This window comes from Nicotiana sylvestris, chromosome 3 (genome assembly GCF_000393655.2).
Source record: "Nicotiana sylvestris chromosome 3, ASM39365v2, whole genome shotgun sequence".
NCBI classification, from domain to species: domain Eukaryota; kingdom Viridiplantae; phylum Streptophyta; class Magnoliopsida; order Solanales; family Solanaceae; genus Nicotiana; species Nicotiana sylvestris.
Genome location: NC_091059.1, coordinates 221,502,983 through 221,575,071, shown reverse-complemented (window position 1 = coordinate 221,575,071; position 72,089 = coordinate 221,502,983). Strand labels below are relative to the sequence as shown.

General features: G+C 37.9%; 3 protein-coding genes across 7 annotated transcripts; 2 read left to right on the top strand and 1 right to left on the bottom strand.

Annotated features, from left to right (window-relative positions):
- Positions 1-16,505: 16,505 nt before the first annotated feature.
- On the top strand, positions 16,506-19,918 carry LOC104242106 (protein KINESIN LIGHT CHAIN-RELATED 3). The gene is made up of 3 exons (XM_009797106.2): positions 16,506-16,636; positions 16,983-19,037; positions 19,429-19,918. The coding sequence occupies exons 2-3, from the start codon at positions 17,038-17,040 to the stop codon at positions 19,643-19,645; spliced, it is 2,217 nt and encodes a 738-aa protein (XP_009795408.1). The 5' UTR covers positions 16,506-16,636; positions 16,983-17,037; the 3' UTR covers positions 19,646-19,918.
- A 1,754-nt stretch (positions 19,919-21,672) lies between these two features.
- Positions 21,673-35,721, bottom strand: LOC104242107 (DUF724 domain-containing protein 7-like). 5 transcript variants are annotated; one of them, XM_070171522.1, is made up of 5 exons: positions 35,626-35,718; positions 26,796-27,074; positions 26,414-26,614; positions 22,259-22,511; positions 21,673-22,167 (listed from the first exon to the last, which is right to left on the bottom strand). In XM_070171522.1, exons 2-5 carry the CDS (start codon positions 27,070-27,072, stop codon positions 22,140-22,142), a joined length of 759 nt encoding a protein of 252 aa, XP_070027623.1. In that variant the 5' UTR covers positions 27,073-27,074; positions 35,626-35,718; the 3' UTR covers positions 21,673-22,139. The 5 variants fall into 5 exon arrangements, with proteins under 5 accessions (XP_070027623.1, XP_070027620.1, XP_070027621.1 ...); XM_070171519.1 differs by having other exon boundaries at positions 21,673-22,511; positions 35,626-35,721; XM_070171520.1 differs by having other exon boundaries at positions 21,673-22,511; positions 26,796-27,040; positions 35,626-35,697.
- Positions 35,722-55,179: 19,458 nt separating this feature from the next.
- On the top strand, positions 55,180-62,316 carry LOC104246582 (peroxisomal membrane protein PEX14-like). Its single transcript, XM_009802396.2, has 13 exons — positions 55,180-55,292; positions 55,417-55,484; positions 57,032-57,273; positions 57,376-57,424; positions 57,554-57,720; positions 59,016-59,202; positions 59,347-59,436; positions 60,247-60,320; positions 60,415-60,457; positions 60,543-60,610; positions 61,055-61,099; positions 61,191-61,259; positions 61,730-62,316. The coding sequence occupies exons 2-13, from the start codon at positions 55,436-55,438 to the stop codon at positions 62,210-62,212; spliced, it is 1,566 nt and encodes a 521-aa protein (XP_009800698.1). The 5' UTR covers positions 55,180-55,292; positions 55,417-55,435; the 3' UTR covers positions 62,213-62,316.
- The last annotated feature ends 9,773 nt before the right edge of the window (positions 62,317-72,089 follow it).

The following is a 72,089-nucleotide window of genomic DNA, read 5'->3' as shown; positions in this document are numbered from 1 at the left end:
TAAGTTCGTTTTAGTTTCACCCATAGGAGATGCATTTCCTCCTAAGTTTGAGTTTTACCCATAGGAGATGCATTTCCTCCTAAGATTGTTTTAGTTTCACCCCATAGGAGATGCATTTCCTCCTAAGGTTGTTTTAGTTTTACCCATAGGAGACGCATTTCCTCCTCGGTTTGTTTTAGTTTCACCCATAGGAGATGCATTTCCTCCTAAGTTTAAGTTTTACCCATAGGAGACGCATTTCCTCCTAAGTTTAAGTTTTACCCCCTAGGAGACGCATTTCCTCCTAAGTTCGTTTTAGTTTCACCCGTAGGAGATGCATTTCCTCCTAATAAGATACCAAAAAGAAAAGACCTAGTCTGATGAACCTTCTCCTAGGATCAAAATCTTAGTCTGACGAATTTTTCTCCTAAGATAGAGACCTAGTCTGATGAACCTTCTCCTAGGATCAAAATCTTAGTCTGATGAATCTTTCTCCTAAGATACCAAAAAGAAAAGACCTAGTCTGATGAACCTTCTCCTAGGATCAAAATCTTAGTCTGACGAATTTTTCTCCTAAGATAGAGACCTAGTCTGATGAACCTTCTCCTAGGATCAAAATCTTAGTCTGACGAATTTTTCTCCTAAGATAGAGACCTAGTCTGACGAACCTTCTCCTAGGATCAAAATCTTAGTCCGATGAATCTTTCTCCTAAGATACCAAAAAGAAGAGACCTAGTCTGATGAACCTTCTCCTAGGATCAAAATCTTAGTCTGACGAATTTTTCTCCTAAGATAGAGACCTAGTCTGATGAACCTTCTCCTAGGATCAAAATCTTAGTCTGACGAATTTTTCTCCTAAGATAGAGACCTAGTCTGACGAACCTTCTCCTAGGATCAAAATCTTAGTCTGATGAATCTTTCTCCTAAGATACCAAAAAAACAAGACCTAGTCTGACGAACCTTCTCCTAGGATCAAAATCTTAGTCCGATGAATTTTTCTCCTAAGATAGAGACCTAGTCTGACGAACCTTCTCCTAGGATCACAATCTTAGTCTGATGAATCTTTCTCCTAAGATACCAAAAAAAAAACCTAGTCTGATGAACCTTCTCCTAGGATCAAAATCTTAGTCTGACGAATTTTTCTCCTAAGATAGAGACCTAGTCTGATGAACCTTCTCCTAGGATCAAAATCTTAGTCTGATAAACCTTTCTCCTAAGATACCAAAAAAACAAAATCTTAGTCTGATGAATTTTTCTCCTAAGATAGAGACCTAGTCTGACGAACCTTCTCCTAGGATCAAAATCTTAGTCTGATGAATTTTTCTCCTAAGATACCAAAAAAAAACAAAAAAAACAACGTCTGAATTTGAAAGAAAAAAAAAACGTTTGAAAAAAAAAAAGGAAAAAAAAGAGAGTCACTTTTAGTTGTCTTAAGATTATCAATGTTTAGTTTTCCTAAAGCCAGGCGCCCACCTGTATAACGAGAGGAATACATTTCAGTCTTTTTCATTTCAAGTGTTGAAGCCAGGCGCCCACCTGTATAACGAGAGGAATACATTTTAGTCTTTGCATTTCATGTTCCAGGCGCCCACCTGTATAACGAGAGGAATACATTTCAGTCTTTACATTTCAAGCATTGAAGTTAGGCGCCCACCTGTATAACAAGGGAATACATTTCAGGTTATATTTTATTTTAGGAGACTCACTTCCTAAATTGAGATTTTACCCGTAGGAGATACACATCCTAGTCTAGTCTTTAGTTCACTCTCAGCACTGCATCAGCAGTATCAGTGGGTTACAATTTTGCTAACGACTCACAAACCTTCCCAGTGCAAACTGGGTGAGGAAATTTCATTTGTGTTGTTTATGTTGGTTGTCAGGAGCCTGCCTGTAGAGCGGAGGTTGTTGTATGCCGAAGATTGAAGAAGTTAGGGGTCCGCCTATAGAACAGCGGAACATCGTTAAAAGTCAAGACGCAACCCATTGGAAGGCAGAAGGCTACGATAGAAGTCCCCAGAACTCAATCCAAGATAGAAGCAACAAGAAGCTCGCCCCAAGAATGCGAGTCAACAGTCTGAGAGGGTCAACATAAAGCTTGTCACAAAAACAAAAAGAAAAAAAAAAGAAGAAAAAAAAAGAAAAATGAATGAATCCGAAGCACGGAAGTGGAGAACGGATGTGATCTGCTCAAAAACTAGCGCCTACAACTAGCAAGTATCAAGGTTCAAATCCAAAGTCTGTATGAAGCACCATTCAAGACTCAAGACCAAGTTTCAGAAGACTTGAAGATAGGAATCCTTGTAACTAGTAGCTGATAGGCTTAGTTAGTCTTTTTCAGTTTTCATTTTTTGATGTAATGACAGGACCACGGACCGGAACCTCAACGGAACGGCACCTCGATCGGCTCTTCACCTCGGTACACTCCACCATCTCTCATCCCGAACTACACGTGGCCTGATTCCTGTATAACCAAGGATATGTAGGCAGCTCAGATACCAGGGCTCGGTCACATTCCCTCTCTTTCCTTATTGTAGTCCCTCCAAGTAATGGTCGGGTCAAAAACATGTCTAGTCGTTCTTTGTCGGAAAACTCTTCGTGTTTCCAGTCAAAGAGGGGCAGCTGTAGACACCGGATTTTTGACCCTCCCCGAGGATTTTCACATTTTTTAGCATAAATATGTAATTTAGGTCTAATATACCTATTTTGACTATTTTTGCTTTATTTCGTTACAAAAAGAAAAATTACAAAAATATATACATAAACTTTTAGTTTATGTATTTCTCGTAAAATTGAAAAATACAAAAAATAGTACATTATTTTGTACTTTACATAATTTCGAAAATTACCAAAAAGTAGTTCTATTAATGTTTTATAGTCATTTTAATTTTTGAAAAAATACAAAAATATTACTTTATATTTTATCTTTATATAAAAACGAAAATTACAAAAAATAGTTTATATTAATATTTGGTAGCTATTTTAAATCTTGAAAAATATTTTTTTTTAAAAAAGATATGGTTTTGTTTTAAATAATTAGGCTGATTTTAGTAGCTATTTTGCTTACATAGGATTAGTCAAGCAACGTCGTATTCATATTTCTCGGGTCCGGGCAAAAGAATAATATTCGGGTTCAAACTACCCGGTTTTAGGCCTAATTTTTGAACCTAGCCCATAATAAACCGAGTCCATGACACATGGGGAACCCCACCACGCGTGGGGGACACAAGTCTCGAACCCCACCACGCGTGGGGCTCATTTTTCTGGGCAAAACCATTACAAATGCATGGAAAAAACAATTTGGAACGGGGGGGACTTTTGAAAATTGGAAACGGACAGAAAATTTTCAAAGGGAGGGAATTTTTGTTTCCACTTTTCATCTTCTTCTTCCAAAGAAGAAGAACCGAAGAACCCTAGCAAACCTACCACCAAATGACCACTCCTTCTTCCTCCGTGAATCCGACAGCGTCGCAACCCCAGTTCCATCGCCCACCTCCATCCAGCTCCATCTGTCGACCTCGCCCAAACCACCACCAAACAGAACCCTACCCCATGAAACTACCTGCACCACGACCCCCCAACGCTTGAACCCACCAGCCTACCAGTCCAACTCAACCACCCACCATCGTCTAACAAAACCCTACTGCACAAAAACGCCATCTCCTTCCACCACCCAAACCAGTCGGAACCCTACCCAAACACCACGTCCAAACAACCAGCTCCCCGACTCCCTCGTCGTCACCATCCTTCCACCACCCGACCACCAGTCAAGCAGCAGCTACTGCTGCTGCATCGCCCAAACACCACCTTCCTCACCAGCAAAACCACCAGTTCCATTGACCACTCCCTCACGTCGGAAACCCCAGCTCTCGACCTCAACGACCATCCAAACTACCAGCCCCCCATCGACCACTGCCCAAACGACACTCCAATCTCCATAGCCTCCTCCTTTATTCACATCCAACGCCCCCTTCTGCTGCCGCTTCACGCACCAGCTGTTGCGTCCGACGACCAAACAACCCAGCTCAACGCCACCACCAAGCGCCACTTCCCAAACGACCCCTCCCTCCTTGCCACGACTGACCGAAAAAAACACACGCACACGCCAGCTGAAACTTAACCGAAAACATTCGAAAAAGTAGCCCAGAAGTTCTGTCCGGGGTGAGGTCGTTGAGGTCGTCTTTGGTTTGTCGAGGTCCGGTACGTCGAGGTTGTTGTCCGAGGTTTCGTCGCAGGTCCAACGCATCGGACGATAATATCAAGTAGGTCATCTCTGTCCGTGTCCTTCATATTTGCTGTTTAGTAATATTTACATGTGTTCGTTGAAATACAATCCTAGTTCTTGCGAATAGTATGCAAGCAAGCGAGACATATACATATGATATTTGTAAATTGCTATTTCTTGTTAATTAACTCCGTGTGGCATTGAAATTTGGCCGTGAGGTGTGACACTCGGCATATACAACACAACATTCTCAAAACCAAGTACATTATCCCAAAACCCGGAAACTCACGAAAATACAAGCCTTTGGAATATCTAACAGTCTAACTCCAGAATATCTAAGAAGAAAGAAAATATAGAAGGGCAATGCTTAACGGCTAGAATAAAAAGGGACTCCTCGATCTACGGACGCGGTAAATGTACCTCGAAGTCTCTAGAGCACTCGCCTCCCTCAAGGATGGTAAGACTGAGCAGTGGTACCTGGATTTATACATGAAAAACATGCGCAGAAAGGGGCATGAGTACACACCAGCGGTACTCAGTGAGTGCCAAGCCCAACCTCGGTTGGGTAGTGACGAGGAAGGTCAGGGCCCTACTGAGATAAAATAAAGAATATAAGACATGACAATATAAGATAAGCAGTACAGTTGAAAGCTAACAATACAAATTTAATACAGGAAAACAAGGAATTAAATGACTAAAACAGAGGCAAAACAATCACAAGGAAATAACCGGGGATCTCTCAATATCCCGAGGATCTCTTAGTACCCTCAATATATGCCAGGGATCTCTTGGTATCCCGAAGATCTCTTGGTATCCTCAATGTATGCTAGGGATCTCTTGATATCCTGAGGATCTCTCAGTATCCTCAATATGCACTAGGGATCTCTTGGTATCACGAGGATCACTTGATATCCTCAATATACGTGTTAGGGATCTCTCGGTATCCCGAGGATCTCTTGGTATCCTCAATATACGTGCCAGGGATCTCTCGGTATCCCGCACCTCATTTCAAATCATAAATACGCACAGGGGATCTCCCGGGATACCGTCCCGTAGTCCCAAAGTAAAACATACAACATCAGCACAAGAATACACAATTAAGTTCAGTTTCGTATCAAGTAAACAGGTAATTCTAATCTAATATGCTTCACATAATTCAATTAAGGTAGTTTAAGCAAATAAACAGTTAAGTCAATTAGACATGCTCTTTCTAAGCTAACAGCAGGATTAAATTGCAAGTAAAATGAAATAGGAAAAGGAACACAATTGAAATTACTTAAAGAAAACCAAATTTCAATAATTCGCTCAAGTACGCACTCGTCACCTCACGTACAAGGCATTTCAAATATCAAATATACTGAATCCTAAGGGAAAGGTCCCCCACACAAGGTTAGACAAGCCACTTACCTCAAACCGGCTCAATAATCAATTTGAAACCACGCTCTTGCCACGAGTACTCGACTCCAAATGGCCCAAATCTATTCAATTCAATTTCATAATATGAATAACACTTCAAGTAACTGATTCTACAATTAAATCCTAAGCTAATACGTGAAATTAGGTAAAATGACCAAAACGCCCATCGGGCCCACATCTCGGAATCGGGTAAAATTTATATTTTCAGAAATCTCGCACTCTCACGAGTTTAGTCATATCAAAAGTACCAAAATCGGACCTCAATTCGTCCCTCAAATCATTACTCATAGGTTTCCAATTAGACTAGCCCTAACCCCCCAATTACCACTGATTTTCCTTGATTTTTCATGCTTAAATTGATAAAAATCATTCCAATAACGAGTTTAGGGACCAAAAAACTCCTCTGAAAATCTCTCTTGAAAAGTGCTTCCCAAGCTTCTTCCCGTTTTGAAAAAGATGAAAAATGGCTAAATTTCGCGAAGGCCAAAATTTATATGTTCTGTCCAGCGATTTCCGCAGATGCGGTCTGCGGCCCTTCCACTTCTGCGGAGCCAAAGTCGCATTTGCGACTTTTCATTAAAAGGCCAGCTTCCGCATCTGCGACTCCCAATCTGCAGATGTTGTACCGCTTCTGCGGTTCCTGAAAAAATGAGCAAATTCCGCATCTGCAGCCACTGAGCCGCTTCTGCGGCGCCGCACCTGCGGAACCCAAACCGCAGGTGTGGTTATGACAGAACCAGCAGCTGAAGCTGCAACTCTAACTCCAAAATCTTTCCGTCAACCATCCGAATTCATCCCGAGGCCTCCAGGACCTCAACCAAAGGCACCAACAAGTCACAAACCACTATCTAAACTTGTACCAATCCTTAAAACACCTAAAACAACATCAAAACCTCGAATTAATCATGGATTTAAGCCTAAGAACTCCAAATTTCTCAAAATACGCTTTCGATCAAAAAGTCTATCAAACCTCGTCCGAATAACCTGAAATTTTGCACACACGTCACATCCAACACTACGGAGCTACTCCAACTTCCAGAATTCCATTCCTAACCTCGGATCAAAATCTCACTATCGGACCGGAAACTTCAAAAATTCAAATTTCGGCATTTCAAGCCTAAATTAGCTACGGACCTCCAAAACACAATTCGAACACGCCCCTAAGCCCGAAATCACCTAACAGAGCTAACGAAACCATCGGATTTCCATTCTAAGGCTGTCTTCATATTGTTCCGACTACGGTCAACTTTCCAACACTTAAGCTCTCATTTAGGGACTAAGTGTCCCAAAAATCTCTGAAACTCAAAACCAAACGTCCCGGCAAATCAAAATAGCATAAATAAACTTGGAAAAAGCATTTAACAAAGGATCAGGACGTTAATTCTTAAGATGACCGGCCGGGTCGTCACACCAATATGTGGTCTAGAAGACCTTCTAATTAAAGTATCCATCATAGGTTTAGGACTAGTTGGGGAACAACTAGGAATGTGGACTGTTGATTCAGTGAGAGTACCAATGTGAGGACTAGATGCAGAAATGGTGGGTGAAAATTAAGAATGTGGACAGTAGAATTGACAGGAGTAGCTGAAAGTTGTGAAGGTGAAGAGTGTTTTGAACTTATAGGTGAATTTGAGGAGATAGGCTCAGGAGTAGGTTCCCCATTTATAGGTAAATGAGTGTGTATTGGATCATCATCTGTTGAGTTGAAAGACTTAGAAAGATGCTCAGAAGTAAAAGGGAAGTAAGAATTTCCTGCATCCGTTGATTTTAGAGAAGCAAAAGAGAAAAAGTTTTCATGAAAAACATCCTTTGAAACAAAAGCTTTCATAGTTTTCAGATTTAACATTTTGTATCCCTTCTTTCCATGTGGATAACCTAGGAACACACATAAAACTACCCTTGGTTCAAACTTTATTCTATGACTTGATAAAGTGGAAGCAAAACATAGGCAACCCAAACACTTCGGGTTATGATAATTTGGCTTAGAATGAAAGAGCAGTTCATAGGGAGTTTTGTATTGAATAACTTTGGAGGGATATTTGTTGATCAAATAGGTTGCTGTCAATAAGCAATCTCCCTAGAAAGTAATTGGTAAATGTGACTGAAAAAACAATGCCCTAGATGTCTCTAATAAATGCTTATGTTTCCTCTCCACAACTCCATTCTGTTGTGGAGTGGCTACACAAGTTGTTTGATGAATGATTCATTGTGAGAGAAGAAATTCTGAATATGTTTTGCCACTTCCTAACTCAAACACATTATTTGATCTTATAATTTGAACCTTTGTTTGAAATTGTCTTTCTACTATTGCTAGAAAAGACTTCAAAATAGGAAAGGCATTTGACTTTGTGCTAAGTAAATAGGTCTAAGTACCCCTACTAAAATCATCCACAATAGTAAGAAAGTATCTAAAACCATCAGAAGTAGGACTCTTATATGGTCCCCAAGTATCCACATGAATTAATTCACTGATTTTGTTAAAATAGGACAAATGATTTTGTTGAAATAGAACTTGAGGGAAAAAGGAGCTTTCATTGTCTTGCCATAGGACAAATGATACAATGATCAGTAAAATTTGAACAAGAAGAAACATGAATGCTTGATATATTTCTCATACTGCTTAATGGCATATGACCTAGCCTATAGTGCCATAATTTGCCTTTTACATTGGAATTAGAAAAACTGAAACAAGAATTAAACTTAGGAACAGATACTGCCCTATTTTTGGAAACTAAATTACTATTAGACTTGAGAAAACTCTTAGAAATAGATGTTGAAACTCTTGGCTTGATGATGTAAAGGCCTCATTTCTCCTTACCAATCTCTAGAGGGCTCTTCAGTGAAGGGCCCTGCAGTAAAAAAATAAGAAGTAGGAGTGAAACGCACAAATTGCTTGAGATATTTGCACAACTTATGTACAAACATCAAATTTAATTTAAAAGAAAGAATATAGAGCACATTCTTTAATACCTATGTCAGGTAGAATAGAAATAGAACCAAAATGTGTAACTTTGACACTATGAGAATTAGGCAGAGTGACCATTACAGGTTTAGGCAAAGGTTTGAAATTAGAAAGAAACCCTTTGTTGAAAGTCATGTGTTCAGATACACCACTATCCATTATCCATGACTTTTCATCTATTTGAACAAAACAAGCAAATGGGTTAAAGAATTTAGCTATACCAGCACAATTGACATTTGCATATGCATCAGGAGTAGCAGCATTTTGTTGTCCCATGTTGACTTGTTGGAGCAGCTGCAACAGTTGAGTCACATTCTCCTTTGTAAGTGTCTGCACATCTGTAGCATTGATAGCTCCTTGCTCACTGCTTTCTCCTGAATTGAAAGCATTGTTTGCTTGTGCTGATCCCTGAAATTTCTTTTATTTTGTGAACTTAAAATCTGCAGGAAAACCATGAATCCTATAATATTTCTCAATGTTATGTCCTGGCTTTTTGTAGTAAGCATAGATAATGAAAACTTTATTTCCTTCAAAACCTCCTTTATTTCCTTTGTATTCACTGTATTTCTGACTCCTCCTAACTGATTTGCTGCAATGAAAGATGCAGCAACTCCTGGATAAACAGGTGTAGCATGGATTTCCCTCTGTTTTTCATCTTGGATAACTAAGGAATATGCTTGTCCAATTGAAGGCAGGGGAGAAGACAAAAGGATATTGGTCATGAATCCTATGAAAGTGTCATTTAGACCCACTAAGAAATGAAGCAGTCTCTCATCTTGGTGAACCTTGAAATTCTTTGCTTTAGCACCATACTCACATTCGCAAACACAAGCAGAAAAGGTTTTTAGTGCATCTAGTTCATCCCATAAGCTCTTCATTTTTGTGAAATATCCTGATACACTAGAATTACCTTGCACAACAACACTTAATTCCTTTTGTAGTTGGAACAACTTTGCACTGTTTGTCTGACCAAACCTATCTTCCAGGTCACTCCAAAGATCCTTTGTACTTTGTGAGTACAAGACACTCTCTGCTATCTCCTTGGAGAGTGAGTTGAGTAGCCATGAGAGCATTATGTCATTGCAACGAGCCCAGACCCTTTGAAGACCAGATTCAACACCAGGAACAACTAAGGATCCATCAATGAATCCTAGTTTGTTCTTGGCTGAAAGAGCTATGACAACAACTCTCCTCCAACCTCCATATCCTCTTCCATTGAAGACTGAAGAAACAAGATTTATCCCTGGATAATCTGAGGGATGAAGATAATATAGGTGACCAGAATCAACCATCCCAGTTGTAGTGGAACCAACTGCAATAGATGTAGCTGCAGTCGGAGTAACTGGGTTTACTACATTAGTGGTCTGAGCTTCAGTAGACATTGTTGTAGTAAATAGCTATATTTTGAAAATTTGACCTGTAAAAAAATGAGCTAGGAGAAGAAGAATATTAGAGCAGATCAGACCTGCTCTGATACCATGACAGAATTGAAAGAAAAACTTGTAGAAAAAGTTTTCTGTGTATATTGAATGAATGTTATCTGTACAGTGCACCTATATAAATAAGAAAGAATGGAATCTATGTATAACTAACCTATCCACCTGTCCCTATTCTATTTGCTCTCTTATAACAAACTGACAAATATGGAATCAATATTTACAGCTAATAAAAAAAATCCTACTCAATACAATTCTTCTAAACAGACCCAAAACGTGTAGAGCCCAACTAGTATATTTGAAGCTTTGATCCCAAGTAGTCAGCTGAAGTTTTAGCTCAATATTTATCTTTGATATATGTCTGATAAACACATCTGGTAATGAGACCAAACAACCACATCTGATAAACATAAGACAACTAACCACCTTGAACCACAGTAGAACTTTTGAGAGAAACACCATTAGAACCACCATCTCCAACATAACATAATTAAGTTTTCTTGTGCTGTACAAATCTACGTGAGTTTTAGCGCAAAATGATTAAGGAGATTAGATTATTTGACCATAATCACTTGTACAAAATAAAGAAGAAAAGTATAGATAAAGTTTATGGATAATTCAAATAAAATAAAACAGAGAAAGAAAAAAATTACTTAATGACCTCCCTTTCTACAATTTCTTAATCAGCAGAGAGACAATATCTTCTTCTTTGTTTTAGTTTTAACAAATAAATAAAGAGAAAAAATAAAAAAATAAAACCATACAAAAGAATATCATATTATATATTTTGAAATTTAAAAAGATAGTATTGAAAAAATCAAGAAAAGTTCACACGGACAAATTTTCACGAAAGCTTTGATCATTCTCTCCCGACAAAAATTCAATTGAGAGAATATCGTCACCTTTTTCTTAAACAAACCCAAAAAGGAAATAGAAACGTATTATCCTTTTCTTCAAAAACTTACCACCTTGCTTTTGGGAAGACTCAAACTCACAATCTTTTGGTTGAAAGTGAAGGTTGCTTACCATCAGAACAACCCCTCTTGTCTTTTATACTGCAAAAATAATATGTAAATGGGTATCACATTATATTAATTTATTACTATTTTTTTTTGCAAGAAATTGATTAGAAAAATAATAATGGTTAGACAACATGGATAAAATTATGTAGACTACCTGTATTTGTGATGAAAAGAGTTTAGCAACATAAAAATCTAATTGGAAGTTTAAATCTTTTATGTTGTTTCGTGTAAAGCGTTATGTGACTTGTGTAATATATGTTTCCTACTCAAATTCGTACTTTGTCTAACTCTAAAGTAAGTCAACTACTAAGGATATGAATTCTTTTAGAAATTAACTTGAGTTTATATTTCTAACCAAAAAAAAGTTGACTTTATATTACGAATCCTTGTTCTTTTAGAAAGTAACTATGATATTTCTTAAATTACAAAAAAAAAACAATAAAGATATGGTAAAATAAGACTAAAAGGGTATAAAAGTCGATCGATATTTTAGGAATATTTTAGTCGTTCAATATTTAACATAAAACATTCGTACTTTTATAATAAATACTAGTTTTAGAGTACGCGCATTGCGCGTGAACCTCATCTCAAAAAACAAAGTCTTTAAAAAACCTCATAAGCATTATTTTAAATTTATGTATGAATTTATATAAGTAAAAGTTAATAAGAAAATATAAAATCATGAGAATGATGATTATCAATTCTTTTTAACTACCCTAATAAAAGAAGAAGCTTGCCTTGTCGAAGTTCTCAAAATTCTAAATTTTAGTTCCGTCAAAAATTAATTATTAATTATAATTATGATTTTTTCTATCATGAATTCATTATGAATTGGTAAGTTTTATGTTGGCTGGTGACCTACCACAACCCTCTTCCTTCATGTTGGCTTGGGACTAACAATGTTAGCGAGCTAACATAGGCAAAGTTGGGATTGAGGCGTCACATTGTTGTTGTTTTTGTTGTGGTATTTGACATGAAAATTATTTTGTGAACAGTTAACAAATGAAATTTAACTCGCATTAGAATTTCGTATTTTTATAACAGTTTATATTCATTAAATCACATTCCATCAGAATTATGCGAGAATTTAGTTAGTTTAATTTAAGATCTAAATATTAGAAAAAGCTTAAATTTTAATATTAAAATTTCAACATATATTTATTTGTTGAAGGATTAATTTAATTTTTTAAATATATAAAAGTGGCTATGTCAACCAACTTCAACTCTGTGGGCACGCAAATTACTCCATAAAATTTTAGGCGGTTAGATACCTTAAATATTTTTACTTACGGAAAAGGGTTCAAAATGCCCCTAAACTATTGGAAAAGGTTTAAAAATACCCTTCATTCACCTATTGGGCTAAAACTACCCCTCCATCCATTTTTTTGGTTCACTTATGCCTTTTGACCGTTAGGTCAATGCTAAATTAAAAATAATAATTATTCTTTTTGTAAAACTTAAAAAAAATATTTTGCAAAATATTTTCGTTTTTTTAAACTAATGCACCAATAATCCACTAATTTAATAAAGTCTTCTTTTTTTTTTCCAGTTTTTTACAAAAAACAATTCAGTTATTATAAAAAAATATTTTTTTCCATTTTTTTTAAAGATTTTTTTTTGTAAAAACAGAAAAAAAAAGTTTTTTAATAAAATATTTTCGTTTTTTAAAAACTGAAAAAAATATTTTCGTTTTTGAAAAATATTTTCTTTTCATTTTTTTCCCAATTTAATTAAAGCATTACGTTTTATTTTTATTTTAAAAACTGAAAAAATGAAAAAAAAATATGTGCAGTTTTTAAAAAACGAAAATATTTTATTAGAAACATTTTTTTCTGTTTTTACAACTTTTTTTCAGTTTTTACAAAAAAATGCTTTAAAAAAACTGAAAAAAATATTTTTTTGTAAAAAACTGAATTGTTTTTTGTAAAAACTTGAAGGAAAAAAAAGAAGAAGAAGTAGACTTTACTAAATTAGTGGATTACCGGTGCATTAGTTTAAAAAACGAAAATATTTTGTAATTTTTTTTAAAGTTTTACAAAAAGAATAATAATTATTTTTAATTTTGCATTGACCTAACGGTCAAAGGGCATAAGTAAACCAAAAGGTGGATGGAAGGGTATTTTTTTTTGTTGGTCAAAATAAAAAATTTTATTCAACCAATTGTGTATATTTACAACTGCTAATCCTTTTGGACACTAGGATTAGTTCTCTACAGTCAATATCTATCCACTCAGCATCTCACCTATACATATCATCTACTAATCTGCTGAATCTATATAGGAAAATTGTTTAGACTCTCTAATAGTTTCTGCCATTTGTGATACCTCCGATCTCTGATATGTAGTTGGAGGACAATTTCTCTTATCCTGTAGTCACTTTCTTTTTTTTTCTTGCTGAAATCTTCGACTGTTCCGTTCTTGCCAAACGTGGTATACAGTAGCAGCAAACAACCATCTCACCACTTCTTGCCTCCCTCTGCCTCCCTTTGTTCCTTTAGTCACCCAGCTAAGTTCTTCATCCCATGTAGATATTTGTCTAGGTTCACCTATCCACCACAGTAGTTTAGCCCATATCTATCTTGAATAAGTGCATCCAAAGAACAAGTGTGAGAAAACTTCATCCTCTTTTGAGTTACATAAGACACATTCCTTTGGGACATGAACTCCCCATCTTTCCAGCCGATCAATGGTAGCAAGTCTTTGTCGAACTGCAAGTCATAGTATGAACTGATGTCTTGGCAGTAGTTGTGTTCCCATAGTAACATGCTCCCAAGATACCTTCTGATATTGTGGGCACAGAGATAGGTATGCCTTCTTGATGATGAAACCTCCCTGTGTAATGCATTTCTTCAGCTCCCCTGTACAGTCCTTGCTCCTATACTAGTTTCTTGCGTCAAAGATTTTCCTCATAAGCCAGCATGTTTGTTTAGGTGTTGACATATTGTTTAAGTCTCTGTTCTTTATGTAGAACCCATGAATCCACAATACCCAAAGAGTCTCCTTTTTTGTGATCACTGCCTAGAGAAGTTTACATATTGCTGTCTTGTTCCATGTGTGAAAATTGATAAGATTCAACCCTCCAGCTGACTTGGGCATACACAACTGATCTCATGACACTAATGCCTTCCTCCTCGATGCCTCACAACTTCCTGTCCAAAGAAAGGTTCTGCAAATACTTGCTATGGATGGAAGGGTATTTTAAGCCCAATAGATGGATGAAGAGTATTTTTAAATCTTTTTCAATAGTTTAGGGGCATTTTGAACCCTTTTTGTTTTACTTATATTAGATTTATCCTAGAACTTTAGTAGTTATTTTTTTACTTTCAGAACATTTATCTTGGTATTGACATATAATAAGTAACCAAATCGATAATATTCAAGAGTAATTCTATGTGTCCAAAGCCTACTAAAATCCCCATCGATTTTCAATAAATAAAATTGTCGACATTGTTTTTTCTTTCAAGTTTTTTAAATGTCTAGGTTTCTTTGTGTCTTATGGTAGAAATACAGTCGTATTTATAAAATAAATTATATGCCTACAATGTATGTGAGGGGGTTAACTTTTCTTAAGTTAAAGACCACTTTTTTTATATGGAAGAAACATACTCATAAAGGTAACGACATGCTAATAGGAGTAGTTATTTCACCTAATTAAATTCGAATAAGTAATCTATTTATATAAGTTCAATTTTTTTTTTTGACTTTAAATTCCTAAATATTAGGAGTTCTTATGTAGTCCAAATAAAGAAAGACTTAATAGTCAAAATTTTATTTAATTTCAAAGTCCTAAATATTAGGAAAATAAATAAATGACGATTTAGTCTAATGTAAAATTTATTTTTTAAGGGTAAAAAAGACAAACAATATTTCGCTAAGGCCTTCGTGCTTTTAATATAGTATATAGATAGATAGATAGATTAATATTACACCAATTAGAACGTTATGGACTTAGGAAAAGAAAAGAACATTAAGCGCAAATCTAAAACATAACTTGCTATTTTTAAAAAGGTTTAATATTTTAAAAACAAATTCAGTATATCAAATGATTAACATTTGGAATTGGAGAGAATATTAACAAAACGACAATATATCCACACACACACACAACAACAACAACAACAACAACAACAAAAAAAAAAAAAAAAAAAAAAAATCAAAGGAGAAAAAGCTGAATTGTAACCACCGAAGGTTAACGGGTTTGGAAGACAAGACGATGGGCATGCAAATGTAAGACAAACTTAGAAGGTACTTCAAACCCTAGTCTTATTTTATCATGACATGAAACATTTGAACTCACCAACCGAGGGGTTGCTCTGATGGTAAGCAATCCCCACTTCCAACCGAGAGGTTGTGAGTTCGAGTCTCTCTAAGAGCAAGGTGAGATGTTCTTGGAGGGAAGGATGTCGGGGGTCTATTTGGAAACAGTCTCTCCAGACCCCACTAAGTGAGATTATACTGGGTTGTTGTTATTGTTGTTGTATGAAACATTTGAACTCAAAAAATGCAAAAATAAAAAGAAAAGAAAAGGCAAATTGATCTTCAGCCGATAAAATTACTTGTTTACCCCTCCCACAGCCCCTTTAAAGTGTCATATAACAGGCGTATCATACATTAATTATTTTTGGACACTAGTTTCTATATATGACTAATTCCAACGCAAATCACAATGCATTAACTATCTATAAATCATTATTAAACTCTTGTCGGTCTAGGCAAGTTGATAATTCTTTATCAATTTTCAAAAGTTTTGATGCAATACTACCACCCGTTTATGTTATCAGTTTCCTTTTTTTTTGGGTGCAAATTCTATTTAATAATCATAGTCATATTTGTCTAAATTATTTTGTAGCTCTCTTGAACTTATCATTTAAATAACAAGAGCACTGGAGAAACAATTAAATTATTTTTGTGTGATCTATAAGTCATCATTTCGAGCCGTGAAATCAGTCACTAATACTTGCATCATGGTAGACGGTTTATATCACATTCTTGGAATGCGGCCCTTAAATACAGGATTCTTTGCGCATCGGAATACCCTTTATACTGATTGAAGCAATAGCAGTAAATTTAAATTTTTGATAACTTATTTTTTAAACTATTACGTACTATATATCATCAACTAAATTAATTTGTCAAAACTCAAAACGGTGATTCTGTATTTGTTATAGTTCCTGAAAAAATAAGGGGGTAAATCGGCCAATTTACTCATCGCCACGTGGCAAAGACCCAGATAGAGGTAGCCCAGTTGGAAACAGAGCGGCAGTAGCAGACCAAAGTTTGGGGAGAAGTCGCCTTCTCCTTTTCTCTGACATTCCACCTCTGCAACTTTAACCTTAAATAATTATTCACCTCCCTTCTTCCTTTTTTTTCTACTTATATTAATATTAATTCCCTTTTTTTTCCAACTTTGTCCTCACTCTTTTCTTAAATCTCCACATTCCATCTTTTTCTATCCTCTTCATCAAACACTGTGATTCCAGCCCCACCAATAGGATAGTAGAATTTTTTTTTCCTTCACACTTTGTATTTTTTTGCCTATATAACTTTCTGAGCAGCACTTCCTCTTTACTGCCCCCCTCTTATGGGTTCTTTCTAATAAGGTATGACTCTTTCTCTTATTCTCTCTGTTTTTTTTTCTGTTGGCTGTTAGTAGTCAACCTGTGTTCAATTCACTTTCTGTTCCATTTATATGTGATTACTGCCTTTGCTTTGAATTGGGTCCTTGCTTTTAGATGGATTGTTTTAGTTCATGCTTCTTTTGTCTTGATTCTTGCTGTAGCTGGCGTTTGTTAATATGGTAAGATCTGTTAAAAAGATTAAGTTTTTATCCATGTTGTCTTGTGTGTGGACAAGGTTGTAAGGTCAACTTATTGTGGCATATCATAGAACATGATGCATATGCTGGATCTGCTCAGGAATTAACCTAAAAAGAGTTTGCATTTGCAGGTAATTTATTTAATTTATAGGAGGTGCTGTGCTTGTTTATTTTGTGGTCTTGAAGATGCCCGGGGTTGTTATGGATGAAATTCATGAAGAAGTTGAGGTTAAAGAATTGAAGGAAAATGGAAATTCAACACCTTGGAAAGAGAAGGCAGTTGTGAATGAGTCCCCTGAGGGTGCTTTGACTCCTCAAAATCCTCCGAATGGGGGCGCGGAGTATGCAGCCGATGGGGTGGTTGAGCCCTCCATTGAGGAGCTCTATGAGAATGTGTGTGAGATGCAAAGCTCTGATCAATCTCCATCTAGACCTAGTTATGGATCAGATGGTGATGAATCCAGAATTGACTCAGAGCTTCGCCATCTTGTGGGCGGAGAAATGAGGGAAGTGGAGATAATTGAGGAGGATGAGGAAGTGCAAAAGCCAGAGAGTGATGAATCTCTCTGCAATTCTGGCTCTAAGAAGGAAACCTCTTCTGACGTGAAGTTGGATAATTCCCTATCATCGAGTGCAAAGACCCCTTCTTCAGGGCAACCCAAGACACCCTCCCAGTTGGAGTTGGAATCAGAAACTTCAGCAAAATCGAATCCAAAGGGGAGGAAACCTTCCATTGAAAAGAAAAATGAAAATAATTCTAGGAAGGCTGTTGTGGGAGGTATATCAAGGAGTAAGAAGAGTTCACCTGCTTCGGGGTCAAAATTGAAGAATGGAACTGAGGATTCATCTGATTCCGGTTTAGACAATCCTGACCTTGGCCCTTTCCTTCTTAAGCAAGCAAGAGATTTGATTTCTGGTGGGGATAATCCCCATAAGGCTCTTGACTTGGCTCATCGAGCGGCAAAGTCATTTGAGAAATGTGCCAATGGAAAGCCTAGTTTGGATGTGGTCATGTGTTTGCATGTGACTGCAGCAATATACTGCAATTTGGGCCAGTACAGTGATGCCATTCCACTGCTAGAGCACTCGTTGGAAATTCCGGTGGTTGAAGAAGGTCAAGAACATGCCCTTGCCAAATTTGCTGGTTACATGCAATTGGGTGATACTTATGCAATGTTGGGCCAACTTGAGAACTCAATTATTTCTTACACCACCGGTCTGGAAATACAAAGGCAAGTGTTGGGAGATAGTGACCCCAGAGTCGGTGAGACCTGTCGATATCTAGCTGAAGCTCATGTTCAGGCTTTGGAGTTTGATCAAGCTGAGAAGCTTTGTCAGTTGGCTCTTGACATACATAAAGAGAATGGTTCACCACCTTCCTTAGAGGAGGCAGCAGACAGGAGGCTGATGGGACTAATTTGTGAGTCAAAAGGAGACCATGAGGCTGCTCTCGAGCATCTTGTTTTGGCCAGTATGGCGATGGTGGCCAATGGGCAAGAAGCGGAAGTGGCATCTGTTGATTGTAGCATTGGAGACACATATTTGTCTCTGAACAGGTATGATGAAGCCATTTTTGCTTACCAAAAGGCACTCACAGCTCTCAAGTCTAGCAAAGGAGAAAACCATCCTGCTGTTGCTTCCGTTTTTGTCCGTTTGGCCGACTTGTACAACAGGACGGGAAAGCTAAGGGACTCAAAGTCATACTGTGAGAATGCCCTCAGGATATATGGGAAGCCCATACCTGGGATTGCTCCAGAGGAGATTGCTTGTGGTCTTACAGATGTTTCTGCCATTTATGAGTCGATGAATGAGCTTGATCAGGCGCTCAAGTTGCTACAGAGAGCACTAAAGATTTATAACAATGCCCCTGGGCAGCAGAATACCATAGCGGGAATTGAAGCCCAAATGGGGGTAATCTATTATATGTTAGGAAAATATTCTGAATCTTATAACTCCTTTAAAAATGCAATTTCAAAGCTCAGAGCAAGTGGAGAGAAGAAATCAGCCTTCTTCGGAATTGCCCTTAACCAAATGGGGCTTGCTTGTGTACAGCGTTATGCGATAAATGAGGCAGTCGAGTTGTTTGAAGAAGCAAGGGGCATTTTGGAGCAAGAATATGGGCCCTATCACCCCGAAACATTGGGAGTGTATAGCAACCTTGCTGGCACTTATGATGCTGTTGGCAGGTATGCTGCATCTTCAAACTTTGCAATTCCTTTGTAGTAGCACCATATTATTTTGTTAGTTACTTGTTGTTATACTTGTTATGCTTTTGAGAACTTAAACAGCTGACTTGTTTTGTATTACCTGAAATATGTTTGAACTTTTTCTGCCGCTTTACGATCTTGCATGCTAGACTAGGTGGGCTAAAATTTAACGAAATTTTTACTAATCAACACCAGTGCTTATTTTCTGTAGCTAGGAGAAAGCATCTGTGTAGAAGTATTTATTGACAACACAAAGATTTTCTTATTTGTTATGAATCACGATGCTGTAATATATGTCTCTTGATTTACTGGTCAGATCATGTCTTCAGCGGTTTTCCAGCTGCATTGATGATGTTGATGCTCTTTGCAGGTTGGATGAAGCTATCGAAATACTGGAATACATTGTTGGGGTGAGAGAGGAAAAGCTAGGGACGGCAAATCCAGACGTCGATGATGAAAAGAAGAGGTTAGCTGAGCTACTGAAGGAGGCTGGCAGGTCTCGAAATAGAAAAGCCAGATCACTGGAGAATCTACTCGATGCTAATCACCGCCCTAATACTATAAATAATGATGGCATTAAAGTATGATTATGAAACAATGTACATGAAATTATATATTTTGAGAATATTTATTCAAGAGTCAAGAAAAAGAAAGAAAAAGGTGTAGGTGAAGGTTTTGGTAATCGGATTCTTGTTCTGGCGTTGATTGGCATAATGCTGAATGGGCTGTCAAAACTGGTCTTGTTTTGTTTTTATTTTCATTGATAAATTTAGTGTGCGCAGTTGTAACTCTGTAATCATTTGTATATCATTATAGAAGGAATGAATAATACTCTTTACAGCATCGCTGTTTTTTGAGCATTCTAAAGAGCTGTCCCTGAGAAAAATAGTATAAAGTTGTTTACTCTTCAATTAGATGAGGGTATCCATGTAACTAAAGTTCTGACTCTGGTTCTCCCCACCCACCCCGTGAAAAAAAATATGCATACAGTTACAACTAATGAACTAGCAGAGGAGTATATTTGTACTATTCAGATAAAAGCTGATAAAACCGACAACACTACGCCTCAATCTCAAGCAAGTTAGGAATCGAATACATAAATAATCACTGTCGATGTCGCTCCATGTAAGTCCATCTCAGTCCAATAATAATAACAGATAAACGCCAAATACATGAATACTATCTGGTTGGCACTCAACCAACCCCCATGATTCAGTAATCATGAGAGATTGGTTGGTGGATTTGGAATGTATCCAGTTGTCAATACTCACTTTCCATTTCTAAAGATCTAACAAATACCTGTACTGTCTGGGAAAAAAGTTCTTGATTTTCTCTTGCATCAGTTTTTTTTACCGAAGTAGAAATGCCAAGTTAGACTTCCTTAACTTAAAGTGAATTCTTTAATGCAGGTAATAACACACCACAAGATAGAGCTTTTTCAAAAATAGCATAAAACATAGTACTCTTTAAGTCTGTGTATGTAATATTTCTGTCAGCTTAGCTTAGTATTATCTAATGTTAATAAAAACATGGTTCCCTAGCTGGAAAAAGAGGAAAAGTCATAAATATAAGAGGACTGATGTTAGGTGAAGAGAAAGAAGAAAAGAATAGAACGGCGGAGGAGGCGACAAAGATAATAAAGAGCTAAAGTGTCCACATCTATTCCAGCTGCAAATGGTGGGGTGGCTCCATGTTCTTTGAGATCTTATGTTCATGTTACATGAATTGGTCCCCCATAACTTTGCTTTTACTACAGAGCAAATACATATTTAGGTGGGTCATTTATTTAGGTCTTCTGTCTCTACACTACGTTTAGATTTGTAGGGACATTATTTTCAATGGTAAATTTCTCTCTGAATGCTTAGAGAAAACTTATCTTCTTTAGCCAAGCTTTCAATCGTTGAGGGATAGATATTTCAGATTTATTGTTGTGGTGAACTCATCTTTTATCTACTTTGTATGAAATACGCTAATATCCTTTTCTTCTAGTGGTTCCTTCGTCAAGATCAACAATAAATAACAAAACTTTTGCTGTCACAAGTGAAAGGGAGCATTGTGACTTATAGGTGAAAGCAGTCACTAGTGCTTGAATTAGTATAGATTATCTACATCACACCCTTTGGGGTGCGGCCTTTCCTTGGACCTTGTGTGAATACAAGATGCCTTGTGCACCAGGTTGCCCTGCCTTTACTGTTATAAGTAATCACATTAGAAAGATGTTTCAGATAAAGGTTTTCCTTCTTGTATATCCAAAAATAATTGGAAGAGAATTAGATCTAATCTCGTCAAGTGGATACTTTTACACACTAATGATAAAACAAGTCATTTTGGTTAGACAGCGCGGTGCTTGTCCCTCAATATGTAATAGACTACAATGACTTAGTTCTAGATAAAAACAACTGTCCAAACTAACAACTCTTTGGCGATAGAATTTGGTTTTAATTTAGTCCTTCCAAGATTAGGATAAATGCGCTTTTGGATTAGGTAATTTATATTTTTTAATTTAGCCATGTCCCATATCTGTTTCTCTAGACTTTGATAGATCAATCTCTTCTAAGTTGAGTTGAATTTTCTACTTCTAGGGAGGTACTTATAGCAGATCAACAATACTATGTAGCATGCTAGTTGTTGCTTGAACCATTTTGATCAAAGTTGGAGGGGGGAACTGATTTTCACCCTAAATATTTACATTGAAGTTCAGTATTTACAAAAACTGAAATTGTATTTGCCCCCATATAAACAAATACTAGGTTTGCTTCATTGAAGCTACTATCCTTTCGTTATCTACCTGGAGATGACGAATATCATCATAAATGACACCCCTTTCAGATCTCAATACCATGATATCGCGATCCTTTGTCTCTTTCACGTTCTTGGCTAAAATGTATTCGTCCTTGGTTGACATAAGTTCTTTCTCTAAATCTTTTATCTTCATACCAATCTTGTCAATCTCATTTTCAGTTTTCGCTTTCTTAAGATTGTGATTTCTGATTCTGACCTCTACTTCTTCCAACTTGCCTCGAAGCTGAGCTTTCTTCTCGTTCTCCAGCAGCAAATCATTCAGATGCCGTTTAATAGGCATTACATCAAATCCATACTCCTCCAAGTCCTTGAAAGATGCAAGCATGTCATTAATGAGAGTTGAATGACTAAGTTCAGCAATTGTTAACTCTGGAATCTTCTCAACGATAAGAACATACTTTATCATCTGCTGTAAAGCTGCTTCTTCTCGTTTCTCCTCCTCATACTGTGCAAAGGGCGAAAAGTGTGGACTTTGTGGAAGTTTGGCGAATTCATTCATAGATTCAAATACTTTCCAAAGATTGGAGTTCTTAAATCGCAGTGCAAGACTCCGCTCAGGCTTAGTGATCGAATTAAGTTCACCATGTGGCATTCTATTAGGTTGTTGAGTATTGGTCCCAACAAACGGTTGGACTGCCACAGCAGAGGCTCCTGCAAATGATGACAAGATCAACCATGCTACTAACAGGGCTAAAGGAAACTGCAGGATACAAGAAATAGCGTTGCAAGTTAACCTAGCTCCACAAAACAGTTCAGGTCTCAAAATATTTATAAAAGAAGAAGAAAGAAAGCTCGATTTATTACCGCATTTGAATAGGAACATGGGAGTTGTCAACTCGACAGCTCGGGAAGCTGGAACAAACTACTACTTTGATTGGTCGTATTTATCTTCCATCTAATATTTTCTTTTTATTTTTGATCTTCCATCAAATATTAAATATCAGGAACCCGAATTTATGTTTTAAGGAAAACACTAAATTAAAAGTAGAAGATGTGGCTAACTAATCTGGAGAAAAAAGAAAATTTTCAATTTCTTTTTCCTTCTTGAATTCATAAAATTCATCAAGGTTGAGCTTGTATCAAATTATATGTTGCGGAATATCGTGAGTTAACTAGCACACAATCACACACAAAGCAAATAGAGAAGAAAAATCAACACAAGGATTTAACGAGGTTCGGCTAAGCCTAATCCTCGGGGCAAAAGCAGAGAGAGTTTTCCACTATGAATGAGAAGAAAAGCACAATACAATCTATAGAATCCCCAACTACAACCCCTATATATAGATCTCAAAAGGTCTCAAACATATATGAGAAAGGTTTCCCAATTTAACAAGGACTATAGGTTTTCCTTTCCTAAATCTATTAGGTCAATGGGTTTTCCTAAACCTATAGGGACTATGGGTTTCCTAAAAATACAAGGAAATAATTCAAGCCACAAATAACAAACTTGAATTCTCTTCATCAACAGGAACGTCTCTCTACCTTGCCCTCAGCCCTCGCAAGGGCTCTATTGATTTCCGCACGCATCAACGAAGGCTAGGCAACGCCTAAACTTGTTAAGAGATTTAATCTCTTCAGCCATAGCACTAATCCGTCGATTTGGTTCTGTACCCGAAATAGCTTTTGGATAGCTATAACGCTCAAACGCATCAGCGGTCTCTGCAACTACTAAAGCAAATCCCACAGGATTCGTATATCCAAGAAGATTCCCATCAACTACGTTTGCAAACCTTTGCGGTCGATTGATCACTCTCTTCTCTCTGCATGTTGCAATGTTATATGGTTGTTGTTGCGCAGGTGCATCAACATTATCGTCTTGATCAATATTTTGCACCTTCTACACTTCCTCTACTTTAGAACTACTGGGCTGAGCTAGTGGAGATTCAATTTCTAGCTCTATGCGGTCACTGACACCACGATCTGTTTATGCTATTGTCTTCTCCCTCTGACTGTCCAGTGAGGCAGATTCATTAAATGTTACATCCCTACTGATACTTAGCCCTGGAGTCTTTTGATCTGTGCACCACAACGTATAACCTTTCACTCCAGTTGCATACCCTAGAAATATGCACTTCTTTGCCCGCGGCTCAAGTTTTCCATCCCTCACATGAGCATAAGCAGGACAACCAAATATCCTTAAATTTGAATAATCAACAGGTGAACCGGACCATACCTCAAAAGGAGTTTTGAACTCAATAGTTGTGGATGGAGATCTATTGACCAAATAACAAGTTGTATTGATTGCTTCAGCCCAAAAATCTTTGCTAACACATGAGTGTGAAAGCATGCTTCGTGCCCTATCACAAAGTGTTCTATTCATACGTTCTGCAATACCATTTTGTTGTGGTGTTACGACACAAGTGCGATGTCTCACCATACCCTCTCTGCTGCAGAAATTATCGAACTCAGAATTGCAAAATTCCAACCCATTGTCAGTTCGAAGACGCTTAACTTTTCTTTCCATTTGCCTCTCAATCATCGTCTTCCATTTAACAAATGTCAAAAATGCCTCATCTTTTGTTTTCAAAAAATACACTCACACCATCCTTGAGTAATCATCAATCAAAGTCATAAAATACCTGGCACCACTCTTGGAGGGAACTCTATTTGGACCCCACAAGTCAGAGTGTATATAATCTAACTTGTCTCTAGTCTTGTGCTCGGCCCTTCTTGATGAACTTTACACTTGTCTGTTTACCAAATACACAATCTTCACAAAAATTCAAAACTTGATTTTTGTACCCATTCAGCAAATTCTCCTTACTCAACAAAGACAATCTATTATCACTCATATGGCCAAGTCGCAAGTGTCACAACTGAGACTGATTCAGATCACTTTTCCCAGAAGCTACAGCAGCTTCACCTTCAACTACACTGGCCTGAAGATGATACAATTTAGAATGTAGTTTACCCTTCATGAGTACCATGAAGCCTTTACACACTTTAACATTCTCGGAGTGAAATTTATACCCTTGATCATCCAAAGTCAAAAGAGAAATCAAATTTCTTTTTATCCAATGAACATGCCAACACTCAATGTTTCTGATAATTCCATCGAACATTCTCAATTTGATGTTACCAACCCCCTATACTGGTAATGGATTATCATCTCCCATATAGACAGTCCCACTCATTTGTTTGTAAGTTGCAAACTAATTCTTGTGTGGACACATGTGGAAAGTAGCACCAAAATCAAGAACCCAAGAATTTTGCCCATGACTAGAACTCCCAGCACAAACTTCCCCTACATAGTCACTATCATCAGAATTATTGACAGTGTCAACAATATTTGCCAAATTATCTATTTTCAGCTTCCCTTTTTTCTCCTTCAGTTTAGGACAATCTCTCTTGTAGTGACCTTGCTCCCCGCACTCATAACAGTGTTGCTTCCTTGCTCTAGACTTTGATCTTACGGTTGACTTTTTCCTGTTAAAGTCCTTTTGTTGCGTTCTTCCTCTAATCACAAGACCCTCGCCCTCAATTCTGCTGTCTGAAAAGCTCTTTTTCAACTCTTTAGATTTTTAGTGCATTACTAACATCTTCTAGTAAAATGTTGTCTTTCCCATATAGCAGTGTATCGGCAAAAGTATCATAAGACTATGGTAAAGAATATAACACAAACAAGGCCTGATCCTCACTCTCAATTTTGATATCCACATTCTTCAGGTCCATTATAATTGAATTAAACTCATCAAGGTGAGTTCTAACAGGTGTACCTTCGTTCATACGGAGATTGCATAACCTCTTTTTAAGGTAGAGGAGGTTTGTCAGCAATTTCTTAGAATATAGATCTTCCAGCTTCTTCCATGCCGTTGCTGCAGAAGTTTCTTCAGCAATTTCCCGAAGAACGTTATCTGTAACGCTCATGAAGATCGCACTCAAAGCCCTCTCCTTCAAGTCTTCCTTCTTTGTCTCTTTCATATTTTCAGGAAAATCCTCATCAACTGCTTTCCATAATCCTTGTAACACCAGGGACGATTTCATCCTAATCTTCCATAGACTGAAACTAGAACCTCCGTCAAATTTCTCTACTTCGAACTTTGTTGAAGATGATGAAGACATCTTAACCCTAGATTATATGTAGAAACCTGAACCTTGCTCTGATACCAATTATTGCGGAATATCGTGAGTTAACTAGCACACAATCACACACAAAGTAAATAGAGAAGAAAAATCAACACAAGGATTTAACGAGGTTCGGCTAAGCCTAATCCTCGGGGCAAAAGCAGAGAGAGTTTTCCACTATGAATGAGAAGAAAAGCACAATACAATCTATAGAATCCCCAACTACAACCCCTATATATAGATCCCAAAAGGTCTCAAACATATATGAGAAAGGTTTCCCAATTTGACAAGGACTATAGGTTTTCCTTTCTCAAATCTATTAGGACAATGAGTTTTCCTAAACCTATAGGGACTATGGGTTTCCTAAAAATACAAGGAAATAATTCAAGCCTCAAATAATATTATAAGGTCCAATTAAGCTCAAACTAATAAAAGAAAAAGAGTAATATGAGCTTATGAGATTATTGCCTTAGCAGATAGATACATACCTCTATCTGCGGTAACTGCTGGAGTTGAAACTTTTCCAAATGCACCTGAGGCTGATCCTGATCCTAATATTGGAATAGTTACAGTTGGAATATTTGAAGTATTATTTTTGGACTCACGGACTTCAAGGATGGAGCTGCGACCATTCATATTATTTTCTTCATCGACAATAATTGGTATATTTGTAGCTGCAGAATCATGACCTAATAAATGAAAGAAAAAGTCACTTTAATGATTGTAGATTTTTAAAAGTCACTTTAATGATTGTAGATTTTTATGCACCAAAGAATACCTATATATACACATACGACATTATGTGTGTATATAAGTATTTTTCATATAAAGATGTCTCTGAGAAGTAAGACAACAGCACACTTTTCTAACCTTCTTCAGAAGCTAATGAAGGATCAACAATTGGAAGAGCACTTTGTTTGTGAGGTTGAATATCAATTTCCATCGAAAATGGTGAATTACTTGAAAGATGAGAAAGTCGCCGCCTTTTTGATTCAGCTCTTTTAGCTTGCAGTTGCAACAAAAATGATTGCTTTCTCTCAGCTGACATTTGTGCATATCTAGTGCGACGTCGTGAATTTCTAGCAGCGAGTCGCTGTTCCTTAGTCTTTTGTAGTCTACGCAACACAATATCTTCGTTTGTGAGCATTTCTGTTCCAAATAGTTTATTACTTTGTTAGAGTAATATTTATAATTCTGTTTGATTCTGAAAAAACTATACACTATATTTATTATTTTCGTGTTAACACAAAGTTAGACTAATATTAGCAAACAACAAATGAAACATATGCAATCAAATAACGCACGCATAGTGTTCACCAATGTAGTCCAGTAAATGATATACCTTTAGGATTCAACACAGAGAGTTTGTCATACGTAGTCTGTAAAGCAATTTGATACGGGTCATGCACATTCTAATATACCACATACCAATCTTTTGCAGTAGAATTGAGTCTGAAAGTAGATAAACACTATCAAATAAGTTAGCATCTTTTCACATCCCATACCTATGGTATGATCAAACTTGTATACATCAAAAAACTAAACAAATTTCAATTAAGATAAACATTTTTCTCTACTCCAAGAAGAGTTTTTTTAATTTAAAATATATATATTATAATTTATTTTTTATTTTTTTTGTTGAATAGACCCATATCAACCAATCAATTTCTTGAATTTCACACTATTACCCCTCTATCTGTTCTAACTAAAATATATCATCTAAATGTTCAATAATCCCATCAAGCAAAAAACCATTTTCCCCCTTTGCATTAAAAAAAGAAAATCTTTCTTACAAATTTGAAAACAAAAACACAAACAAAAAGAAAATATTTGCTTATTAGAGGTGAAACACATGTGATAGTATTTTTAAAATTTTAAATAGTCATGTGTCTTTTTAATTTTACAAGTGTCCTATCTATTTCCAAGTGTCCTATCTATTTCCAAGTGGCTTCTTGCATGAAGACTTGTGGCCAAATACTCTTAGATAATTGGTACATGGCAAGAGCTTTTACATGTGGTAATATTTCAAAGTAACTATGAATAAATCGCTTATTTTGTCTAAGTATCCTTCCAAGAGAAAAAGTGACATCTTGCATGTTTGTTCATGGACAAGTGTTAAACCACTTGTCTAAGATTACCATCATCATTCTTGCTTATATAAAGCCACAATCTGCCCCATCCGAAACATCAACAAAAGAAAGGAAATCTATCTTCACCTTTGTGGTTCAATCATTACCTAACTATGTAGCCATTATCATAGCAATTATTAAGCTTTCTTCTGTAGTACCATTTCGTCCAAATTGTCATTCACAAGTTATTTCTTTTACAGTTTTTCAACTTGCCGGATTTATTATTAATATTTTGCTGATACCTATATCCTCTAAATAAATAGAGATGGGCTTGTTTAATCATGGGAAAATATTTCACATTGCTGAAATAGTTTCTTAGGACAGTGTTGAGTTTCTTTTTAATATAGAAAGGTATTAAAAAGAGGGTGAATGGGAAATGGAGGGAAATGAAAATTTTGAGTAAAATTTTAAGTTGCCCTCTCCTTTTAATGAGACATTGTCCCTCATTGGTAGAGGAAAAGGAGTTTTGTGGGTTTATATACAAATGCACTTCATGTAGCTCTTAAAGAGTTAGGAAGAAGGCAAGCCCCGCGCCGTCGTCGCTCGCTCGGCTCGGCTTCGGCTTCGGCTTCGGCTTCGGCTTCGGCTTCGGCTTCGGCTTCGGCTTCGGATTCGGATTCGGATTCGGATTCGGATTCGGATTTGGTCAAATGATTGATTGATTAATTTTTTGCACCAAATTTATTTGTTAATAGTAAATATTAACGTAATAATATCCGTGTTTTTAACGGATGTATTCCAAATTCGTGGATCTGTTCCAGCAACAAGTGCTCATTCCACCATACATAATGCTCCATTATAACAGATTGGTGCTACATCCACCATGAAAAAAGTGCTCCACTGAATGAGTGGAATTGCACTATAAATAGATGGTGAGCAAATTGTTGAAACACACAGAAAAAAAAAATGGACAGAAAACAGAAAGCAACGAGCAATCTGATTTCCTCTTCTGTTATCGCTCAACATTGGCTATAAATTGCATTTCCTTCCCCTCAGAATTTCCATTCGACTTCTGAGTTCTCCTCCCTTATTCTGCATTGTTTTAAACTACAAACAAAGCATCCGTAAGTGTGATTTGCTGCCGAACTTTGTGTTCGCTGAAACACTGGGGTTTGAAGTACCGCTACACCAATGTGTAATTCGTTTTATCCTGGGAGGAAATAATCCATAACCTTGGGTACTAGGAGGGATTAAATTCCTTAAGGAAACACTGTGAATTCAGTGGGCTCGAATTAATTTCTGTTTTATTTATATTTACGTTTATAAGCTAACGTTATAATTTCCAGAATCATTATTTACAAATACAGGATTAATAACAAACTTAAGGAATTTAATAATTTTAATTTCTGTATTTGTGTTACTTTTATTATTCTGGAAACTAAAACCTTTGTGGTTTTTGTGTACTCCGGTTTGGAGAGTAAAACCTTCGTGGCGGTTTGTTGGAGATTAAAATCTACGTGATTTTTACTCCAGTTTTAAAGCCTTCGTGGGTTTTGTTGGAGATTAAAATCTACGTGATTTTTTACTCCAGTTTTAAACGTTTGTTTGTGTCATTTTTGTCCAGAAAAAATGGCGAATGACAACGGAAATCAAGTTGTTCCGATGGTGACTGCCAACACATCGACAAGCCGAACACCGACTTTAGCACCGGCAGAAAAACCCGGAAAATTTTTCGGGATTGATTTCAAGCGATGGCAGCAGAAGATATTCTTCTACCTGACTACGTTATGTCTACAGAAGTTCATCAAGGAAGATGTTCCTGATCTGCCAGATGAAACTCCAGAGAATGAAAGCTTTCTCGTGATTGAGGCGTGGAAGCATTCTGATTTTTTGTGCAAGAATTATATTCTTAGCGGACTGGATGATAATCTGTATAATGTATACAGTGGCGTGGAGACATCAAAAGAATTGTGGAATGCGCTTGAAAAGAAATACAAAACTGAAGATGCGGGGATGAAGAAATTCGTCGCTGCAAAAATTTTGGACTACAAAATGGTAGATGGCAAGTCTGTTATTACCCAAATCCAGGAATTGCAAGTAATTATTCATGATCTACTTGTTGAAGGTATATTTCAAAAGAATACTGATGTTGAAAGTAAAATTTTTAGTAATTTTACTAACGGAATTTTCATTGAAGGTCTTGTCATCAATGAAGCATTCCAAGTAGCAGCAATAATTGAGAAGTTGCCTCCATTGTGGAAGGACTTCAAAAATTATTTGAAACACAAACGAAAGGAGATGTCCCTTGAAGATCTCATTGTTCGATTGAGAATCGAAGAGGACAATAAAGCTGCTGAAAAGAGAGGCCATGGAAATTCAACAATAATGGGAGCAAATATTATTGAAGATAACAAAAAGAGAAAGAAGGCTTCTGGTCCAAAATACAACCCAAGCAAGAAGCGGTTCAGTGGAAACTGCTACAACTGTGGGAAAACCGGACACAAATCTACAGAGTGTCGTGCTCGGAAGAAAGACAAGAAAAGGGGTCAAGCAAACATGGTAGAAAAGCATGATGATGTTAATGACTTGTGTGCCATGCTTTCTCAATGCAACCTGTTAGGAAATCCTAAGGAGCGGTGGATTGATTCTGGAGCCACTCGCCATGTTTGTGCTGTGAGGGAAGCATTTTCCACCTATGCTTCTGCTGGACCCGAAGAGACGCTTTCTATGGGAAATGCTGCTACAGCAAAAATTGAAGGATATGGGAAGATATTTCTCAAGATGACTTCTGGCAAGGTCATGACTTTGAACAACGTCCTTCATGTTCCCGAAATTAGGAAGAATTTAGTCTCTACTGGACTTCTTGTAAAGCACGGTTTCAAGTGCGTTTTTGTATCCGACAAGGTTGTAATAAGTAAGAATGAAATGTTTGTAGGAAAAGGTTACCTCACCGAGGGCCTTTTCAAGCTCAATGTAATAGTTGTTGACAATAATAACAAGACTTCAGCTTCTTCTTACTTACTTGAGTCAAATGATTTATCGCATGTACGTTTGGGTCATGTCAATTATAAAACCTTGCGGAAAATGATTAACTTGAAAGTATTGCCTAAGTTTGAATGCGAAAAATCAAAATGTCAAATATGTGTGGAATCTAAGTATGTTAAACATCCTTATAAGTCAGTAGAAAGGAATTCAAATCTTTTAGACTTAATTCACACAGATATTTGTGATATGAAGTCAATACCATCTCGCGGTGGAAAGAAGTATTCCATAACTTTTATTGACGACAGTGCTCGATATTGCTATGTTTACTTACTTAATAGTAAAGATGAAGCAATAGACGCATTCAAGCAATACAAAAATGAAGTTGAAACGCAACTTAACAAGAAAATCAAAATGATAAGAAGTAATAGGGGTGGTGAATATGAATCTCCTTTTGAACAAATATGTTTAGAATATGAAATTATTCATCAAACAACAGCCCCTTACATGCCCCAATCCAATGGGATTGCGGAAAAAAAGAATCGTTCATTAAAGGAGATGATGAACGCATTGTTGATAAGTTCTGGATTGCCACAGAACTTGTGGGGGGAAGTCGTTCTTACGACTAGCCGAATACTAAATCGAGTACCCCATAGCAAAACACAATTCATTCCACATGAAAAATGGAAAGGAAGAAAGCCTAACTTGAATTATTTTAAAGTGTGGGGGTGTTTGGCAAAAGTGCAAGTTCCTAAACCCAAAAGAGTAAAAATAGGACCGAAAACAGTTGATTGTGTTTTCATAGGATATGCGACCAATAGTAAAGCATATCGATTTCTGGTTCATAAATCAGAAAATCCTGACATTCATAATAATACGGTTATAGAATCAGATAATGCTGAGTTCTTTGAAAATATATATCCATATAAAAAGGAATGTGAGTTGTTTGGTGAAGGATCTAAACGACCTCGGGAAGAAACAAAAGAAAGTACATTTTATCAAGAGGATCCAAGACGTAGTAAACGTCAAAGAACGTCTACTTCGTTTGGACCAGATTTTGTGACTTTCTTATTGGAAAATGAGCCTCGAACATTTAAAGAAGCTATGTCTTCTTCGGAATCATTGTTCTGGAAAGAGGCAGTCAATAGTGAAATAGAATCCATATTGAACAACCATACATGGGAATTGGTTGATCTTCCTCCTGGAAATAAACCTTTGGGTTCTAAATGGATTTTTAAGAGAAAAATGAAAGATGATGGCACTATTGATAAATTTAAGGCAAGACTTGTTGTCAAAGGGTATAGACAACGAGAAGGTCTTGACTACTTTGATACATATTCTCCAGTGACGAAAATTACGTCCATACGAATGTTAGTAGCTTTAGCTGCAGTTTATGGTCTTGAAATTCATCAAATGGACGTAAAGACAGCCTTCTTAAATGGATTCTTAAATGGAGATTTGGAGGAAGAAATTTACATGGAACAACCTGAAGGGTTTGTAGTTCCAAGTAAAGAAAAGAAGGTATGTAGACTTGTTAAGTCCCTCTACGGACTAAAACAAGCACCCAAACAATGGCATGCGAAATTTGACCAAACAATGTTGTCAAATGGTTTTAAGATAAATGAATGTGATAAATGTGTGTACATTAAAAATGTTCCAAATCACATAGTCATTGTTTGCCTATATGTGGATGATATGCTGATAATGAGTAATAACATTGCCAACATAAATGCTACTAAGCGTATGCTAACTAGCAAGTTTGATATGAAGGACTTGGGAATTGCGGATTTAATTCTGGGGATTAAGATCCAAAAGACTCCTCAAGGTCTGGCATTGTCACAATCTCATTATATTAAGACAGTACTTGAAAAATTCAAGCACTTAGGCTTTAAAGTTGCAAAGACTCCAATTGACGTGAATCTTGCATTAGCAAAGAACAAAGGCCAAAGCATATCACAATTGGATTATGCTCGTGTGTTGGGATGCTTAATGTACATCATGAATTGTACACGACCAGATATAGCTTGTGCTATAAGTAAACTGAGTCGATACACGAGCAATCCAGGTCAATCTCACTGGATGGCAATGAAACGAGTTTTGGGATATTTAGAACATACCCAAAACTTTGATTTGCACTACAGTAAATATCCTGCGGTGATTGAAGGATATTGTGATGCAAATTGGATCACCGGTTCAACTGATTCGAAATCCACAAGTGGATATGTATTCACTATTGGTGGAGGAGCGGTATCTTGGAAGTCGTCCAAACAAACATGTATTGCCCGCTCTACAATGGAGGCTGAGTTCATAGCCTTAGATAAAGCCGGTGAAGAAGCTGAATGGCTCCGGAATTTCTTGGAAGACATTCCATTTTGGCCCAAACCGTTGGCACCAATATGCATACATTGTGATAGCCAAGCAGCAATTGGAAGGGCTGGGAGCGTTATGTATAACGGTAAATCTCGTCATATACGATGAAGACATAAAACTGTTAGGCAACTACTCTCTAGAGGAATTATCACGATTGACTATGTAAAGTCAAGTGATAATGTGTCGGATCCACTTACAAAAGGCCTAACTAGAGAGGTAGTTGAGAAATCATCGAGGGGAATGGGACTATGGCCGAGAACAAGTCATTGTGGCGGTAACTCTACCTAGAAGACTGGAGATCCCAAGATCTAGGTTCAAGGAGATCAAACAAAGTCATTAATGACGGTTCAACATTGTCAACAAAAATTTTGGTCCATTCTCGTGATGAGACAATGTTCAGTACCAAGGATAAAGCATTAAGGCTTTTTAATGATTTCTAAATTTGATACAGGGTATATCAAATAGTGTATCTACAGGATGACACGTTTAGGAATCACCTATGTAAGTGTGAAGTGTTAGCTGCTTCAAGGAGAATTTTGCAAGGCCAATTCTCTACGCACTTATGAAACCAGGCAGTGTTCATGGCTGAAACGAACACAACAATGAGAACCAAAGACGGTTAAGGGATTGATTGTGTGACTTATGGTTGTCTAGGTATACACTAAAGTTCGACGGTTCAAAGATATCAAATCTACCGATTGACCGAGTATATCCGACATAAGTTCACTACGGAAAGTTCAAAGGGAAACCTACTTATCCAGATGCAATTAATCCTTGCTTGCAAATCACACAAGTTTTTCATGCATACTTCCGTGATATAGTCATTCCCCATTCATGTGGGGGATTGTTGAGTTTCTTTTTAATATAGAAAGGTATTAAAAAGAGGGTGAATGGGAAATGGAGGGAAATGAAAATTTTGAGTAAAATTTTAAGTTTCTCTCTCCTTTTAATGAGACATTGTCCCTCATTGGTAGAGGAAAAGGAGTTTGGTGGGTTTATATACAAATGCACTTCATGTAGCTCTTAAAGAGTTAGGAAGAAGGCAAGCCTCGCGCCGTCGTCGTCGCTCGCTCGCTCGGCTCGGCTTCGGATTCGGATTCGGATTTGGTCAAATGATCGATTGATTGATTAATTTTTTGCACCAAATTTATTTGTTAATAGTAAATATTAACGTAATAATATCCATGTTTTTAACGGATGTATTCCAAATCCGTGGATCTGTTCCAGCAACAAGTGCTCATTCCACCATACATAATGCCACCATACATAATGCTCCATTATAACAGATTGGTGCTACATCCACCATGAAAAAAGTGCTCCACTAAATGAGTGGAATTGCACTATAAATAGATGGTGAGCAAATTGTTGAAACACACAGAAAAAAAAAACGGACAGAAAACAGAAAGCAACGAGCAATCTGATTTCCTCTTCTTTTATCGCTCAACATTGGTTATAAATTGCATTTCCTTCCTCTCAGAATTTTCATTCGACTTCTGAGTTCTCCTCCCTTGTTCTGCATTGTTTTAAACTACAAACAAAGCATCCGTAAGTGTGATTTGCTGCCGAACTTTGTGTTCGCTGAAACACTGGGGTTTGAAGTACCGCTACACCAGTGTGTAATTCGTTCTATCCTGGGAGGAAATAATCCATAACCTTGGGTACTAGGAGGGGATTAAATTCCTTAAGGAAACACTGTGAATTCAGTGGGCTCGAATTAATTTCTATTTTATTTATATTTACGTTTATAAGCTAACGTTATAATTTCCAGAATCATTATTTACAAATACAGGATTAATAACAGACAGTGCCCAACACGATTCAAGTCAATTCGTGTATCTGCTTACAAATAATATTATTGCAGTATTATTATCGTTATTTTCCGGTGTCATTTCCCTAGAACACATAGTACAAACACTACAGATACATCGACTTGTCCATGGCAAATAATCTTGGGTCAATTCGGACAGAATAATTCAGAACTTCAACCAAATGCATTACTGAAATAAATTTTTAAATATGTATTTCCAAACATGCAGGAGTAAATCTGACCAAATTACTGGCCTGCATGTAGAAAATTCAATAAGAAACCCAAAAATCATTAAAAAAAACTAACAGATCCCACCAAATGAAGAGGAAACAAACACCAAACAAAGAGCAAAACTCAAATTTTAACCCAGAAAAAGAAAGAAAAAAAGTAGCTTAAATTAACGACAATGTGAACTAAGAAAAAAAATCTGAACAAAATAAAAAGAGATATTGTCAAGAGAAGAAGGATGTACCGTTAGGATGAGCAAGTATGCAAACCCAGATTTATCGATTGAGCGACGGCTTCTGAAAATAGAAAGTTTGAGAGTACACGGAGAGAAAAGTTTGTCTTTAGAAATGGATGAAGTAATACCAATTTATCCCTAAAGAAATTTACAATTCCAAGTGTACCCCTGTTCGTACACTTTGGCCATTTAATATATTAGAATTTTTTTCTGAAAATATGTACTTTATTTCAATTACTGTTATGAATAGTTTCTACATTGGATGCTCATGTTGTGAACAACTTAAAGATTAAATCTCCTACTTTATGTCTATCATTTTTACTCCCTTCTTTCTATCTCTTCTTATTTACATTTTAATGTATTGCTTTTGTTTTATAACACGTTATCAGCACGAAGCTCTAATTTTATTCTTAACTCCTGCTAAGTTGAGCCATATTTTATTAAGGTATGTATCATTATAATCATTTTATTTATTGCAGTACATATCATATGTTCACTGTTTGCAGATTACTTGTGCGCTTGAGCATCTTAAATAGTTTAAGTACATTGCAGGGATAAAATAACTATTTACTTCCGTGCTCAACTCTTAGAGGACCTCAAAGTCATCAAACTAGCTATGCACTAATGTCGTACTTGTAATATTCATGGACTCTCTGGATCAAAACATATCTTTAAGGCATTTTGAAGAACTGTGAGGAATGAATTGACAAGCAATAATTTTATAGTTTAATTACTTTATATTTATTGGAACATATAAATAATATTAGTCACGTTCGATTCTATTAACACATATATATCAATAATATAAAGTGAAATGAAACAGGTATGTAATTTCTACTTTATGGCAAGAATAAAATGAAATAGTAGATTGTTAACATGATATAGCTCTATTTTCATTTCTTTTACCTTAATCGTTTTGTTTTCATTAATTGTTTATTATTATAATTATTTCTCTAACTTATTCATCTTTTATGATAATTTTCACTATGTCAAATTTATCAAAACTTGAATTTGTGGCACTTGACATCACCGGGAGGAACTATTTATCATGAGTTCTTGATGCTGAAATTCATCTTGACGCTAAAGGTCTTGAAATACTATTATACAAGGAAATGAAGCATCAAATCAGGATAAAGTGAAGGCCATGATTTTCCTTCGTCATCATCTACATGAAGGGTTAAAAACTGAATATTTAACCGTAAAAGATCCAATTGAATTATGGATTAATTTGAAGGATAAACCACCTAAAACTTACAGTATTACCGAAAGCTCGGTATGAGTGGATACATTTAAGGTTGCAAGATTAAAACCGTAAGTGAGTATAATTCTGCTATCTTTAAAGTAAGTTTTGTATTAAAATTATGTGGAGACACTATCACAGATGAGGACTTGTTGGAAAAAATATTTTCTACTTTTCACTCTTCAAATGTGGTGCTACAACAACAATACCGTGAAAAAGGTTTTAAGAAATATTCTGAGTTAATCACATGCCTACTTGTGGCAGAGCAGAACAATACTCTATTAATGAAAAATCATGAAGCCCGTCCCGCTGGGTTAGCTCCATTTCCGGAAGTGAATGTTGTAGCAGCATATGATAAGTTTGAAAGAAAACAAAATAATTATCGTGGTCGTGGACATGGTCGTAAACGTGGACGTGGCAGGGGGCGAAATAATTATCGTCATTATGGTGGAAATAAATTGGAGAACAATAAGGGTTCTCAAATTAATCATTCAAAAGGTAAAACTAGTATGTGTCACTGATGTGGTATGAGAGGTCATTGGGCACGCATTTGTCGTACGCCAGAACATTTTGTCAAACTTTATCAAGCCTCCCACAGGAAAAAAAGAAAATAATGTGGAGGCACACTTGACCTTTCAAAATAATGATGATGAAGCAGGTCCCTCAAACAGATATGATTCTAAGGCACATCTTGCATATAAAGATGATGATTTTGAAGGCCTAACAAATATTACTCATTTAGAAGCTGGAGACTTTTTTGAGGATATTAACTGAAGAACTAATCATCTTGTTGGAGAATGAAGCTATAAAAGTTGTTATTTTTATGTTTACAACTAGTTTATTTTTCTTGAGTGTATTTTCCTAATGCATCACATGTTGCTAGTTTCTACATTCCTAATGTATTTCCTAATATTTTTTTTCTGTTTGTCCTTCATATTTCTTATGATGTATTATTTGTCTTTTTTTTATGAAGAATATGAAAATTCCCCAGTCTTCAATTGGACTCAAGATTAATAAAGATGATATATGTCTTCTGGATAGTGCTACAATACGCATTATTTTAAAAGATAAGGGATATTTCTCTTATTTGGTAATGAAAGAAGCGAATGTTAATACAATATCCGATAGTACAAGATTAATTGAAGGTTCTTGAAGAGCCAATTTATTACTAACAGGAGGAACAAATTTGGCTATTGATGAAGCACTATATTGTAGTAAATCTCAAAGAAATTTATTAAGTTTCAAAGATATTCGCCAAAATGGCTATCATATTGAGACTACAAATGATGAAAAGATTGAATATCTTTATATTACTACAATAATGTCCGGTAAGAAATATGTGCTTGAAATGTTACCTGCTCTTTCCTCCGGCTTATACTACACAAGTATTAGCAGGATTGAAACACATGCCATAGTAAACGAGAAGTTTACTAATCAAGATAATTTTATTATTTGGCATGACCGGTTGGGCCATCCTGGTTCTAATATGATGCGTAAAATAATTGAGAATTCACATGGACATGCAATGAAGAATCAGAAGATTCTTCAATTTAAGGAATTCTCTTGTGCTGCATGTTCTCAAGGAAAATTAATTATTAGACCATCAACTATTAAAGTTAGGATGGAATCCCCTGCATTTCTGGAACGTATACAGGGTGATATATGTGAGCCCATTCACCCTCCATGTGGACCATTCAAATATTATATGGTTTTGGTAGATGCATCTACAAGATGGTCACATGTGTGCTTACTATCAACTCGCAATATGGCATTTGCGAGATTGTTGGCTCAAATAATAAAGCTAAGAGCACAATTTCCAGATTATGCAATTAAGACAATTCGTCTTGATAATGCTGGTGAGTTTACATCCCAAGCCTTTAATGATTATTGTATTTCAACTGGGATAACAATTGAGCATCCGGTTGCTCATGTTCATACACAAAATGGTCTAGCAGAATCATTGATCAAACGCCTCCAATTAATTGCTAGACCAATGCTTATGAGAACAAAACTTCCCATTTCAGTATGGGGTCATGCTATTTTGCACGCAGCAGCACTTGTGCGGATAAGGCCCACAAGTTATCATAAAGTCTCCCCATTGCAATTGGCTTTTGGTCAGGAGCCAAATATTTCCCATCTTAGGATCTTTGGTTGTGCGATATATGTTCCAATTGCTCCACCACAACGCACAAAGATGGGTCCTCAAAGAAGGTTGGGGATATATGTTGGATATGAATCTCCTTCTATTATAAAATATCTAGAGCCGATGACTGGAGATTTATTTACGGCAAGACTTTGTCCTGCTCTGACTTGGGGCACCTGACTGGTACCCTCTCCCGCTGCTGTATCAAGCCGTCTACTAATCGTTTGCTTCCTAGTCGAAGGCATCACTGAAAAAAAACAAGGTGAATATTAGAGACAAACACTTACGACTCAACTCTACGCACGATCTAGATTCAGGAAGAAGGTAACAACCCTAGATGTCATGTAGCCTCCTGATTATAAATGTGGCGCGCTACACATCCATAATCAAGACTCTACTAGACACGGCTCATAGACAACCCCTAGGACAGACTTGCTCTGATACCAAGTTTGTCACGACCCAAACTGAAGGGCCATGACTAGCACCCGACCACACTTGCCGAGCACCAACGTACATTTCATCTAACCTTCATTATTATCTTTTAAGGCTAAAGAGATCAATATAAATGGTAGACCTAGATCATGGACAACCAGCAATAAAATATGACGGCATGAACATACATAGCAGGGGATGACCAGACAATCAAGAAACTACATATAAGGTATGAGCTACCATGCTACTATGAAAGACTATACAACAAAAACTAGCCGACAAGGCATACCAAACTATACATGAGCCGACACTTGTCTATGAGCCTCTAAAAGAACATAAGTGTTGCAACATAGCCGGAACAGGGCCCCGACATACCCATAATGTCTATAACAAAAATTGCATACCAAGACCAAGGCAAGTCCGGAGAAGGGATCTCGCCAATCACCGCTGAACTGGACAGTCTACTGTGGTGGGGGAGCTGCACCTGCCTGTCTATCAGGACCTGCAGCACGACATGCAGCGTCCACAAATAAAAGGACGTCAGTACGAATAAAGTACTGAGTATGTAAGGCAAGGAACCATAAATACGATCAGTAATGTAAGCAAGGATAGAGAATATACAACCTGTAACATCTTAGTACCTCTGAGGGCTACTTACATGAAATGCATGATACATATGTATAAATACATAAACCTTTAAAGCATTCGCCTCTGTGGGCATCATTATCATCATATCGTACCCGGCCATAATAGGCTCGGTAGAATCGTACCCGGCCACGTGGAGCTCGGTAAAACCCAACTGATCAGTGGTTGCACAATAGGTGCCGTACCCGGCCAACTATAGCGTGGCTCGGTAGAGTAAAATAGATACATATATATAATGCATGCTCGACTCATGGAATCACATTCTAAACCTTTCGGAGTGACGTAAGGTCGGTATCCTCTGTACACGTTATTAGGACTAACTCTTCACTATGAACCTTATAAGAATCAGGAAGTACCAATAACATTGATAACATAAGAATAAGAGAAGCAACATTAACATCAATCGTTCTATAAGAGGGAAAACAATGTAAGTACTGCTAGCTTCTAAGAGTAGAGTATCTTTGGAAGCTCGTTCATTACATTATGTACAATCGGAGTCGTGCAAAAGAAGGAAAGGGATAGCCTCACATACCTTGTATATACTTCCCCAATCTCAAGCTATGCAATTGTCAAAACTCCTTAGTCTACAATAAGAGAAACGATACTATCGTTATCATTTAAGCGTCATAACTATTATGTATCGACCACAACCTATTTTACGATGAAACGGGCAGCACCTCCCCTATATATATGACCTCACACCATTCAAAATAGTCACCAAACAGCCCAAACAACATCAATAATAAACATATTGAGCCTCCCAATATAGTCCACACACAGCCTAATCACTTCATACATACGACGACCACCGTAGTCGTGTCAAACAATCTGGAAATGTTATGAATAACTATCAGCCCATAACCCTACATATATATGGTGTTTCCCCACACCCTTACTCCTCCAAAACTCCACAAGATAGTAGTAAAATACGCAGCCCAACAACAACGCAAAACAGTCCACAAAACAATAACATTACTACCAAACCTTTCGATATATATCTCACAAATTCTAGCTTCAATGGCTTAGCCGCAACTTGGATAATCTTAAATACATATAGAGTAAGAGGTTCCTTACCTTTATACATAAAGAACAACTCCAATTTGACCTTAAATTTCCATGAAATATCCCTCCAATGCTGCCACAACAACAAAAAAGCGAAACTAGCGATCAATTAGTGTTTTTCGGCACTAGAATCACTTTAGAAGGCTTGAAATCACCTAGGATTGATATTAAGAACATGAGGGAGTATTTACAGAACATAAACCCTTTAAAACAACCTCCCACACGAGCTGGAACGACACAAAAATGAGCAACAACAAGAAGAACAAGAGACTTACTAGCGCCACGGAATTCCCGACACTTGATTTGTGTTGTTTGCCCTTTTTTGGGTCTTGAATCTTGAGAGAACCTTGAGAGGATGTTCCTAGGGTTCTAAGGTCTGAAAATAGTGAAAAGAAATGACTTAAAACGGGTTGTAGTCATCCTATATAGGTCCAAATATCTTAAACCGACTTAGTGGGCCCCATAGAGAGGTGCTTGGCGCAGTCTCGCGAAAACGCGAATATCTCTCTACTCCGAGATCGTATCGATGAACGGTTTAATGCGTTGGAAACTAGACTCATAGATCTTTAATTTGGTGGGTAGATCACCCCGTAATTCCTTGTAAATTATGAGAAAAGATTAGAAACATTTGACCTAATGTTTAAGTAAAATTATGAACCTAAGTTGCGACAACTTTTGTCGACTTTTGTTTCATAACTCGTTTGACTTCAAGACTTATGATACAGATATTATATGATTAAAATACCTTAATAAATGACCTCTTGAGTGTATTAAGCACCGCTAGATTACCTGAAAATACGAGTTACAACATCCTTGATTCGTTTAACTTCTAATACTGGTTAATCACCCTTATACACTCTTGTATCACTTAAGACCAATAGGATTGACTTCTTATCATCTAAAAGATAATTCCTTCTTGGATTTATGTTAACTAATATATGGCATGAACTAACACATGTGGATATGGGTTGTAACACCCTCCCCCCCTTAGGAACATTCGTCCTCGAATGTAAGGGTTTATGGGGAGTTTAAATCATCGTGGATTCCAATGGAAATTTCCGATCAATTTTCCCCTATAAAATGGTCACTAGCAAAACTTGCAAGTAATTAAGCCCAACATATGGTTTCACAAGTCTACACAAAGCATTATGCGTATTTACATTATCTACATATCATCATTTTGTATTAAGGAGGAGTATTCTCAAATTATTGCTTACCTCATAGAGCCGTTTCTTCTTCCAATGTATCCTGTCTTCCACCAGCATCCTTGTTATCTTCATTCTGGAATAAGTAAGGGTATTTTGACTTCATCTCCTTTTCTGCTTCCCATGTCATTTCTTCCATATTTTTGTTCCTCCACAATACTTTGACGGAAGCTACATCTTTTGTTCTCAGCTTGCGGACTTGCCGAATCTAATATCGCCACTGGCACTTCTTCATATGATAGGTCCTCTGTAACTTGTACATCTTTGATAGGGACGACTCGAGAAGGGTCTCCAATACATTTTCTCAACATAGATACATGGAATACCGGGTGGACAAATTCCAATTCGGATGGCAATTCTAACTCATAAGCAACCTGTCCAATCCGTCGAAGAATTTTATACGGCCCGATATACCTTGGACTCAGCTTACCTTTCTTCCCAAAACGCATAATACCCTTCATTGGTGAGATCCTCAGGAAAACCCAATCACCAACCTCAAACTCTAGATCACGACGTCGGACATCAGAATAAGATTTTTGCCTGCTTTGTGCCGTCCTCAATCGCTCCTGTATCACTTTCACCTTCTCAATAGCTTGGTGAATCAAATCTGGCCCATATAATTCTGTTTCACCGACTTCGAACCATCCAACTGGTGATCTACATCTCCTCCCGTATAGTGCCTCGTATGGGGCCATTTTAATACTGGAATGGTAGCTATTGTTATAGGCGAATTCTATGAGTGGAAGATGATCATCCCAATTCCCCTTAAAATCTAGAACACATGCTCGTAGCATATCTTCCAGTGTCTGAATGGTACGTTCAGCCTGTCCGTCAGTCTGCGGATGAAATGCAGTGCTGAGATTTACTTGTGTGCCTAAACCCTTCTGGAAAGACCTCCAAAAGTTAGCCGTAAATTGAGCTCCTCGGTCTGATATAATAGATATGGGCACACCATGAAGCCTAACAATCTCCTTGATATACAACTTTGCATAATCTTCAGCCGCGTAAGTTGTCTTCACTGGCAGAAAATGGGCACATTTTGTAAGTCGATCAATTATCACCCAGATGGAGTCAAACTTATGATAAGAGCGAGGTAATCCAATAATGAAGTCCATATTAATCACCTCCCACTTCCAGGTCGGAATCTCTATATTTTGAAGCAATCCACCGGGTTTCTGATGTTCTATCTTTACTTGTTGACAATTGGGACACTGGGCTACAAATTCAGCAATAGACTTCTTCATATTATCCCACCAATACTGCTCCTTGACATCATGATACATCTTTGTCGAGCTGGGATGGATGGAATATCGGGATTGATGAATCTCATTCATAATCTTCTCTCGCAACCCTGCCACATTAGGCACACACAATCGGCTCTGGTATCTCAGTGCCCCATCTTTTCCGATCCCAAAAGCCATACTTTTACACTGTTGAATGCTTTCTCTTAATCGTACTAAGATAGGATCTTCATATTGTCGTGCTTTTACCTCGGCTACCAAAGATGATTCTGATGTATTCTGTACAGTAACACCTCCGTCATCAGAGTCTAACAATCTGATTCTCATATTGGCTAGCTGATGAAGCTCTTTAATCAACCCCCATCTACCTGCCTCAATATGTACTAAGCTTCCCATTGATTTACGGCTGAGAGCGTCTGCCACAACATTGGCTTTACCGGGATGATACAATATCTCGACGTCGTAGTCTTTCAATAATTCAAGCCACCTACGCTGCCTCAAATTCAACTCTTTCTGCTTGAAGATGTATTGTAAACTCTTGTGATCTGTGTAGATGTCAACATGGACGCCGTATAAGTAGTGCCGCCATATCTTCAAAGCATATATTACTGCAGCCAATTCCAAATCATGGGTTGGATAATTCTTTTCATGCTTCTTCAATTGTCTTGATGCATAAGCAATCACATTCCCATGCTGCATCAATACGCACCCCAAACCTATACCTGAGGCATCACAATATACCACATAACCTTCTGTTCCTTCAGGAAGAGTGAGCACTGGTGCAGATGTCAATCGATTCTTCAGCTCCTGAAAACTACGTTCACAAGTGTCAGACCACTGGAATTTGGTAGCTTTTTGTGTTAACTTAGTCAATGGTGATGATATAGAGGAAAATCCTTCTACAAACCGCCTATAATATCCTGCTAGCCCTAGGAAGTTGCGGACTTCTGATGGTGTTGTAGGTCTCGGCCAATTCTTTACTGCATCGATCTTCTGAGTGTCGACACTAATACCCTCATCAGATATCACATGGCCAAGGAATGCTACTGAGTTCAGCCAGAATTCACATTTGGAGAGCTTAGCATATAACTTACGATCCTGAAGCGTCTGTAATACTATCCGCAAGTGGCCCGCATGTTCCACCTCCGAACGAGAATACACTAGAATGTCATCAATGAATACAATCACGAACACATCAAGATAGGGCCTGAATATAGTATTCATGAGATCCATAAAAGCTGCTGGGGCATTTGTTAGCCCGAACGACATCACCAAGAACTCAAAGTGCCCATATCTTGTCCGGAAGGCCGTCTTTGGAATATCTTTCTCCCTAACCCTCACCTGATGATACCCTGAACGTAAATCAATCTTAGAGAAATACTTGGCACCCTGGAGTTGGTCAAACAGGTCATCAATTCTTGGAAGTGGATACTTGTTCTTTATAGTAGACTTATTCAACTGTCGATAGTCGATACACATCCGTAACGACCCATCTTTCTTCCGCACGAATAGGACTGGTGCACCCCAAGGTGAAGTGCTAGGCCTAATAAAGCCCTTATCCAGCAAGTCCTTCAACTGCACCTTCAACTCTCGCAACTCTGCCGGGGCCATTCTGTATGGAGGAATAGAGATCGGTTGAGTGTCAGGCAACACATCAATGCTAAACTCAATCTCCCTTTCAGGAGGAAGGCCCGGGAGTTCATCTGGGAAAACATCTGGGAATTCGTTAACCACAGGGATTGATTGTAAAGTAGGCGGTTTCGCCTCCACATCCCTAACGCGAACGAGATGATAAATGTAACCTTTTGAGATCATTTTCCTTGCCTTAAGATAGGAAATAAACCTACCTTTCGGTGTAGCAATGTTCCCTTTCCATTCAATGACGGGTTCACCCGGAAATTGGAACCTAACCATCTTCGTACGACAGTCAACATTTGCATAGCATGAGGCCAACCAGTCCATTCCCATTATCACATCAAAATCAACCATTTCTAACTCAAATAAATTTGCCGAGGTTTGACGACTACAAATCATCACAGTGCAACCTCTATATACCCTTCTAGCAATCACAGAATCTCCTATCGGAGTAGATACCGCGAGGGGTTTACTTATCAATTCAGGTTCAATGCCAAACTTATTAGCCACAAAGGGTGTAACATATGATAATGTAGATCCCGGATCAATCAGCGCATATACATCATAAGAAAATACAGATATAATACCTGTAACAACATCTGGAGACGACTCGAGATCCTGTCGACCTACTAGAGCATAGGTTCGATTTTGAGCACCACTCGAACTCGGCACTGCACCTCTACCCCTACCACGACCTGTCGACTGCTGAAAACCCCGTGCTGGAGGTCGAACTGATGAGGAAGAACCAGACACAGATCCAGTCGGCTGAGCCATACCATCACCTCCTCTATTAGGACAATCCCGCATCATATGGCCAGGCTGCCCGCACGAATAGCATGCATCAGAACCTCGACGACACAGTCCAAAGTGGGCCTTGCCGCACTGATCACAATGTGGTGTTGGGGGTCTCATCTGACTAGTATCCCTGGGATGTTGCGAGCCAGATGCCCGCGAACTCTGACCTGGACCAGAATAGGATCGATCATATCGAGGCCTCTGAAACTGTGGAGGAGCACTAGCTACAGGTGGCGCCGAACTCCTCGAAAACTGTGGCCTGATGCGGCCTCTGAAGTCATCAGAATACCCTGCAAATCTCGCCCTCTTATGCTGGCCTCTATCCTGCTCCCTAACTGCCCTCTGCTGGCGCTTACGATCCTCTAGGGTCTGGGCATAAGCTTGAATACGGGAAATATCCATGCCCTCCACCAAGGAGGCTGTCGTACACTCATTTATCAGATGTGGTCCCAACCCATTCACGAACATATGCACCCTATCACTCATCTCGGCCACCATATGGGGAGCATACCTTGCCAAAGAATCAAACTGCATACTGTACTCTCGTACACTCATATTACCTTGTCTAAGGTTCAAGAACTTATCAGCTCTAGCTCGTCGTATCTCAACTGGCAAGTAGTGACGAAGAAAGGCCTCAGAAAATTCCTTCCACACAGCTGGAGGAGGGTTCGGACCCCTGGATCTCTCCCAACTATCATACCAGAGAACCGCTAAATCCCGTAGCCGATAAGAAGCCAACTCTACTGCCTCTGTATCACTAACATGCATAACCCGAAGTGTACGATGAACCTGGTCAATAAAAGTCTGTGGGTCCTCCTTGGGGTCTGATCCGGTAAACACTGGAGGGTCTAAATTAATAAAATCACGAACTCTTGTACTAACTGGTTTCTCAGCAGCACCTGTATTCTGCCTCTGAGCCTGAGCAGCTACCAAGCTAGTCAATAACTGCAAAGCACTCTGCATATCCTGGTCTGGAGTGCCAGACGGAGGAACTGGAGGCGCTGGGTGCCTTCTAATATCCTCTGGAGGAGATGGAGTAGATGAGGTATGAGAGGGCATCTCACTTTGAGCCTCACTTTGTCCTGCTCTGACTTGGGGCACCTGACTGGTACCCTCTCCCGCTGTTGTATCAAGCCGTCTACTAATCGTTTGCTTCCTAGTCGAAGGCATCACTGAAAAAAACAAGGTGAATATTAGAGACAAACACTTACGACTCAACTCTACGCACGATCTAGATTCAGGAAGAAGGTAACAACCCTAGATGTCATGTAGCCTCCTGATTATAAATGTGGCGCGCTACACATCCATAATCAAGACTCTACTAGACACGGCTCATAGACAACCCCTAGGACAGACTTGCTCTGATACCAAGTTTGTCACGACCCAAACTGAAGGGCCATGACTAGCACCCGACCACACTTGCCGAGCACCAACGTACATTTCATCTAACCTTCATTATTATCTTTTAGGGCTGACGAGATCAATATAAATGGTAGACCTAGATCATGGACAACCAGCAATAAAATATGACGGCATGAACATACATAGCAGGGGATGACCAGACAATCAAGAAACTACATATAAGGTATGAGCTACCATGCTACTATGAAAGACTATACAACAAAAACTAGCCGACAAGGCATACCAAACTATACATGAGCCGACACTTGTCTATGAGCCTCTAAAAGAACATAAGTGTTGCAACATAGCCGGAACAGGGCCCCGACATACCCATAATGTCTATAACAAAAATTGCATACCAAGACCAAGGCAAGTCCGGAGAAGGGATCTCGCCAATCACCGCTGAACTGGACAGTCTACTGTGGTGGGGGAGCTGCACCTGTCTGTCTATCAGGACCTGCAGCACGACATGCAGCATCCACAAATAAAAGGACGTCAGTACGAATAAAGTACTGAGTATGTAAGGCAAGGAACCATAAATACGATCAGTAATGTAAGCAAGGATAGAGAATATACAACCTGTAACATCTTAGTACCTCTGAGGGCTACTTACATGAAATGCATGATACATATGTATAAATACATAAACCTTTAAAGCATTCGCCTCTGTGGGCATCATTATCATCATATCGTACCCGGCCATAATAGGCTCGGTAGAATCGTACCCGGCCACGTGGAGCTCGGTAAAACCCAACTGATCAGTGGTTGCACAATAGGTGCCGTACCCGGCCAACTATAGCGTGGCTCGGTAGAGTAAAATAGATACATATATATAATGCATGCTCGACTCATGGAATCACATTCTAAACCTTTCGGAGTGACGTAAGGTCGGTATCCTCTGTACACGTTATTAGGACTAACTCTTCACTATGAACCTTATAAGAATCAGGAAGTACCAATAACATTGATAACATAAGAATAAGAGAAGCAACATTAACATCAATCGTTCTATAAGAGGGAAAATAATGTAAGTACTGCTAGCTTCTAAGAGTAGAGTATCTTTGGAAGCTCGTTCATTACATTATGTACAATCGGAGTCGTGCAAAAGAAGGAAAGGGATAGCCTCACATACCTTGTATATACTTCCCCAATCTCAAGCTATGCAATTGTCAAAACTCCTTAGTCTACAATAAGAGAAACGATACTATCGTTATCATTTAAGCGTCATAACTATTATGTATCGACCACAACCTATTTTACGATGAAACGGGCAGCACCTCCCCTATATATATGACCTCACACCATTCAAAATAGTCACCAAACAGCCCAAACAACATCAATAATAAACATATTGAGCCTCCCAATATAGTCCACACACAGCCTAATCACTTCATACATACGACGACCACCGTAGTCGTGTCAAACAATCTGGAAATGTTATGAATAACTATCAGCCCATAACCCTACATATATATGGTGTTTCCCCACACCCTTACTCCTCCAAAACTCCACAAGATAGTAGTAAAATACGCAGCCCAACAACAACGCAAAACAGTCCACAAAACAATAACATTACTACCAAACCTTTCGATATATATCTCACAAATTCTAGCTTCAATGGCTTAGCCGCAACTTGGATAATCTTAAATACATATAGAGTAAGAGGTTCCTTACCTTTATACATAAAGAACAACTCCAATTTGACCTTAAATTTCCATGAAATATCCCTCCAATGCTGCCACACAACAAAAAAAACGAAACTAGCGATCAATTAGTGTTTTTCGGCACTAGAATCACTTTAGAAGGCTTGAAATCACCTAGGATTGATATTAAGAACATGAGGGAGTATTTACAGAACATAAACCCTTTAAAACAACCTCCCACACGAGCTGGAACGACACAAAAATGAGCAACAACAAGAAGAACAAGAGACTTACTAGCGCCACGGAATTCCCGACACTTGATTTGTGTTGTTTGCCCTTTTTTGGGTCTTGAATCTTGAGAGAACCTTGAGAGGATGTTCCTAGGGTTCTAAGGTCTGAAAATAGTGAAAAGAAATGACTTAAAACGGGTTGTAGTCATCCTATATAGGTCCAAATATCTTAAACCGACTTAGTGGGCCCCATAGAGAGGTGCTTGGCGCAGTCTCGCGAAAACGCGAATATCTCTCTACTCCGAGATCGTATCGATGAACGGTTTAATGCGTTGGAAACTAGACTCATAGATCTTTAATTTGGTGGGTAGATCACCCCGTAATTCCTTGTAAATTATGAGAAAAGATTAGAAACATTTGACCTAATGTTTAAGTAAAATTATGAACCTAAGTTGCGACAACTTTTGTCGACTTTTGTTTCATAACTCGTTTGACTTCAAGACTTATGATACAGATATTATATGATTAAAATACCTTAATAAATGACCTCTTGAGTGTATTAAGCACCGCTAGATTACCTGAAAATACGATTTACAACATCCTTGATTCGTTTAACATCTAATACTGGTTAATCACCCTTATACACTCTTGTATCACTTAAGACCAATAGGATTAACTTCTTATCATCTAAAAGATAATTCCTTCTTGGATTTATGTTAACTAATATATGGCATGAGCTAACACATGTGGATATGGGTTGTAACATAGTGGCTCAAGAAGAGCCCCAAAACGTAACAAATGATAAGACCTTAGGGGAGGTCCAAGTACCTGAAAATAATGAGAATGAAGAGATATCAATAAATTATGTCTCAACCGGGAAAAGATGGAACCGAAATAATATTGTTATCGATGACATTTTTGCTTATAATGTTGTTGTTGAATTAATGCAACAAGATGAGGATCTTGAACCAAAATCTGTCAATGAATGTAGACAGAGAAATGATTGGCCAAAATGGAAAGATGCTATCCAGGCAGTTAACTTCACTTGGAAAATGTGAAGTCTTCGGACCCATAGTTCGAATACCTGAATGCATAAAGCCAGTAGGGTATAAATGGGTTTTTGTGCGAAAATGAAATGATAAAAATGAAGTCGTTAGATATAAAGCGCGACTTGTGGCACAAAGGTTTTCCCAAAGGCCTGGAATTGATTATATGGAGACATATTCTCCTGTAGTGGATGTTATCACCTTAAGGTATCTCATAAATATGACAGTGTAAGAAAAACTTGATATGCATCTAATGGATGTTGTTACAACCTATTTGTATGGATCATTAGACAACAAATTTTTTATGAAAGTACCCGAGGGATTTAAAGTGCTAGAAGCATATAAAAGTTTTCAAGAAACTTGTTCAATAAAGCTTCAGAAATCTTTATACGGATTGAAACAATCAGGTCGTATATGGTACAATCGCCTGAGTGAATACCTGTTGAAAGAAGGGTACAAGAATGATTCAATTTGTCCTTGTGTCTTTATAAAAAGGTCTGGATCCGAATTTGTTATAATCGCCGTGTATGTTGATGATTTAAATATCATTGGAACTTCTGGGGAGCTTCCAAAAATAGTAGACTGTTTGAAGAAAGAATTTGAAATGAAAGATCTTGGAAAGACAAAATTTTGTCTTGGTCTACAAGTTGAGTATATGAAAGATGAAATATTTGTCCATCAATCAACATACACCGAAAAGATTTTAAAGCGATTCTATATGGATAAAGCACATCCATTAAGTACCCCGATGGTTGTGAGATCACTTGATATAAAGATAGATCCATTCCGACCTCATGAAAATGATGAAGAGCTTCTTGGTGCCGAAGTACCATATCTTAGTGCAATTGGAGCATTAATGTATCTTGCCAATAATTCCCGACCAGATATAACTTTCTCAGTAAGCTTATTGGCAAGATTTAGTTCTTCGCCAACACAAAGACACTAGAATGGTATTAAACATATATTCAGATACCTCCAAGGGACTATTGATATGGGTTTATTTTATTCAAATGAATCCAAGCCATCATTGATTGGTTATGCAGATGCAGGATATTTGTCTGATCCACACAAAGGTCGATCTCAGATAGGCTATTTATTTACAAGTGGAGGTACAACCTGTTACACCCCGAGTTTTCATACGTGAGAGTACGTCGTACGTCATTGATGTAAGATCGGAAATGAGATTATATTTGGAAGCAAATAAAGTAAGTTAATCATGTTACCTTGGAGTTTACAAATATTTAAGATCATGAATAACGAGTACCAAGAGGGTTGGAAATCTTAGAAGCTAAACCAATTGAAGAAAATAAGTTTCGTCAAAAGTCGACAAGTTTGGAATGTTATAACATGTACTTTGGGGTAAGACTAGGGTTCTTAACATGATGAGGAGATTATTATATGAGTTATTTTAGTCGTATGATAATCATTTTCTACATTTTGAAGGCAAGCAAGTTGTGGAACAAGAGTTGGCAAACGTCATCACAAGTTACATTCATAAATTTGCTGAAATTTAGGTCATATGTATCTGAGCATTTCTCCAAATATACTTGGAATCATGGGGTGTTCTACCTACCAAATTGAAGATCTACTAGTCTAGTTTCTAACTCATTAAACCGTTCGCCAATAAGACATCGGAGTAGAGAGATATTCGTATTTTCGCGAGACCGCGCAAGAAGCTCCCAATGGGACCCTCTTAGGCGGTGGTTGACCTACTTCAATTTATAAACGATTTGGACGCCTATTTTTGCTCATTTTTCAACTAAGCTTCGTCTCCAAACTTCTCCTAACCCTCTTAAACATATACCACAAGGGTTTGAAGTGATTCTAAAGGGATTACACCATATTTCAACATCAAAACTTAGTTCCAGTGAATCCTCTTTGAGGTTGTGTTGTCATTGAGGATTGTTGTGGGCTGTATTTGGATGAAATTCCAAGTTGTTGCTGCTGTCTAAGGTGAGTATAACAACTTACTAATTGTTCTTAATCTTGCTTGTATGTTGGTTAAGTTGTTAGGATGATAAACTACAAGATAATACTTGGATTAGCTTAAGTCACTTCTATGGTGTTGTATTGCTATTAAGGGTTGTTGTAAACTGAATATAACTTGGATTTTGACTTGAAGTTACTGTATAAGGTATGTATATTGTGATCTTGCTTGTGCCTAAGGTTATCTTGATGTTGATTAAGTTAAATGGATGGGCTAGACATGAACTAGTGAATAAAGTTGCTAATTGAGGATAGTTGAAGTTGTGGATTATTTTCGTTGTTATAAATATATGGTTTAAGGCTGGAATCATTGATTAATGACTTCATTATCATGTTAATGATACTTTTATGTTGAAGTAAGAAGTCTATAAGGATTGATAAGGGGTATACGGATTCCAATCGGAGCTTGCCGCTCGTCGTAATGTAGTTGTGACTTGTTGTTGTTATATGGTGTCTTGATATTGATAATTATGTATTGATGGATTGCTCTGGTAATTGTTGTTGGTATATGGTATTGGAGGAGGCCCTTGTTACAAGGGAGATGCTGCCCAAATTTACGTAAACGAGCTACTAGCTTAAGTTATAGACTTAGCCTTTGCTCAGCACTGATTTTGAATCTCCTTATACTATGATAGATTGAGTTGACTTGTTTGAAGAGTTGCTTGGAAGTGATTAAGGACTCAACGGGTTTAAGGTATGTTAAGGCACTTTCTTCTTTCTTTTGGCATGATCTAAAGTGAAATGAATACGCTACTTCATAACGGATCTACTCCTAGCAACTAAGGTTGTCCATGTTGTTCTTTCCTTATAAAATTATTCTAAGCAAGTGTTCATGATCCTTGAATCCTACTAAGGTTCATATTGAGGGTATGGATGTCCATAGTGTTCTTAAGTCACTCCAAAAGGTTTAGAAGATGATTCCATGAGTCTAGCATGCATTATATATAGTATCTATTTTACTCTACCGAGCTGCTCTATAGTCGGCCGGGTACGACACCTATTGTGCAACCACTGATCGGTTGGATTTACCGAGCTCCACGTGGCCGGGTACGATTCTACCGAGCCTTATGATGGTCGGGTACATTTTTACCGAGTCCTCTTTGAGGCCGAGTATGATATGATGATGATGATGCCCACAGAGGCGAATGTTTTTAAAAGTTTATGTATATATATGTATTATGCATTTCATATCAGTAACCCCCAGAGGCACTCAGATGTTACAGGTTGTATCTCCTCTATCTCTCTCTTTACATTACTGTTCTTGTTTATGCTTTCCTGCCTAACATACTCGGTACTTTATTCGTACTGACGTCCCTTTTGCCTGGGGACGCTGCATTTCATGCCCGCAGGTCCCGATTGATAGGTTGACAGTCCTCCTAGTAGGCTATCAGCTCAGCGAAGGTGTTGGTGCACTCCACTTGCTCCGGAGTTGCCTATTTGGTCAGTATGCTTTGGATATGTATTGATTGATATGGCGGGGCCCTGTCCCGACCTTTATGATTTTATGTACTCTTAGAGGCTTGTAGACATATGTCAGGTGTATGGATAATTGTATGGCCTTGTCGGCCTATGTTTCGAGTTTACTAATGGTCATGTCGGCCTTATAGGCCCGTATGTCACATATATTAGTTTGTATATCATGTTGGGTCTTCATATGTTGAGTATTCCCTTATGTTTTATTCTTGTTATCTCATGACGGGTTTTCTGGCTCATTTACTCATGATAACATGATAAGAAAGATATGTTACGTTGGTACTCGGTTGAGTAAAGCACCGGGTGCCCGTCGCGGCCCTTCGGTTGACACAACCATATCATGGTGTTCGACAAAATAAACTATGGTTGCTACTTCTTCAAATCATGCAGAGATAATAGTCATTTACAAAGCAAGTCGAGAATGCGTTTGGTTGAGATCTATAACTCAACACAACCAACAAACATGTGGTCTTTCTTCGAAAGAGAATATTCCAACAATATTGTATGAAGACAATGCTGCATGCATAACTCAATTGAAAGGAGGATATATCAAAGGAGATAGAACAAAACACATTTCACCGAAATTCTTTTTCACTCATGATCTTCAGAAGAATGGTGAAATAGATGTACAACAAGTTCGTTCAAGTGATAATTTGGCTGATCTGTTCACTAAGGCATTACCAACCTCAATATTTGAAAAGCTGATATATAAGATTGGAATGCGTCGTCTTCGAGACATTAAGTGATTTTTCATCAGGGGGAGTAACTACACGCTGCACTCTTTTCCTTAACCAAGGTTTTGTCCCACTGGGTTTTCCTGGTAAGGTTTTTAATGAGGCAGCAAGCAATGCATATTATAAATAACTATGTACATCCCAATATTTTTTTTGTAAGTTCTTAATGAGGCACATTATCTTACATGGACATCCAAGGGGGAGTGTTAGGAATAGTTTGTACATTGGATGCTACATTGGATGCCCATGTTGTGAATAACTTAAAGATTAAATCTCCTACTTTATGTTCATCATCTTTACTTTGTATGCCTATAAAAGGCCATGTAACTGCAATGGAAAGATACACCAAAGTGAAAGAAGAAAACACTTCTCCCTTCTTTCTATCTCTTCTTATTTACATTTTACTGCATTGCTTTTATTTTATAACAATTACTACTTTCTATAGTGGCATAAGTTTTTCTTTTTCAACCTTGAAGAGAAAAATTTGTAAGGAATAAGGACGGCATATTTTCCTTTTTTGACCAAATCAGGACTTAAATTAAAATGTAGAATGGCAAAGGCAAAAGAAAATAAAGGAGAAGATTGACTCATATTATGTAAAAAGATTTGTTTTTAATCTTTACTCATTAATATTCCTATCAATTTCAATCAGACCAAACAGGACATGTCTAGTACTAGGATATGCGCAAAAACCACTTAAAGGTGAAAAAGTTGTGACATCCTTTCATCATTGTCGGCATCGGCGCCTTACTAATCTCACCTCCAGTATGTATAGCTATAAATAAATAGTAGTTGTAATTCAATACTGTCACAAATTGGAAACGATCGTTTGTTCCTTTTTTATTTTCAAATTTTTGGGGATTTAACCTTTATTTCTCTGAAAATTCAGGTCACAGGAGTTGGTGAGTATGGCGACTGAATCAGATTCTTCCCCCAACGACAATTCCAAAAATCAGGGTACGTTTTATTTTCCGTCTTCTATCTCAATTATAGCTCTTCTACCTTTTTGATTGATTTCTCTAGTATTTTGGTGAACTTGAACCTGCTATTTGGTTGCTGCTATTTTATTTATCTGTCCTACTAATTCTGATGGATTTGATCTTCTTCAATTTTAGTCTGTTTTTTACCATATAGGTTCTTGATGCCCTTTTTCTTTTGATGTTGCATATGGTGATTATCGGTTTTAACTTTGATGGACCTTTTTTCCTGAATCTTATGTTGCCCTGACAGACAGTGTATATCAGTTATTACTATTATTTTTTATTTTTGATGACATGGTGTTCAGGCCAGCTTGCACGCACCTTGATTATTCCACCAGGTACTTGTTATCTCGGCAGAGGTACCAAGTAACTCTGCACACTAAGGCTTAAGCAAATGTGAAGAAATCACCTGTTTTGCCTGCCTCCCCCGAGATTTGAACCTGGGTCCTCATGGTTCTCCTCCCACTTTATTGATCACTAGGTTGCTAACACTATATATCAGTTTTAGGCTCTTCTTCTTTTTGGCATCTTGAATTCAGTAGCAACTAGTGGAGGGTGTTTACTTAATTACCAAAGGAGTAGAGTGGTTTGATGTTTTGCATGTCGAGATACTAGATAATTTGGTTACTGGTCTGAGGTCTCTGGCAATCATAAGTAAACTACTCCATCAGTTCCTAACACTGTTGACAAAATCTGCGAGCAACAAGAGTAAAGTAATGATACTCCTATTAAAAATTATTGAAAGGGAGGGTGCAGCGTTGCTACAACAGAAATCACTTAATACTCAACACAGAGTCATTTGCTGCAACACTGTGTTCATAGAGAAGAAGATTTTATATGTGGAAGAGAGCAATATGCTTTATCCTACCCAAAAGTAAAGCTTCCTAATTCTGAGCCCATTTAAACATGCTGCCTGAAATAAACATTTCCTCCCTTCACAGGGAATCCACTTAGTTTATCATATGTTCATCATCTGGGGAGGAAGGAACGCATACCATTGACTGAATTTCAATGTTTGCAATCTGCATATCCATTTATGGTGTATGTAGTTTCTTTGACCAACAATTTTTTTCGTTTTGGAAAGAGGGAGTTACAAGCTTGCTTTGGAGAATATTTTTCCTTTTTCGTTTTGCAAAGAGGGAGAGAACTATCTTTTTTCAGAAAAAGTAGGATGACAAAAGTTACGACATGTGTCAATAGTGTGCTCTTAAAGCTCTTGCAAGAAAAAAGTGAGTTTTTTCATCCGTGGAAGGAGATCTATTTGTACATTCTGGTTGTTGCTACTGCTCTATTCTCATTTTTCCTCGTGCCGAGGGTCTACCGGAAACAACCTCTCTACATTCACTATAGGGGTAAGGTCTGCATACTATCTATCCGCCCTAGACCCCACTTGTGGGACTATACTATCTATCTATTTGTTGTGTTGCACCTTAGCCAATTCTTTACTAATTCTTCTTCTCAGAATGCTCTTATGTGCCATATGATGTTTATAACTAATTGTATTCAGTGTTTGTGATTTTGCAGCAACCGCTTCTCAACCAGCTTCTAAAGATAATCTTGATTCCAAGCCTGAGGCTGCAAGAGGGGACTCTCCAACTTCTGTATTTGTAAACTCGGAACCAGTTCGGGAGGATCAAGTCCAAAATGCCATCAAGTTTCTTTCACATCCAAGAGTTAGGGGATCTCCAGTCATGTATAGGCGTTCTTTCCTCGAGAGGAAGGGGCTCACAAAGGAGGAGATAGATGAAGCATTTCGTCGAGTTCCGGTAGGCAATTTTCTGATGTCTGACCTTCGATCTTGGCTTAATTATTATTGAAGCACGTAAGGATAAAATTATGGTGTACATCAAAAACATTCGCAATGACAGGATCCTTCTCCAAGTGTTTCTAGCACACAGCCAGTAACAGCAAATGAAGGTGAATCATAATGTTCTTTAGAAAGAACCTTTCGTGTTGGGTTTTGATTTTTTTTTTCTAATTTGAGAACATAATAACACTTCTGATCGTTCCTCTCGTGACATTGCTGCTTTGATGTCTTGATGATAGATGATAAAATGAAATCTTCATCAACTACTCAAACACTGGCTGCATCAGCTTTACAGAGTAATACCATGACAAAAATGGGATATTTCTCTCATTTCCACTGGACTCATGCGGTAATGGCTGTAGGTATACTTGCTGCTTCAGGAGCTGGTACAGCTTTACTTTTCAAGGTATATTTAGTAAAGAGTTTCCATCTATCGTGCCACTTGTTACCACATTTTCAGAATCGAGCATGTATCCTGTCATTGGCTAATTGAGGATTTGATCTGATGGATCTTCAAACTGTTGAGATTTTTGAAGGACCTCTAATTGAATATTGTAGACAAAAGTATCTTTTCTTTGCATTATTTTCTACTTAATTGGTGACCCTTAATGATTTTCTTAAGCTTTCTTTCAAATAAATGTAATATATCCATCAAAACTGAAGATTCATGCTAATCTCAAAGTTCTTCCCTTAGGACATGAATGCAGCCTCTTATTTAATTCCTTTTAATTTAAACTAGTATCAGATATGCGACCTTTTCAATGTGCAAAAGTTTGATAAGGGCATTTAGGCTTCTGAATGGTGCAAGTCCATGGGATTATTCCATGAATTATTTTATGGGATCTCAATAAATTGGTAGAAACATTAAATGCTTTTCTTTCTAATGCAATATGAGGGCATTTAGGCTTCTCGATTTTACCGTTTCCTCCTATAGTGTTGGTTTTTTAGAAGCCTTAAAGCTTGTTCTACATGAGGGTAACTTACATACAACTTTTTCGTTAAGTGAGTAGTTGAGCTTTAGTTATTTCTTGAGGGTGTGTACCTTGAATTCCTTATTGGTACACTTAGTTACTTGATCAGATATATAAAAATAGGTTTTAAACTGTAAAAGATTATTCTCCGTTGGTTTAATTCTTTATTTTCATTCAAAATTTTACTTTTGGAAGTTAAACCTTGTAGTAGCATAGTAAGTAGTAACTAGTAACTAGTGTTTTCTCTTATAGAAAAGAAACCTAAAGCAAGCATAGCAATCCATAAGAGCTGATATTGGACTGTTCAAGTATTTCTTGAATGTGATTTTGCTCTGATATAGGAAACTTTTTGCGCGGGGATGGAATAGTGACCATGAAAATATATTTCACCTTTTAGGTCATTGAGAAACCTAAAGCAAACCTAAGAAGTTCATATACATTTGATTTTGATCAATAGTTCCATGATGATATATTTGACAATTGAAGTCAGTTGAGAATTGTTCATACTGTAATAAGTAGGACGATTCTTAAGACTATTATCTTAACTCACCCAGTAATGAATATCATTCCGACTCTTCCATTCTGTGATTCGATTAGATTCTAATGTTCAAGTTACTGAACAAGGATTTCAATTCTTGGTATGAATCAATCTTTGGAATGCTTCTAGCCTATGTATTGTATTGCTAGCATCACTATCACCTCACTTAAAATGATAATGTGCTTTTGGCAGCATACGATTATACCCCGGTTTAAGTCTTGGATTCGCAAAGTTGTAATGGAAGAAGAATATGAAAAAGGTGTTGTGAAGGGAAAACCAAGTTTAGTAGAAGAAGCGGCTCTTGCTGCAAAAGCAGCTGCAGCAGCTGCTGCTGATGTGGCCCGTGCAAGTCAGGAGATGCTGGCATCAAAAACTGAAGGTTTGTTGATAAAGTTCTCCGCCATTAATGCTGAAACATTTTTTCTTCCTTGCACTTTAGTGCATACCAATGCTAAGCTTATCCAATCATTAGTATTTTGCGATGAATAATCTTCTTGGCGATTTAACCTGTTGTTCTCCACAGAGAAAAGGTACTTTGAGGAGCTAACAAACCTGCTAAACTACCAAGTACGAGAGATGAAATCAATGAGTAGTGCCTTACAAAAGCTGGAAGGTGAGGACAGAGTTGCTTCCAGAACATGCTTCTGCTACCAGTTTGTCTCTTTTTTCTCCCTTTTACCTTTCCAGTCACTATTTGGAAAAAATGGTTAAGGTATAAAGTATGTCCCTTTTGACCATTCATTGCTGTTAGAAGTAACATTCATGCAAGTTAGCAGATGCGTTTTGAAAAAATAGGGGGATATAATGTGTAGACTTCTAGCTTCACTTACTGAGATTAAAGAGTAATAGGCGCCCGTAATTGAGAGATAAAGGGAGGGAGGGAGAGAGAGAAATAGATAGGAACTTTTGCTGGTTCCACCTTCCTTTGAGGTTTGGCTACTTTGCTTTAGATCTTTTTGGCTTTAGGACTTGGTATTTATATGTGATTAAACACTCCAGTTTCTGCTTGCACGTGTCAGTGCATATTTATAGTGTCTCAAATGTGTCTCCTCTCTCACTCTATGTAGATCTCGTGATGGTGCCTATATTCTGAGGAGCTTCTATGCAGCTTAAGCTGTCGTAATGGTTTATAATTTTATATCACTTTAGTGGTTTCTGTAAAAAATTTGACCCTCAAGCAGAAAAGACCAGATATTTTAATTTGGAAACTTTTGCATTTGCTTGATCAGAGTGACGATGGCCCCCTAGGTCCCGATAAACTGGAAACAAAGAAATGGGTTTTTGCCTGCTTTTATTCATGATTGAGTATTCTATTTTCATATTCCTTATCCTCCAACAACCTCAAAGAATATAAAGAAGGATAAAGGAATGGTATGATGCATAGCAAGCACCAGGTACCTGATTGGAATTTCTGTGCATTCAGGGAAAAGTAGTACTTCTGGAAGAAGACCTGCTATGGAACAAGATGATCGAAGAATCTTGGTTTCACATTCTAGGGTGAGCTGTATAGTTACAAATAGACTTGCATTTTATTTTTGATTAATCTCATTGGCTTTTAAACTTCTCCTTTTGATATTCTTTGATGGTACAGCAATCCTATGCTAATGGAGAACTGGATGTTGATGCACATTCAGGTTCTAATATCTTGCTGCTGATTGATCTTATCATATTACTAGTTCTTTTTCTGCTGATTCTGTGTGATTCGAGTCTTTTTTGCAGTGAGATCTTTGTCACCACCAGCATCTGTGGAGCCATCTGTTGCACCCCACCCAAAATCTTATATGGATGTAAGTTCTTCCATCATCTGGGTTGTTACTGATTTTCTAAACTAATAAATTGTCTCTTCTCTAGTTCCTCATCTATCTTTCCTGTTTTAACCAAGGTGGGCAAGCAACTTTGCTGTTCAAATATGTCTGATCTGAAAGCCTGTCAACCTTACCTTTTGCTGTCATGTAGAGTGTTTAGATTAACTTATCATTTATATATTTCTGTCTGGCTCCCTTTGAAACGCTATTGAAAGGAAGAACGGGGTGGGTGTTCCTTTTGATTTCAAGGGCCATGCTTTCAATGGAGGGGATGAAAAGTTGAACAAGGAGAAATGAACTCGACGGCTTTTCAGCTCATTCAATTTGTTTGGCTTTCTTCTGAATTAAGAGGCTAGAAAATTATGTTAGATTCTCCCTGGGAAGAGTTAGGGAATCAGTTAATCTAACTTTACAATTATTTTGTAGATCATGGCTATGATTCAAAGAGGAGAAAAGCCGTCGAACATCCGAGTGAGTCTGGGCTTCTGATTTCTCCAATAGACATGACCTTAAGTTTTTGTGGAACTTTTGTGCTCTTACCTGTATACATCTTTTGTTGCAGGATATAAATGACGAGCCACCAAATCCTAACCCGCCTGTACCAGAGCCTCGTGTTGGTCCAAAGCCTAAGGTCTCTTTCTCTTTCCATTTTTTTTACCTACAGTATTGGGATTCTCATAATTTACTTTTTTCGCGGATAAGACTTAGAAATTCATTATCTGAACCTCTAACCTTAAATTCTAATTTTTTGCTGTGTTTATTTGTTTGGTCCTGCTGGTTCCATTTTCTGTAAGTCAGTGTGCAGCCTGCATTTGGACAACATGATAAACTTTTGGACACCATCTTCCCCTCGAAAACTTCCTTTTTGTAGCTCAAACCTAAAGCAATAGAAGTAATGATCCTTAACTGACGTTATTTTCTAATTATTCACTGCATTTGATGTTTATGGAGTATGCCCGTCATTGTATAGATTTTTATACAACTTTCACTTTGATTTGGATAGCAAAATTATGGTTTTATCTCTTTGTGATAGACCTTTCTATTTGATGTATTTTCCCTTGCCTAATATGTGATGGACCTTACTATGTTGATTGTGAACAGCCTTGGGAAATTGGCCAAAGTCAAAACAGTTCAAGGAATCTTCTCCAATCTCAAGGGAGTGGCGATGGCTCGAATTATGGGTATCAAAACAATCCGATGAATGGAGACAGTTCAACGCCTTGGTGGCAACGCAAAAATGCCAGAATAACAGAAATCGAAGCTGTGAACGAACAGAAGTTTGGATCTACTGCTCCACTAACCGAGGTACGACCAGTTCAGCGATCCTGGGTTCCTCCCCAGCCACCTCCAGTTGTAATGGCAGAAGCAGCTGCAGCCATCCGACAACCTAAAAAGACTTTGTTTCAGAAAGAAAAGCTGACCGATGATGAGTTAATGGCTCGTTCCTCAGAAATATCAGATGACTTGCAGAGGATTACTAAAATCTCCGAATCAGGTGGTCTCACTGAAGTTAATGGTTCAAGTTCTGCGCAACAGTTGAGTGAGGCACCTATTACAAATGGTGATTCTATCTTGAGCAGCTGATGTATCTTTTCTTGTACCTATCATAATGTTTGGTTGTTTGGTCTTGAGGTTTATCACAATCTTGTAAGTACATTTTATCGATGAACTCAAGATTATCATGCTTCCATTGTGCTTCTAGGTTGAAATTTAGAAGTCTACTTCTTAACTCGCTCTTATGTGAAAAGATCATCTTGTTATACCAAAAGTTTATTTGCAACAACCACCACTCCTCACCCCCAAGAGAAAAGAGGAAACTCATTTTGATTTTCATTAATTGTCTATCGGAAACAACCTCTCTGCCTTTATAGGGTTGGGGTAGGGCTGCGTACACACTACCCTCCTCAGACCTCATGTATGGAATTAAGTTGGGGTGGTGGTTGTTGTTTGAAAGCACTCAACTCGCCATTATCCGTTCTATATTTGGGAAATTTTTGTTCCTATACCATATAGGAAACTATATTACCAAATATGTTCATAGTCTGCATATTACCCTTCATGCTAATAGTATTTCTACAAAATATAGACCATGCATTAAATAAGGAATCATTGTAGCTGTAGGCTTTCTAATTTAGGCGCGCTAAAATTGGGGGATTAAATATTCTTCCAGATCTTCCAAACGCAAATCACGCACATTAATCTTCTTCGTCAATTTCGTTTCAAATTTAGCGTCTCTACATCAAACGCAATTATTCTTCTACAATTCAAAAACGAATTGATTATTCTTCTACAATTCACAAATCAAAAACGACTAAATCTTCTACAATTCTTCTACATCAAACGCAATTATGTCCAAATTTCAGTAATACAAAGCAAAGGAAAAGAGAACAACAATTCCACCATTGACAGCCATTAAAAAGCTTGAAAGCTTTGAATTCAAATTTGGGTTTTCAAAAATCATTATTTGTTTGGATTGGGTATTGTTGAAAATAACAGAGAATATTGTTTGGAGTTTATATTTCAATTTTGAGGGGTTTTGGTGAAGATTAGATTTAGTTTTGACTGAATTTCAGATTGAAACTCGAAAAAGAATAAGAAGAAGAAGACATATTACAGAAATTGAAGAAAAATTGTAGACTGTTGTTTATTTATTTTTCTTTTATTCATTTACCTATTGTATGAAAGTTGAACAACATTGTATAAAAATTGTATTTAAGTGGATGATTTAGTACTGTTTTGAACAAAAATATATATCAAAAATGTGAAACATACATTTCAGGGGAAGCATGTCGAGTCCAAATATGTACCTAGTTTGTAGATATTTTGTAGATAAATTGTAGATTATTTGTATTCTAATTGTAGATGCTTTATTTTCTGTTTTCACAAATAAAAAAATGACTAAAACTTCTACAAATCTTCTAAAAAAACGCAATTATGTCAAAAATCCCAATTATGCTACAATTGAATGAGAATTGAGATATTAAAATTTAATGTACCCAGTTTGTAGATATTTTGTAGATAAATGGTAGATTATTTGTATTCTGATTGTAGATGCTTTGTTTTCTGTTTTCACAAATAAAAAATGACTAAAATTTCTACAAATCTTCTGCAAAAAACGCAATTATGTCGAAAATCCCAATTATGCTACAATTGACTGAGAATTGGGATATTAAAATTTAATGTACCCAGTTTGTAGATATTTTATCGATAAATTGTAGATTATTTGTATCCTGATTATAGATGCTTTGTTTTCTATTTTCATAAATAAAAAATGACTAAAACTTCTACAAATTTTCTGCAAAAAACGCAATTATATCGAAAATCCCGATTATGCTACAATTCTGTGATTCTCCTGTATGCTCTTGTTATTCCTTACGAAACTGCTATGCTAAATATGGAATCCAAAAAAATATTTCTGCAATTTTTCTTCAAGAAAAATAAATAAACAACAGTCTACAATTTTTCTTCAATTTATCTACAATTTTTCTACAATTTCTGCAATATACGTCTTCTTCGGATTTCAATTTGAAATTCAGCCAAAACCAAGTCTAATCTTCATCAAAACCCCTCAAAATTGAAATATAAAACTCCAAACCATATTCCCAATTATTTACAACAACACTCAATCCAAACAAATAATGATTTTTGAAAACCCAAATTTGAATTCAAAGCTTCAAAGCTTTTTAATGGCTGTCAATGGTGGAATTGCTGCTCTCTTTTCCTTTCCTCTTATATTACTGAAGGAACCCGAAATCATAACCATCAAAAGTTATTGCTGTGTATGAAACTTTGAAGATTTGACTTCAATTTTGACTGGTTGTAGAAGAAAAAACCTTGATTTTGGACATTAATGGTAGAGGGTTTCAATTGTTTCTCTGGATTTAGCAGAGGTTTTCAATTGTTTTTCTGGTTTCTGGGTGTGTGGTGATACGTGGGTGAGGGTGTGGAGTTGGGAGAGAGAAACGTAGGGAGGAGATTTGGAGAAATATACGGTACCATAAATGTAGAAGACTGATACTTTGAAATTTGTTAACCATCTTTCTAGAAGATAAGGAGAAGAATATAGTGGTCACCTTAGACCGACTGCTTCTAGTGCAGCGAATGAGAGGCATACTTGTGTGTTGTATTTATTCTAAAATAAATGTAAAGATAATTTAGAGTAAGCGTTACCTGAAAAAATTAATCACTAGTGTGTCAAGTGAGGGATCCATTACTTATTATATTAATTAAGTAGGACAAAAGCCTAATTGCATTAAATTTTCAATTGAGTAGGACAAAAGCCTATTTTTCTGTAATTTACTTATACTTGTTAATTTTTGAATCATACCATTGGAACATAAAGCTCCTATTTTTCCATTTGCTGTATAATCAAGTTTTTCTTCTTCCTATAGTGTAACATTTGATTGTGATGACCAAATTGGATTAATTGGCGAACCATACAATAACAACAACGACCCAGTAAAATCCCACAAGTGGGATATGGGGAGGGTAATATGTACGCAGACCTTACCTCTACCCCGAAGGGTAGAGAGGCTGTAATTGGCGAACCATATTCTAACAAATTAGGGACTCATGCAGTCATGCTCGCGCAACAACTAAAAATGATAAAATGAATTTGTTAAATGATTAAAATTGATGCCTCCTTCAGAAAGAAGATCTGAATTCAATAAATCTTCTTCATTGCTTATCTTATACTTTTGCTCCTGTTTTTCTTTTCAAACCATACTACTAAGTGAACTGAAATTTTGACAAGAACATCAATGTATTCCTTTTATGTTTAACTAAATGCTTTAGAATTGTTACGCTTTCTGTTTTGACAACAACAACAACAACAACAATCCAGTGAAATCTCATTAGTGGGGTCTGGGAAGGGTAATGTGTACGCAGACCTTACCCCTATCTCGAAGGAGTAGAGAGACTGTTTCCGAAAGACCCTCGGCTCAAGAAGATAAAAAGACAAAAGAATACAATATTAGTAACACCACAAAAATAATATACATATATATATGAAAAATAAGAAAACATAAAATCAAGAGGAATGATACAAAGTAAAAGCAAAATAGTATCCCTACCAAACTAGTCTCCCAAAGTTATGGCATAAGGCAAGACTCAACTATCTCCTAGCCTACAACTTTAATACTCGACCTCCACATGTTTCTATCAAGTGTCATGTCCTCGGAAATCTGAAGCATCGCCATATCCTGCCTAATCACCCCCCCCCCAATACTTCTTAGGCCGCCCTCTACCCTCTTCTCGAGCCCTCCACAACCAGTCGTTCGCACCTCCTTACCAGAGCATTTGGGCTTCTCCTCTGAACGTGCCCGAACCACCTGAGTCTTGCTTCCCGCATCTTGTCATCAATGGGGGCCATGCACGCTTTCTCCCAAATATCATCAGTCCTAATCTTATCCATCCTACTATGCTCGCACATCCACCTCAACATCCTCATTTCTGCTACCTTCATCTTTTGGATATGTGATTTCTTAACCGACCAACACTCAGCCTCATACAATATGTGTATCACACTGTGTATGTGATACATATGTGTTTTGGCACACATATTATATTGGGAAACTTACACAAATGTCCCAAATAAATCTCAACTTACCAATCTCTAACCATTAATCATAGACTTACCAAAATTAGCCAACAAAAATTTAAAAACCAAATAATAGGGTTCTTTCTCTCAAATAATCACATGCAAAAATCACCTTCCATATTTTTAAGCGTGATTAGCAACACTAGATACAAGACGGAAAGGAAATTTTATGGATGATGTAGCAAATAAGGTGATGAAATACAAAAAAATATATACAATATTTCAAAAATCTAAACAAAAAAGGAACTTTTTCAATGGGTATAGTTGAAATTCATTGAAAATATATAGATAAGTCAATATACAAAATTTGAGGAAGATTGGAGGTGATTTGGACTGATTTTTTTATCAAAATTCGTAATTAAATCGAGTTCAAAAAAGTCTTCTGCGACACATGTATCAAACATGTATCACGCATGTATCTCGATATACATGTGATACACAATAGATACAAATATGATACATATGTGATACACAAATGATACACAATGTGATACACATATCATTTTTTTTCATGTTTAGTTTTTGCCGAATTATTAATTCAAACCACCTTAAAACTTCACCAAATCATCCCAAAACTGAGATTCAAGCTCCTTAAGTTGTGCCCAATCTATTCTAATAACACCTGCTCAAACAAAGCAAAAATTGGATATTTTTTTGCTACAAATAGCTAATTGGCTAATTTGGCTAATATTTTATCAATTGGTCAATTTTTGTAATGAACTATCTATAAATGGACATAGCTGATAATTTCCATATTATAGGTACATAACTTTAGAAGGAGGTTAGTCACGTTACACCAATTCGATATGGGCTTAGCACCCAACACTTTTAATTAAACAACAAATTAAAGTTTTACGCGCGACGTGAGGCATCACAGCCGTGTTTTTTACGTCGTTCAAGACCAAACTCCTACAAAATAGACCAACATTTTTAATTCTTAGACCAACCTATAAGACTATTGACTCCTTCAACAAGAAGGGGCGTAAATAAAATTTAAATGTTTGTGCGCTCACCAATATTTCAATATTAAAAACATGTATTTTGTTGGCTTTTTCTACTTTTGTGAAATGTTATCTATGTCATAAGACTATTATATTGGTCAAAATCTAACCACGACCAAGTTGATCGACTCCTCGCCTCAGTGGCTGGGTAGTGAGAGTCAATAGAGCCCACTCCGTCTCCCCTCCATGACATCCGACGAATCGGTAAGGGTGACGCCCAAAATCATGACTAAGGCACATTAGCGACAAGAAGATGTCGAGTCAAGCAAAGGGAGGAACCTCGACTATATATAGCCAAGAAAAGCTCTCAACTAGGGGGGCTTCTCCATTCTCTCAAAAAAGGAAGACAAAAAGCTTCCTTCTTGTATTCTAGAAAACGAGGAAATGACCTCGAGGAATATTTGTAAATCTACTTCCTCATCGATTAATGAGAAAGACAATGTTGAATCTTAATAAGATCAATCATGCCTCTTTCGTCCCATATGCAATCATTATTGTCAACTTTTCAATCCGGAATTAATTATGTTTGACTAAGATTTACTCCTTCATTTTGATTGATTTGTCCAAAAAAGTTTTAATATATTTTGAGTCAAACAATTTGGCACCCCTTTTTCTGAGAGAATGGAGAAGCCCTCTAGTTGAGATCTTTTCTTGGCTATATATAATCGAGGTTCCTCTACCCTTTGCTTGATTCGATATCTTCTTGTCGCTGATGTGCCTTGGTCGTGATTTTGGGCGTCGCCCTTACCGATTCATCGGATGTCATGGAGGGACGGAGTGTGGCTCTATTGACTCTCACTACCCAGCCACTGAGGCGAGGAGTCGATCAACTTGGTCGTGATAGTCAGATTTTGACCAATACAGTTAGTCCCTCCGTCTGTCGGGGTCGTCCTATGTCAGGCTCGGTAGACGGATCATGCTCGTTGCGAATTCGAGAGAAATCTGACCTACGACTTTCCGTTCCTTAGTCGTTTTTTGTGGATTTTTAGCGGAGTGGCGGTGTTCTTTCGATTCTCATGGACCGTTACGGCGGTTTCGGAATCGTAACGTCGTTTGGTAGTGAAGTGTTGGTTCGTGATTATCACCATTATGACACACATTTCTGGAAGATTGAAACGCTTCGTGCCCTATCAGATTCGATTGGCGACTCTTGGGTTTCGTGCTCAGGGGATTTATGTCTTTTATAAATAGTGGAAACTTGTCATTCGATTGGCTCACTTCATCTTTTGCTTGGGAGAGTTCTGTAGATATATCTTTTCCCTGATACCTCAAATTTCTGCTCACCCTCTTGTTCATCGGAATCTTTCATCCCTCCCTTTCACTACTTCTTTGGCGCGTTTTCTGCTAAAAATGGCTGGTGATTCTTCTCGCGACAATCTTCCTACCGCTAATTCGGTACCGGAAAGTTTTGTTCAGGTCGCCATAGGGGCGGATGCGGCGGATGATGGGGAGGAGGATGAGGAGGTTCCCTCAATGGTTGAGATCTTGCCTCACCCCGGGAGAGAGGCGACCGACTTCAGTATTAGCGGCGGGGCTGAACTAGAGCCTGTCCCCAATGTCATGAGGGAAAGAGGGATCGTAGAGTAGAAAGAAAGGTGGGGAAACCCCAATTACGTCGATATGCAGCCAGTGGAGGGGGATGACATAGTTCACTTCGACCATCCTGGGTACTGCGTTTTCTACGCCTACCCATTCATTGTAGGGTACACACTCCCTCTTCCCATGTTGGTGGTGGATTTTTGCCATTTCTATGAAGTGTGCCCCGCCCAACTTTTGTTATATTTGTACAAGTTATTCCTTATGCTACTCAAGTATGCAGAGCTCGCCGGTCGTGAAGTCACTTTAGACCATATGCTCAGCATCTTTGCTCCTCAACGTATTCACGGTTCGATAATTCACATACATCCTCAGGGGTCGAGGAGTCTGGTGGTGAAGATGGATGACAGGACCAACCGTCGTTTCTATGAGAATTACTTTTATGTACGGACTGAACATATTGTGGCAGACCCAATGGGATTCCCTGAGAGATGGAACTTCGCACGTAAGTTTGTATTTTGTTAGTGAAATGTTCGACCCTTTTTTGCGAGTACTAAACTTTATCTCGTCTTTGCAGCTGAGAGATTTCCTCCTCCGCCTGTCGAAGGTATCTATGAATGGGTGGAGGACATACTTCCCCTTATAGTGGGGATTCGCACATGGTCGACCTTTCGCGAGAGGTTCGGACGCATGCCACTTACAGGTAAGATGACGTCTTTGCTTACTGGTTTTTCTCTTCTCCCCTCCCCTCTTTTTGTTCAGCCTCTTATGTATCGTTTGTCGTTGCTAGGGAGAGTGCGGAGAGCGAGGGCTCCTCCATTAGCTTTTCGCCAGCTGGCCACATCTGCCCACCCTATCACGATACCATTGCTCGACCTTCATCGAGGGCCACTTTGGTTGAGTCTGCGGCCTTAGTTACTCTAGTGAGGGCCGCTTCTCAGGACGAGGTTCCGATCGGTGTCGTTCGCCTAACGAATGAGTCACCGTCTATTGGAGAGGAAGAGGGGTCGTCAAAGAGGTGGAGAGTAGAGTTTGAGACGACGCTCCCAACAGTAATTCATTTGGACTACTCTACCCCGATGGGCTCTGGAGAGGGTGTTATTATGGCTCCCCCCTTAGGGGCAGAGCAAACCGTTGGAATTGTCGGTGACCGCGATCAGCAATCGAAAACTCCCTCCGCCGTCTTGGCTCAGTCAGAAATCTCTACCGTTGTTGATAATCAACAACCTGTTGCGGTAGAGAATTAGACTTTTGAGGCTGCCGTTGTGATTTTAGACGTGCCCTTATCTTCTAAAGCGGTTCGTGCTTCCTCTTCAGCAGCAGAAAGAGGGAAAGGCTTGGTGGTTGATGACTATGAATTTGAGTCCGATCTGTACCCTGATGATGTTAGGATGTTTGAAGAGGGTCTTACTCATTCGGTGGTTAATTCGGAGGGCTCAACCCGTACTCTTCATATCCCTTCTGGTGTTAATATTTTGGCGAAAGGGGAGGTTCTTGTACCGCAATTCAGCCTGTTATGCTCTGAAGTTGAGAACGAGTCCCTTCGGTCCGTTCCCAATGCTGAGTTGATGGACAAGGTGGCCATCATGGGCTTAAGGATGCGTTATATTTTATTTTCGCTTTATGCTTTCGCCCTTCTCGAAAGTATTAGTTTTAACCCGTATTTATATTTTCCAGACGTATATGGTGGAAGTGGAAAGCATTCACAGGGCCAACATCCGGGCAAGGATTTTCTTGAAGATGCTGGATAAATATCGCTGCTACCGCGACAGGTGTCGCGAGATTCATGAGCAGCTGAGGACAGATCCCCGTAATCGGGCTCTTGGCGAGGAGTTGGAGAAAATGGACCAGGAATTGATGCAGACTATCTGCAGCAAGAGCGAACTCGAGGAACAACTTCGAATTAAGGACGATGAGCTTGAGTTGGGTAAGGGGGTCACCGTGGAGTATGAGCATCTGTAGGGTAGATTGAGGTCATTGCAGTCGGAGATGGACCAGAACTTGGTCAAGGTCGAGGTGATGAACGTGGAATGGATGAGAAAATTGACTGCGATGGAGAGCAAAGTCGCTGGATTGGAGAACATTGAGAGTGCCTGGTCGGAGGCTTTGGCGAGGGTGACGGCCCTGGAGAACACTATCCGCGTACTCCAATCCGAACAGGAGTCGGAGAGAGCGACAGCTACCCTCAGGGAGGAAAGGCTCGAGGAGCACATAGGCGTGATTGATCAGGAGGCATCGGTTCTGGGAGATCGGGTCGTGGCTCTGGAGGCAGAAAATGAGCTATTACAGGCTCAGGTTGGGTCATCTTCCACTGCCATTCCTCGTCAGATGTAGGAGATATGGGTTTATTCTGAAGCCCAGCTGTACATATATAAGAGTTTGTGGTAGGCGGGCACCGTGGCTAAGGCTGCTTATGAAAAAGCGCGGGCGACAACACGGTAGGCTCACATCAATTATGGGTATGATGCGGTGATGCCCGAAGCTAATAGGGATGCAGATGATGGTGATGGAGAACCTCTTGGAGACGACGATGATAGTAGTGATGGTAATGGTGACGGCGGTGATGACAACGAATGAAGAATGTTGTCCTTTGTTTTTATTTTCAACTGTTCGTAGGTTGTCGTCCATTTGTGTTGTTTTTTTTGGTTGGCTTGGGCCATATGTAAGCGGCGATAGCCCACACTATGACTTTGTATAGATGAGAGTTTTTTCCTTCGCTATATGTCTTGTAATTCACTTTTATTTCATTCGTTTATGGCTTCTGGTACGAGACAAATGCCCATATGATGAGTCACGGTTTTTCCTTCCTTTTGGCAGTTTTTGGCCTTAGAAATATATTGAACTTATCGAATTAACAACTCGTCATCGTTCGACCAAGGTCGAACCTTTCTCTTTTTTGGAGAAGGCCCTTGGCCTTGAAGGGTGTTATTTCGAACTTATCGAAATAATCAGCTCATTGTCGTTCGATCGAGGTCGAACCTTTCTATTTTTTGGCGAAGACCCTTGGCCTTAAAAGGTGTTATTTTGAACTTATCAAAATAATCAGCCTGCCAACATTCGATCGAGGTCGAACCTTTTTTTTTTGCGAAGGCCCTTGGTCTTGAAGGGTGTTATTTCGAACTTATTAAAATAATCAGCCCGTTGTCGTTCGATCGAGGTCGAACCCTTCTCTTTTTTGGTGAAGGCCCTTGGCCTTGAAGGGTGTTATTTCGAACTTATCGAAATAATCAGCCCGTCGTCGTTCGATCGAGGTCGAATCTTTCTCTTTTTTGGTGAAGGCCCTAGGCCTTAAAGGCTGTTATTTCGAACTTATCGAAATAATGAG

What these genes read in the sequence shown, in the direction of transcription:
- LOC104242106 (XM_009797106.2), top strand. Translation starts at nt 17,038, where the DNA reads ATGCCCGGGGTTGTTATGGATGAAATTCATGAAGAAGTTGAGGTTAAA. An exon ending in ACTTATGATGCTGTTGGCAG is followed by an intron (nt 19,038 to 19,428) that starts GTATGCTGCATC and finishes TGCTCTTTGCAG; the next exon opens with GTTGGATGAAGCTATCGAAA.
- LOC104242107 (XM_070171519.1), bottom strand. Translation starts at nt 27,072, where the DNA reads ATGCTCACAAACGAAGATATTGTGTTGCGTAGACTACAAAAGACTAAG. An exon ending in TTCATTAGCTTCTGAAGAAG is followed by an intron (nt 26,615 to 26,795) that starts GTTAGAAAAGTG and finishes TTCATTTATTAG; the next exon opens with GTCATGATTCTGCAGCTACA. An exon ending in AGCAGTTACCGCAGATAGAG is followed by an intron (nt 22,512 to 26,413) that starts GTATGTATCTAT and finishes CATCATTTGCAG; the next exon opens with GAGCCTCTGCTGTGGCAGTC.
- LOC104246582 (XM_009802396.2), top strand. Translation starts at nt 55,436, where the DNA reads ATGGCGACTGAATCAGATTCTTCCCCCAACGACAATTCCAAAAATCAG. An exon ending in GCTGGCATCAAAAACTGAAG is followed by an intron (nt 59,203 to 59,346) that starts GTTTGTTGATAA and finishes TGTTCTCCACAG; the next exon opens with AGAAAAGGTACTTTGAGGAG. An exon ending in TCTTGGTTTCACATTCTAGG is followed by an intron (nt 60,321 to 60,414) that starts GTGAGCTGTATA and finishes TTGATGGTACAG; the next exon opens with CAATCCTATGCTAATGGAGA.